This window comes from Taudactylus pleione, unplaced genomic scaffold, assembly GCF_031769625.1.
Source record: "Taudactylus pleione unplaced genomic scaffold, aTauple2 ptg000041l, whole genome shotgun sequence".
NCBI lineage: Eukaryota > Metazoa > Chordata > Amphibia > Anura > Myobatrachidae > Taudactylus > Taudactylus pleione.
Window position 1 is genome coordinate 23,441,818 of NW_028284443.1, and position 72,089 is coordinate 23,513,906.

A 72,089-nucleotide genomic window follows, 5' to 3' on the forward strand; every position below is an offset into this window, starting at 1 on the left:
GTGTGTGTCTGAAGTGTCTCTCTATCCTGAGTTCCCCTTCTGGATTATGGTCCGGGTCTTGTGTCAGAGCTGTACCAGGGATATAGCTTCATTAGTTTTTCCCTGGTTTCATAAAACTCTGATTCCTGGCTTTGTTCCCAAGTCCAGATTAAAAGTACAATACTGTTTTGAGTTCAGGTTCTTCTTGTCACCAGAGTAGATCTCTGGACTGATTGGTCCTTGAACCATTAGGTGAGAGGCTGCCCGGTGGCTTGGGTTCCTGTTCCAATTCTATTATCCTTGCATTGCTCCAGTCCGTGATTCCTAGTGTCTCTAGTCTGCCAGTACCTGTATTACCTATGAGTCATGGTATCTTGAAGCCTCCCTGTTTCCTGCACTCCTCAGGTAATACCCTGGGCCCTGTGCCAGATCTACAGGATACCAGAACCATGACAACCTGCAGGCTGGTGGTGGTAACATTATGGTGAGGGGTCTGTTCATGTAGCATGGTTTGGGTCCACTGGTGCTGTTGGTGGTTCCATAATGGTGTGGAGTGAGTTCACATGGCATGGGTTGGGTCCACTGGTCCACCTGAACACATCATTGATCATTAACTGTTGCATTGCATTGTTTGATGACCATTTACAGCCAGCCCTTCATGGACTTCATGTAACCCCACAATGATGGAATATTCCAACAGGATAATGCACTGTGTCATTGGTCCCAAGTTGTTAAGAATTGGTTTGAGGAGCATTCTGAAGAGTTCTGATGAATGGTACTGCCATCCTGTTCACCTGACATGAACCCAATGAAGCATTTATAGGACATGGTGGAGAGGTCCATTCACACCCAATATCCTGCACCTACAAATATCAGGGAACTGTATGATGCTATCCAGATGGCATGGGTCAACATATGTCCAGAGGTCTTCCGTCCACTTGTGGCATAGATGCTACAGTACCTCCAGTTGAAGCTAGAAGAGGTCCTACATGATACTAGGCATCTATCCAATTACTTTTTGCACTTCAGTGTATACTGCATCCATAACATTAAAACTACTGACAGGTGAAATGAATAACATTGATTATTTTGTTATACTCATATATTTAGGAAAGACTAAGCACAATTTGTTCATGTTTTGGGGGGTCCCTAAATTTTGTTACTTTTGTGATAACTTTAGATACAGAACTAGATTCTAAAACTTTAGGATATATGAAAAGCTGCAGTTAAAAGCAGTCACTATACTGTTGCACCTCTCTGCATGGAGTCCTGTCTGTAACAACAGCTCTCTCACAATCAGCTGACCACATGAATATAGTCTCTCTGTTGCTATAGAGTAACAGTGCTAGCAGAGTTTGTAAAATACATTTTAAACAATAGAGATTATTGCATTTAAAAATTAGAGAAGAGCGGTCCAGGTTTGTAGTACTTGGTTCTTTCGTCAAATTAGCGCAAGTTTGGATTTACCTTATTGGCTACCCAAAACACATGATAGCCAATGGGATTCGGTTTTCTGATCCAAACTTATCAGAACCAAAACCGAATCACTCATCTCAAAAAATATATTAGAATTTACTCGTACTTTAACTGAGGCTGACTTTTGGCTTCACATGTCTACTACTTGAACAGACACGATCAGCTATGTACAATATTCTGGCTCTGCAATAAGAAAGTACTTGGTTAAGCCTTCCTGTTTCTATATATATATATACTGCAGAAGAAGCTGTAGTAGTGAAACACATCCAGCCTACAACACTTCTATTTTGGACCCACTCTACTGTACCATCTATGAACAGCTCTGCTAGCAGAAGACAGACATTTGCCAGTTAACCTTCAGATGCCCAAAATATTTCATGTGTTCTTTAGCCGGAAATGGGGTCAAGTTGACCCCAGGTTAAAATGAGTTATTCTGCATTTAAATGTATGGTGAGACAGTCTCATACCTATTATATTCAATAATATGCAACATCAGTAATCAAAATAACTAAATTTTATGAAAATTAAATACAATTAATACATTGCACAGACAATTAAATCACAATTTACTTGTAATAGTTCATAAGTGAGTGTGGTTGACAATACACTAAATTAATTCATTGCAGTCACAACATCGCTTATGAATCTCTATTATTATATGGTCCTTACAGAAAAAGAAGTTGCATTCCTCACATCTGTCAGAATATTTTCTGTCGTTCTACCTCAGGCACAATTTACAACTTCCTCTTTTCACATCTTGTCTAGGTTGAGATACTTTACTGAGTTCTTCGACATTGATGACAGTTTTTATAGCAAGGTGAATACTTTTCTGGACTCCGGTGAATCCTTTCTCTGCACGTCGCTGCACCAGAGGATGTATCAATTGAAGACGCAGTTCTTTCAGGAATAATCGTCTTGAGCATGTTCTCTTATGCTGATAATCAGGATTCTTGATGCAATATAAACTATAAGCATTTATTTCTCCAATGTCAATGCAATTCATGAAAATCATAAAAGGCCATCTGTAGCGGAAAAGCTAATTTCGCATCAGAATGGGTATAACTGCAAATTATATTTTATTGGTAATAACTTGTATTTTTCCCTCTTGTACAGTTGTATGTACGAATCCTTTGTAAGGGTCTGTGTACTCTAATCAGCATATGGTCTCGTGACTAGTCCCATTCGAAGCTGGGCAAGAGAGATTGTAAGAAGGTCTGTCTTCCTGAATCAGCCATAAATATGTCCCACTGTATCTGACATAAAATAAATATGTCTGTGGAATTATATGACAGCTGGCCAGGCCCTTGCTAAAACAGTCATTAAGAGCCCTGTGTTCTGTTTAGGGACAGTGATCAAAAGAATGGATAGACCAGAGAGACACTCAGTCTCCGGAGGTGTGAGTCTCCACATCTAGTCACTGGGCATGTTTATTGACCCAGGCCTGTTTCCCAAACTCCTAATGGAGCTGAATGTGTAATTAAAGAACCCCCTGCCCAGGTGGCCAGGAAACCCTGAGCTTCAGCCAGCTAGACAATTCATCACCAGTGAGGAGGGTGCCTGGAAAGCAGACATACATATGTGAGTTAACCCTAGCCCATTGTACATCGTGGATGAGGCTATCGAAGGATACAGATAATCCCTAATTCGTCACTTGGAAGGCCTCATCCCAGAACCATTTAATTCAATGTGGTCCGAATGGTTTGTTTCTCCCTTTTAATTGTTTTATTTTCTGGAAAGTGTGAGTAACTGTGTGATTTTTTAACATTACTATATTCTTTGTAAGTTTTTGTACATAAGCTTTGAAGACATTCTTGAATTAAATATTAAATCTAGTTCTGGATCAGTGTTTTTATGACCCAAAGCCTCATATGGCTCATGTTACCTATTTTTCTAAGTACTGATAATTGTGGGTGCCGGTAAGAGAAGAAGATTACCTCATGCTTAAGCATTGTATTTTTCTTCTGCTGGTGGCAGTTACCAGGTTTAGTTAACCACACGTGCTGAGGTAACCTGTAAATGTCACGGTCGGTGATTCTCAGATTGGCATATCTGGAGGGTAGGCCTGCAGGACCGTGACACCATCTTCTAGTGCTTCTGTTGCATGCATATTCCTTTACCATTTTGTTGAGTGTGTTGATAGCACCTTTTCGATGATTATAATCGAAGATGATGGTAGGTTTGAATACTTCTACTTCATTTCAAACTTCTGTAGTTTTGTGCTGAGTGGACAACAAAACTACACTTCGATTCTTCTTCAGTATGTAAGATACTAAGGTGGCATCTTTTGTAAGTAGGAATTTACTTGAATGTATAGCCTCTCTCTTATTTGGCAGCATTTCTTTTGGTACTTCCCGATGATTTTGTCTCACTGTAACGAGGAGTGGTTTTTTTTTTTAGTAGGTGCTTTGCAAGTTGTAAAGTAGTAAATAAGTTGTCAGTGGTGATGTCATACCCATCACCAAGATATTATATAAGATCTTTGACAATTCTCTTTCTTTGTTCTTTTTCATTAACATTATTGATCATAGCTTCAATTAGTAAATTGCATGCATACACATTTTCTACATCACACATTGCTCAGAATTTTATACCATATTTGTCTGGTGTTGATTTCAGGTAGACTTGGAATGGACACCTGCCCTGAAATGGTACCAGTTGTTTGTCAATACACCAGTCAGGTGTTGGACTGTAACATCGCTTACAATTTTCAATGAAAATGTTGAACACATTGGGCGGAATTCAAATGTCTCCAGCCCCCTTTGCGCCAGATGGAGCTATTGAATTATTGCTCCTGTCGGGTGTAATCAACTGGGGTGCGAGCTGAAATGGGCAAAGAGTGACCCGTTTGGGTGTCCAAATGGCAGATTTCAAGATTGCACCCAGCACTTTGGTTTGGGGTAGCCGTTTTACGTGGCTAAACCCAACATCTATAGGTTCAATCAGTGCGATAATTGGCATCAACTGAATAGTGCCGCGCAATCTCCCGTCACTTTAGACGGGAGATCGGGTGCACTAAAACAATTGAATTCCGCCCTTTGACAATAGGTGCTAGTTTATGTTCTATCCTCCACTCCTCTCTAGTTTCAAAAATTGTCAAATCTAATGAATTGCGCGACTTCTTGGAATCTTGTTCATGGCATAGTGGCGGAAAAGACTGGTCTTTGAAATGCCAAATTATTCATCTCCCATAACTCTCTAATTGGGTACCTTTTGCCTCTACAACACCCAGCAATAAAAAGTAGCCCTAAGAAAGCATTCATTTTGATATCATAAACCGGATTCCTTACTTTGTCTTGATATATTGCTTTGGCTTTTCTATTTGTTTCAGTGACTAAAATAGCGACAATATCTTGGGAGATAAGTAACTTGAAGGCATCACATGGTGTCACATTATTTGAGCTTATATTCGTCAAACCCGGATTTGCTTTTACAATATTGGTACTAGAACATCTACCTGCAGTAGCCTTTGGCCGGGTGAAACAAGTTGTTCCATCACGTGCAATAATATTGTCATTATCAGCATCAGGAGATTCATTTTTGGCACTCAGAATCATCTTCTTCAACATAACAATTTTATTCAGATTCACTTTCCGCATCACCTCCATTAAAAAAAACAAATACACATTTTCTGCTTCTTCCTCCAACTCTTTTTGGGTCAAATATCTCAACATTATGCAAGGAACTTTGAAATAAATGTGTGAAATCAATGATTTGTTAGACACACCACAAGTTCATGTGATGCGCTGGCACGTGTCACCACTGACCATTATAATGTGGTGCAGGCTGCAAAAAAGGGAATGAGGTAACCCCTCCTTTTACATGTTGCGCTAACTGAAAAACCGAGAGAAATAAATAATATTCGCACAGATGCAAGTAATGATACAGCATCCCAAAATGGGGTCAGATTTGACCCAACTACACAAATTAATTTTTACAATTAATTGGGTAATTATTTTTAGATCTAAATTCACAATAGCATTACTAATTGACTAAAAGTAAAATACACAAATTATCAATGATTATCTATAAATATTATTCAGTATGCATATAAAAATCTATGTTTGGGGTAATTTTTTACCCCATTTTGGGTATCCGAAGGTTAAACAAGTTCCATTGGCCACCTACACAGACTAAACAAACTACCTCTTCTATATCCAACTACTCTTCCTGCTGATTGGGAATTATCTGGATGGTACAGTAACTAGCTGCAATTTAACTTGCTTTTGATATTTTTCTATCATTTATGGACACACCACAAAGTTCAGAGTAGAGCTTTTTATGTATACTTTCATGTTTTGATTTTTTATTATTGTATTGTTCATTATGATCTTAAAACACACTCTTTTTTATATAATCAAGCCGTATTTCAGTCCACCATACTGTTTTTTTTTAATTTGCGCTGTTATATCCTTTTTACATTGTCCATAGAAGTAAGTTTGTTTACACTTGAAAAACATTAACATGATAATTTCTGTATGTGGTTAACCATGTACATAATTACCATTAGTTATAGACAAATGCAAATGTTTCAGTGCCTATATTTATAGCTAGTTTTTATGTGATATCCACTGTATTTTATATATTCTCCAGTTCAAATGACAAAAACATTGTTTGATCTACAGAAGATTTATCTGTCATGTGTACACCTGCTTAATTTAAATCTTGCTAATAGACACAATAACAAATAGAGGTAGAAAAGTATTCCATACCTGTATTTAATTAATTTTCTCTAACAATTTAGCAAACCATATGGTCTTCAATCTATCAGTAGATAGAATGTAATATTTAAAATACCTCCCAACATTTTGAGTTGATTAGGGACTTTGTGTGCTTCAAAGGCACGCACAACCAAAGAGAGGCATGGCCTCGTAGGAGGGGTATAGCCTCACAACACAGCTCTCCCCGGATGGTGAGCATGCATGCGCACAGCATTTTTTTTACCAACTGCTCTGACAGTGCTCCTCCCAACTTTCCCTTCCAGTGGTACACTGCTGCCCGCAGTCCTTCTTATAGCATCGGTGTGTGGAAGCCACATCAAGGTGAATGGCGGCTCTATGGGATGGTACCAGAGACAGACACAGGTGGAGCTACGAGACAAGCTCCGGCCTCTCAGTGGTGCCCTGGGCTGAAAGGAGGCAGACCTGAGGTGCGGCTCGACTGAGTGGGATAGAGCTGAGGGCAGATAAGGAGACATGGATGTGTGGAGAAGAGACAGATTTCAGTTCTCCTACCCGGTGCTTTACACTGCATTGAGACAGAGGTGCCAATCATCTGGAAAGGTGGTCCTTCGGTCTTGCCAAATTGAGACTACCATTAGAGGATTGAAGAGGATACCTGAGCCATTAAGGTGTCACAGGAGCAAGATAAGCAGGGATGTGGTGAGCATAATAAATGTTTGGTATGCTGTTGATCTCTGCTTAGGCAAACTCACAGTTGTCACCTCACACACAGGCCCTGATTCAGAGCCGGACGCTCTGACAGAGTGCTCGATCTGAATCAGGGCCGTCCCTCTGACTTTTTAGAGCAGCCTCCCGGCCGCTCGCATAGCTGTGGGTGACCACCCACAGCTATAGCAAGCGGCCAAAATGATGGTTGCGATGGTCTACCATCGGGCTTACGGTAGGATCTCGTCTGCCGCAAGCCCTGGAGTGCTTTTGGCTCTATCAGAACCAAAAGCACTCCCACTGACATCACTAGTGATGTCAGTGGGGCGGCCCCAGACGGTAGGCGTTCCCATGGGAACGCCTCCATCTGGGCAGCCACGCCCCCGGCACGCCCACCAAAGGGGGCGTGCTGTTAATCACCATCGACAGCATGCCCCCTTTGGTGCGAGACCCATAACGACGGCTTGGCCGTTGTTATTCGGGTCTCGCGCATGCGCACAACGGAGTCACCTCTGCTGTGCGCATGCGCACTTGGGCAACATCCACCCACTTGCGAGTGCTCAGCGCTCGCAAGCGGGTCTGAATCAGGCCCACAGTCTCTGAAGCAAAGTTTGCACTGACAGAGCAGGAGAGGACAGGAAAAAGTTCAGATTTACATAATAAAGAAGGGCAAACTGCAGTGTAACCAGCCACCCTCTAACCAGACAGCCCCTCTGACAGTTTGAGAGGTTGTTCCGGCTGATTATGACTAGCCAGTGAGGTAAATACACTCTTCTACATCATAGTATATGGCAGAGGTTCCCAAACACTGCCCTCAAGGCACCCCAACAGTTCAGAATTTAGATATATCCTCTATTAATTGCAAAATGTTATTGCATAATGTATTTATATATAATCAGTAATTTGAAGTTGTGCACCTATGATTTGTCTGTTTCTGTGCCTGCAAGAAGTCTCAACAGGTAGCACCTCCCATTATATATATATAGTCAGGGTGTGCAGTCCAGGAATCTTTCCTATACACTCCATTTAATATGCCTTATTGCACACCTGAAGGAAAGGAGATTCATTCAGCCTGGACTAGCATCCCTCCCTTATTGGTTTAAAAGCATGGTGTCTGGTAATGTATATGCACACTAGTAATAGGCACAATTTTAGGTAAGTCCTACAAGTTATATACTGTAGTGCAACTTTGGGTTGATTTTTGGGGCGTGGGTCCCCTGGATTGCTTTGGTTGGTCTGCTTCAGTGCATCACATTATAACACATTCTTTCTTTTTTGCACTATTTTAACACTTTTCTGTTTGTTTTTATTAAATTTTTATTTTCACCTTTCCATGCAGCCATAGCTGCTCTTACCTTTCTTACTTCACATTTCACTTTTCTCATTATGGCAATGCCCTGGAATGGCTCAGCTGCACCAATTTAGGGTTGTCCTTCGCTCTGGATTTGAACCCTAGTATGTTAGGGACCTACCCCAAAGAGGTTACCTGGATATGGTGGGTAGGCCCATAACCTTGGCCAAGATTATGCTAAAAACCTCTATTGATTGCAAAATTTTATTGCATAATGTATTTATATATAATCATTAATGTGCACCTGTGATTTGTCTGTTCCTGTGCCTGCAAGAAGTCTCATCAGGTAGCACCTCCCATTATATATATTCAGGGTGTGCAGTCCAGGAATCTTTCCTATGCACTCCATTTAATGTGCTTTATTGCACACCTGAAGGAAAGGAGATGCCTTCAGCCTGGATTAGCACCCCTCCTTTATTGGTTTAAAAGCATGGAGTCTGGTATTGTATACAGTCAGGTGCATAAATATTGGGACATTGACAGAATTTTCATATTTTGGCCTCTATTCACCACCACAATGGCTTTGAAATGAAACAAACAAGATGTGCTTTAACTGCAGACTTTCAGATTTAATTTGAGGGTAATTACATCCAAATCAGGTGAACGGTGTAGGAATTACAACGGTTTCTATATGGCCTCCCACTTTTTAAGGGGCCAAAAGTAATGGGACTATCAACTCAAAAGCTATTTCATGGACAGGTGTGGGCTAGTCCCTTGTTATTTCATTATCAATTAAGCAGGTAAAAGGTCTGGAGTTGATTCTAGGTGTGACATTTGCATTTGGAATCAGTTGCTGTCGACTCTCAATATGAGATCCAAAGAGCTGTCACTATCAGTGAAGCAAGCCATCATTAGGCTGAAAAATCAAAACAAACCCATCAGAGAGATAGCAAAAACATTAGGTGTGGCCAAATCAACTGTTTGGAACATTCTTAAAAAGAAAGAACGCACCGGAGAGCTCAGCAACACCAAAAGACCCGGAAGACCACGGAAAACAACTGTGGTGGATGACAGAAGAATTATTTCCCTGGTGAAGAAAAACCCCTTCACAACAGTTGGGCAAATCAAGAACATTCTCCAGGAGGTATATTAATATGTGTCAAAGTCAACAATCAAGAGCAGACTTCACAAGAGTGAATATAGAGGGTTCACCACAAGAAGTAAACCATTGGTGAGCCTTAAAAACAGGAAGACCAGATTAGAATTTGCCAAACAACATCTAAAAAAGCCATTACAGTTCTGGAACAACATCCTATGGACAGATGAGACAAAGATCAACTTGTACCAGAGTGATGGGAAGAGAAAAGTATGGAGGGTTTTTTAAGGCTAAAAAGTGGAATGTTATGCAATGGCCAAGTCAATCCCGTGACCTGAATCCGATTGAGCATGCATTTCACTTGATGAAGACAAAACTGAAGGGAAAATGCCCCAAGAACAAGCAGATACTGAAGACATTTGCAGTAGAGGCCTGGCAGAGCATCACCAGGGATGAAACCCAGCGCCTGGTGATGTCTATGCGTTCCAGACTTCAGGCTGTAATTGCCTGCAAAGGATTTGCAACAAAGTATTAAAAAGTGAAAGTTAGATTTAGGATTGTTTAGTTTGTCCCATTACTTTTGGCCCCTTAAAAAGTGGGAGGCACATATAGAAACTGTTGTAATTCCTACAATGTTCACTTGATTTGGATGTAATTACCCTCAAATTAAATCTGAAAGTCTGCAGTTAAAGCACATCTTGTTTGTTTCATTTCAAAGCCATTGTGGTTGTGAATAGAGGCCAAAATATGAAAATTCTGTCAATGTCCCAATATTTATGCACCTTACTGTATGCACACTAGTAATAGGCACAATTTTAGGTAAGTCCTACAAGTTATATAATGTAGTGCAACTTTGGGTTGATTTTTGGAGGGTGGGTCCCCTAGATTGCTTTGGTTGGTCTGCTTCACGGCATCGCATTATAACACATTCTTTCTTTTTTGCACTATTTTAACACTTTACTGTTTATTTTTGTTATATTTGTATCTTCACCTTTCCATGCAGCCATAGCTGTTCTTACCTTTCTTACTTCACATTTCACTTTTCTCATTATGGCAATTCCCTGGGGTGGCTCGGCTGCACCGATTTAGGAGTGTCCTGCACTCTGGATTTGATCCCTACCCTAAAGAGGTTACCTGGATATGGTGGGTAGGCCCATATCCTTGGCCAAGATTATGCTAAAAACATCTATTGATTGCAAAATTTGATTGCATAATGTATTTATATATAATTAGTAGTTTATGCCTATAGGGTGTAAATACAAAATCTTTAGGCGTTGGCTATTATCCGACTTTGAAAAACTAAATGACAATCATCTTCTCAAGTGGTCCCACAATTTTTTTTCAACCCTCGCAAGCGGAAACTTTGTTTTTTAACCCACCCTAATGGATATCTCTAAAGCCTGAACTGTTGGGGAGCCTTGAGGACCGTATTTGGGAACCTCTGATATATGGAGCAATCTCAACATCCTTTATAGCCAACTCTGCATAGATTAATTCCTATCAAAAAGTCTTAAAAGGAGAGAATTTTAAAAGAAGATAAAAAAGCTTTGCAAAGTGAGACTTTCAGAACAGACATAATTTCTACTGTAATTGAGTCAGCTTAACCCAGTCAGCATCCATATTTAGAAACACATAAGGAGTTTATGTCCCACCTCAGCATCAAAAGGCTCAAGATAAAGATCCTCACATATTTATGCTCATCTATCACTTTGTCAGAATTTACTGCCCCTAGATATATCTGTGAGATACAATAGTGGAGCAAAACACAACTAATTTCACAAGACTTATGACCCAAGTCCAATATACTTTAGAGTAAATTGAAAAAACTGATATACTGGCCATATATCACCTTCATTGACTGTCACTATTCAGTATAGTTGTTATTTGCATACATTTTGTAGAAACTGAATCTGGTCCACCGCCAACTAGTTATTTGCAATTGTGAATGGGTTACATGTTATGGGTAGAAGAAGAGGTAATAGAGATATGTGTGCACTTGTATGGTAGTTATGGGGCTAAACAAAAGAGGTTCATCATTTCCTATATAGGTGTCTATGGAAAGATAATACTTTCAGTTGCAAATTGACTGTATGGGATGTGTTGATTATTTGTGTATGCTAAGTTCTTCCCTTAAACAACACGAACCCCCCCCAAAAAAATAAAATAAAGTTAATATACTTTCAGAAAAGGTTGTCTGGAGTTTTGAGTGTCCTTGCCTCTCTGAACAGAAGACTGAAGCAGCTGTAAATCAGTGAAATCCATAGCTAGTCAGGAGGTAGGACCTTGAGACCCTTTCAAATTGGTTTATCACAAAAGTATTAATATAAGTAGTTTTAAGTTGTAAATTCAAGTGGGTTGATGGCCCTTGTTTGCAATATACAGCATTAGATAAATATTCACATTTTATAACTTATTTACATGCAATGTGCTGCCCCTAAAAAAGCCTGCTCCCTGACACAGCTGCCTGCTTAGGGGCAACCGCTCTATGGGACAACATTGAATGTAATGGGGTGATTCTGAGTCGGACGGTGTATGCAGAGTACATGGGCAGTAGCCTTATGCTTCTGCGCATGCGAGAAAGTATCAAACAAACGATCTGTGCATGTGCCAACTGCATCTTCTGAGGGTATAAAGTCTGTGGCTTTCAGTTGAGTAAAGTGGGCGTGGCTTAGTAGGGACTTCATCAACTTCATTTACATAGGAATTTCCCGGGTGTCTCATGGATTTTCCGTGGTTGTATGCAGTGCTGTGTATTTAAATCACTGACATCAGCAGAGCCAGTGCCCACTGTCAGTAGGCCCTGTCTGTCCAAGTAAGAAGTACAAATTGCACCTAGCTTGGGCTGTGCAATTTTAGATACTGATGATGACGTGTCCGCCGGCGGATGAACCCTCTGTTGTACAAAGTGGAGGGAAAGGCATACCGCATGCATGCGCACGCCATTAGCACAGAGTGCAGATGCATAGACAGATGTGACTATTAGAGGGAACACAGAGGCAAAGTGTGAAGTGTCCTGCGTGCATCCTGCATACACAGTCCAACACAGAATCACCACCATAATTGCTTGCTGAGCATCTTGATTTACTTGCAACTCTGGTTCAGGCCTTATATCTATTAAGAACTGCTTCACTGTAATGTCCACTTATCATTGCTGTAATAGATTGGTATTTTTGCTTTAAAATAGATTTTATTAGTGGCATAGCCATTTAAATACACTATTAGAGGTGTCCATAGGATTAACACAAATATGCAGACTGAGGTCTTCTATCAATGGAAAACGTTAATGTTCTAATAACATAATATTACCAGTCTTTGAATAATGGCTAGAGATGGCATCGCTCAGTCTTTAATACCTTTTTCAGCACTGGAAACAGACCTGATCACTAGCCAAATCTATGTGGCTCATCAGTAGTATAAATCACTTTTAAATTGAATAGCTGTGACTGAATAATGCAGTTCCACAGTCAGCAGGGAGGATGCTTCAAAACATTAAACTGTTTTATTTCCAGACAAAAAGAGAAAAAAAATACATTAATCATGTCATGTGCACTGTCACTATTATAGATGTTTCACAAGGTTACCACAGTGAAAGTAAAATATTCAGATTATCTTAAAGATCAATTACAAGGTATAGTAAAAATTGTACCAAGTGTCATTGGTAGTATTTGGACTCCAGGCAACAGATGTCCAAGTACAGAGCCAATTTGATCTGTTCCCTGGCAAACTTGTTCCGACAATGAACCAAACAAAGGTCTCCCCCAATTAGATGTTGGAAAGATTTTGCATAAAGCAAGGAAAATACACTACACCAATAAATTTGGATCCAACTATGAAAAAGAGTAGGTGTGACTATAAGAAGCAGTGAGTGAGAGATGACACTCCGATTTGCTAAATATATACATTCAATAAGATGAATGTGTCTGGAGATTCTTCAAACAGATTAATCTTAATACTATGAAATGATAAACTGTGAGATCATTTTTATACCAGTCTTAGAGTTTATATCCCTATTGGATATGATAGTCTTATAAGCTGTGAAAACTACTGGATCTATCATTGAGAATCACTAATACTAGATGGGTTAAAGGAAACCATTGACACTTTAGACTAACGGTTGTTTTAATATGCTTTCAGCCTAATGAGTTCAATTCCCTTTGGTTTTCATTTACTCTTTTAACAGCCACACTAGAAATAAGTTTCTAATCCCTGACAGTGACTTAGTACAGTTAAAAATACCTTAAGGTATTAGTATTTAATTAACTACTTAATGATCAGAGTGTTTTTGTCTCTTCATGGTCAGATTAAATCTCTTTTTATAATGCATAAACTGGAATATGATTAACTTTGAAACATCTTAGTTTACCCAAATAAGTTTTCTAATGCTTTTCTGGGACAAATATTTTTTTAACTGATGCAATTGCATATCCCCCTGCCACTCAGCAATGTTTGGCCACCATTAATAGTGCATGGATTGCATCTCTCCTGTCCTAATAGGGCCTGTCCCTCTTAGAGAAAGTCCTGGGATAGCTTTGCAATGTCACTTGGTTTCAACAGCAATCCTAAAGTGTAAGCTGCGTTCATATTGAGTGCTATGTTTTGGTGAATTGTTTTAGAAGTACATTTTCTAAGTACATTGCTCAGACCCTGGAGATTCAGCTTTCATAATACATAACACTTTTTACTGATTTTATAATTTAGTCCAGATAAGATAAGAAGATAAGAAGATAAATGGCAAACAGCTTTCCATATTTGGGAAATCATTATGAATATCTTATGATGCCCTTTGACCTCTGCTTTCCAGCATTTTAAAATGTAATTTTGTGATCATCTACTTACAGAATATTTGACTTTTCTTTTTAGATTTGTCTACTCATCAGCAACATGTCAAGACAGTACTGCAATGCTTGTAATACCATAGGCAAAATCTCCATATCTAGATGGATATATAATAAAACTTCTACTATTCTTAATTGGCTGCTGCCTGTAAGTCTAGAAGCCACCCAAACATATTATGCCTGATTCTGAGTAGCATGCAGATCTGTATACAGCCATATCTGGACAATCTTAGCAAACTGCACCTGTGCTATAGCACACATATGCATCTTTGTGTATCTCCGGCATGATTCTGAGTTGGAAACATCTTTAATGCTTATCTCCAAGTGTGAAATGAGTGTTTCTGAGTGACAACATGGAAGAGAACTGTCTTGCGGTAGTGTCATGGGAGTGTTTTGTGGGCCTGTAGCCAGTGTTGCATCCTGATCTGATGTGTATGCCAAGGGTATGCCTCTTACTGATAAATCTCTTGCACTAAGCATGGGGTAGGTGTAAGTGCCAATACTAGTAATGATGGCTGTGACATTGGACAGAAAAACACTGATACTTTCCCTACACAGATTTTTCCTACTGCTCCTATGCTGCAGCAGCCACATACTTTACTCTTTATTTTTAGAAATTGTTGCATAATGAATAAACTGAGCCTCTTGTACTATCACATAACACACTGTAAAGGGTTACTTTAGGAGGTCTCAGTAAGGACTGAGGCAAAAAAGTTCTAGTATAAAGTAGATATGAGTGGTTCGGTTTTTCTGAAAACTGAACACACCCGTACATATGGGTTCTGAGTGAATCTGAGTCCTGGCTCAGGTCTTCTAACCAAGTTCCGATCAAAACAGGCAAAACATCATTTTCGAGGAAATGTTGGATCTCAGGTGTTTTTTATTGCATAGGAATCCCTCTCTAGTGATCAGGTGCCATTTCACACAGAAGAGTGGAGGGAGAGGGTGTGAGACTGTGGGCTGTGCATAAAAATGCCATTAGGCCATCAGCAGGACACCATTAAGGCCGAAAGAGTTGTAGTAGGTAGATGGAGTTGGTGGGATGGATGACTGTAGGCATCTTTGTCACTGTGTATGTGTGTTTGTCAGACACACACTGCATACTGCAAACAGGCTACTTTGTGTGGTGCTACATTAATATGCTCTTGAAAGTTTTTTAAAAAGTGAACTTGCTCTATTTTTCATAGGGAAATCTATCTAACACTGCAGTATATATAATTATTTTGTGAGTGTGTGGGCAGAGACAGTGTTGATTTCAAGATTATTTGTCCAAAAAATAAAGTGCTGTGTCTGATCTGCTCCTCTTTTGCTGTTATAAAAAGAAAAAATATATAATTGCAAAATGTTTTTTTCCTGTTGTCTATAAATAAAATCTGCAGTCTTTTGTAATTACATTTAAATTGTATTTTACAAGTGTGTTGAGAAGCAGCATATATTACTGTTCTGTGTGCGGTGGCATCCCTATCATCTGCACCCCAAAATAATTCTTGCAGAGGAGGCCTTTTCTGTTCCTGGTGTATAAAAAACAAATTTCAGTAATTTATAAATTAATTAAAACATTTGCATAGTGTGTTTTTCAATGGCAGCTATTGTGTGTGGTGGTATCCCCATCATCTGCAATCCAGAACAATTATTACAAAGAAGTGCTACTCAGTTACTCCTTGAGAAAATCAATATTCTGTGCAAATTAGGATTGTATAGTCATTAAACATATATGTATATATTTTTTTAAACATATGTTCTGCCTATTTTTTGCTAAAAAATTACCTTGACAATTGTGAAGGACATTTCCTTCTTGGAATGACATATTTTGTTATCCTGATCAGGGTAGTTAGTTTATCAGTTATTTATTTGCAGGTAATACTCTTTTTAATGAATTAACAGTAAATGTGTGTATGTGTGTTGTGGTGTCGTCTGACACTAAATCTCAGAATCTCAAAATACCAATATTAAATAACACATAAAAATTATGTTTGATTAAAAAAAAGAAACATATATCTGATATAAAGTGTGCCCCAGCAAAAGAGTCTACTTTTTCTCTCTCTGTTACTTGCAATATAGTACCATTGACTCTTAAGAGCACCACCAACCACTGAATTATTAATTGGGCCCTAAGGAGTCATGCATATATCTCAATGTTTTTTAATATTGTATGTGAAACATTTACTTGTTTAAAGTGCAGGATTTTCTCCTCTGTTTTTATCATCTGTAACCTCGCATGCAACACTTTCTTGATCTCAGTCTAGATGTGTCATCTTTAAAACAGGTGAATTAGTGCACAAAAAGAACACTAAGGCTAACAAAATTTGTATTCACAAACTTCACAGATCCTTTAGGAGAGTCTAATGGTGTTTACGAGTGTCATTTGTGGTGACATATAAATTGAGGATGCTGCTGTGGAAGTGCAAAAGGATGAGTGGGATATTTGTGTATCTGACGCTAATGAAGATGTTGATGAATGTGTTGGACAAGAAGAAGTTGATAAAATTCTGGAGAAGGATGTTATTTGTGCAAAAGTAGGTTAGCCACCAGTGGCAGCGGTTCTTGCCAGTGATAAGATGAAGGAAATTGTCATACCTGGGCATAAGACCAAAACATCCACCTCTTCAGGGTGGACATATTTTTACCCAAATCCTGACAACAGTTGTTAAGACAGGGATCTGAAACATTTGTGAGACCAAAAAAAGTAGAGATCAACCATCTAGACATCTCCTATCTGTTATGCCATTTGAAGTGATATCATGCAAATTATTTATCAAAATCTGATAAATCCTGTAAAATAATAACAATCATACTGGCATCAGCTACCAGCAGCATGGATAGATCCAAGCAATATAATCTCCACCGCCAACATCTTGATCATGAATCTCCTCATTAATGTCCTGAGGTAGTCTTCCTGCATCCAATTATCAAAGGCAAACTGACTCCTTCCCTATCCAGGATTCCCAAAAAGAATCCTTGTGCACTAGGGCTGCTGCTGCTGAAGGTGAATCTTCATCACAGGAGGGGGCTAAGAACCCTAGAAGTTTCAAACAATAATTGACAATGAAACAAGCATTTGCAAGAGGAATCAAGTATGACAGTAACCACCCTGTTGCACATGACAACTATGCCATGACGACTATGTTAGTATTTGCGTCCAATATCTGTCATCATCTGCAATTCTTCATCTGTATCAGGGTATTAAAAAAAAGTTATTCTAGAAAATTCCACTGTACCGGCTATAAACTTAACTACAGATGTGTGGTCAAGTGATACTGGTCAAACTAATGATTACATGACAGTGATAGCCCAATGGGTGGGTGTATCGCCTTCAGCAGCAGTATCTAAAACACAATGCCAGCTAGTTCAAAGGCAGGCTACTCCCTGTATGAATGGCTTCATCCAGAGGCATACCAGTGTCAATCTGTTGTAAAACCTCAGGGATATAATAGCAAAATTTCTTACCCCATTAAGGGTTTCCTCTAGATTTGTCATTTTCAATAACACAAGTAACATTGTATAAGAATTCTGACTGCATGATTTTGAACAAGTACCATGTTTTGTGCACACAATAAACTAGGTCAGGGATGGGGAACCTTAGGCCCGGGGGCCATATAAGGCCCCCAGAATCATTTGGTCTGGCCCTCTGAGCTTTTTTTGCTAGCCACATCTGGATAGCTGGGTGCCTAGAATCTATGTAGCAATTCTGCCTTGAGCATCCTTAGGATGCTTCAGATGGTCACACCGCTGCCCTTACAGCTCCGGATGCTCCAGACATTGCTGTTATCACTGGCGATTGTGGCGCCGTCCCCCATGTGACATGGCCTGCACCAGGCCTGTGAATAATGTTATGCATATCAAAATGGCCCTTGGCATAAAAAAGGTAACCCACCCCTGAACTAGGTGGTTCAAAGTTTCTTAAAAACTGATAGGTACGTGCAGGACATGCCGTCTGTGGCACAAAATTTTTTTGTCATTCAGCAACCACATGTAAAAGATTGCAGCTGCTGCAAAACAGTTCCATTTGCAACTGAAGCAAGAGGTAGTAACCAGGTGAAATTCCACCCTTTATATGCTTCATCAACTGGAGGAACAACAAAAAGCCAACAAAGTGTACATTACAAACCATAAGAGGGGGCATGTTACCGTAGTCCAGCACAGTGGAGAATACTTTCCATTTTATGAAATCTAATTAATCTATTTGAAATTGTAACCAATGAAGTGAGTTTTAACACTACCAGCCTGAGTCAGGTCATACGCTTAATTAAACTACTGAAAAAGCAGTTAGAGAAGCTGAAGGAGGAGATGAAACTAAGCGAACTCACTAAGTATGTTGGACTTGTAGATCAAGCTCTTATTTCGCTTTGCCAAGACAAACGTGTTCGCAACATCTTACAATTGGATCAGTACATGATGGCAACTATATTGAATCCGTTTCTAGTAATATGTAACGTCTTTTTTTCCAACTGACACAAATCTTAACAGATGCAGGGAGCTTCTGGTGAGCAAGTTATCAGCTGAAATGGTACATGACACAATTACATCTCCTGCTTCAGTTTCTCCTGCAAATGCTGCTGCCAGAAAAAAACTGACCTTTTCCAAGAGACCCAATGGTGATGATGATGAGTCAACTTAGCACACCAGAATTAAACATTATGACTTCTGGTCAGACTTGAATCACAATTACTAACACCTCTACTGTGACTCAGGAGCTAATTCAGACCCACTCGCTAGATGCGTTCACTCACAACCTGCACACACCCAACAAGTCATGCGATTTTACGGCAAAGCATTAGCACGCCTGCTATGTCTTGGCATTCGATCACTTAGTGTATGCAGATGCTCACCAGCCATCCATAAGACACCCACCTGCGCACATCATCTCCTGGAAGTGCATGAAAACATTGGTACATCGAGCACCATTGGATGCGATTGCAGTGCTTGAGGTTGACTATACCCTGCCACAAGCACTGCAATTACTTCAATGTGAAATCCCACCAAGTGATGTGTACTATGACACTGCCTATTAATTATGCACGCCTTTGAAATGGCGTTGAAACACCCAGACATGCTTGCGTTCACACCTCCACTCCCGTTTCCAGTGGCCAGCCCCTGTCACCATCCACAAATGGCTTCTGGGCAGTCTATGTGCAGGGAGTGAATGCATACCAATCTCTTGCACTGGTTTGTGCACGGGCATTGCGATGCATATGCATGCACAGAAAGCGACTATCGTCCAGCTACGAGCGTTTGCATCATAGTGAGCGGGTCTGAATCAGCTCCTCAATCTGATACAGTAAGTAATCAATAGAATAGTGTAGGATTACTATAATAATAATGTACAAATTAGTACAAATTAGTACAAATGTACAAATTAGTCATGCAGTTCTTTTGAATAACTGGAGGAAAATAATGCAATTTGGAGCCCCTTGTACAAATTAGTGTTGCTTTACTTAAGATGCCCACCCTCCAGTGTGTACTCAGAAAAGACTGTTTAGTAAAGATGAGAACTTTATGAGCGATTGGTGTAGGAGGCTACTTCCAAAAAATGTGGAAAAACTGATGTTTATAAAAATTAACTACAAATTCTGTGTGGAAGACATTTGCTGCCAATTACAAGAAAGTACAGATACTTCTGTAATGGTGGATTCCAGTGGGGATGAGATAACATTGTGTGACTATGATATTAACAACAATGATGAGGGTAGTGATGAAGACAATAATGACATCTTCCAACTGTTATGATGATTAACAACACTGCTACCCACATTAAGCCCCTTGGTAGCTTTGTTTGTGGTGGACCAAAGACACCAAGCACTTTAGCCACAAAAGTATCAGTCCTTGTGCTAAAGTGCTTGGTTTGTTAAACTGTGCATGTCCTTTTTAATATACAACATAAGGGTGGGTGGGAGCATTCTAAGGACAATTCTATTGTGTACCACGTGTTTTTCATAGGCATGGTATATTACTATTCTTTACAATGGCATTCATGTTCTTTTGTATCTTGCAATTCCATTCATCACCAGCTTCTCATTCAGGCATATAAGCCTGCATGTCCTGCAGCTTCTCCACAGATGCACAGTAGTATCATGAAATCATATAATTAATTATGCCACTTCAAAGGCCTGTGATTTGTTGTTTGGATTAAGTTTTCATTTTAAAAATCTCATTGGGATTTTGAAAGCATGTTTTTTTTAAAAAAAATTCCATGTATCATTTATTTTCTTGATAGTATATACAGTTCTGTTAATAATCAATCAATGTTTTACATGGCTACCACTAAATACTCCACCTCCATCTACTTGTGCTGGCCTCTAATCTAGATTAATGAAAACATTCTATAGGATTGTATAGTTTATTAAACTGCTATCCTGTCTGCTGCTGCAGTGCCACTTTATTTCGTACTGTAGATGTGCTATATTCTTTTAAACTGTTTGTGCTGCTGCTCTGTCACTTACTTTAGCCAGCCAGATCACTGTAGTCTTTGGCCAATATGGATGAAAACAATATTGTTAAGTGGTCAAAATTGTCTGTAAATGACTGGAAATTGTTGTTATTGATGTTAATAATACTGAAGGAACAAAAAATACTGAATGACAGGGATGCGGCTAGCCAGACGAGAGAGTGCCACAGTCAGCTACTATATATTTTACCACAGGTGCCCTGGCATCGGTGGCCATGTTCAGACAGATATCTGCAGCTCCATAGGGCTAGTACAATGTTGGAAGATGCGACCTATGGTGCGGTGCGACTGATGGTGTGTGTTAATGTGCACAGCTGCAGATAAGCATCGCAGCCAGTGGGCATCTCTGTACAAATCCCAATGGTTGCAGCATTAGCATAATAATGAAGTCGTGCTGCAGCAAATAAAGCAGTTGCAGCTGCAATAGTGTGTACCTCTAAATCAGGCCCACTACAGTATGTCAGACTAAGGCACAGGCTACATCTGAGCCTATTGGTCATTGATTCATTGCACTGTGTTAAACTATGTAAAACCAGACCAGTATGGTATCATAAACTATGCCTCACTGAAAAACATCTCAAAAAAAGGTAATAACAATTGTAAGCAAGTCTACATATTACTGTACATCCCTACTGATAAAGATGAATTAAGTGTCTGCATCTGTAAGACTGTATTTTCTTTATTATATCTATGCATTAAGAATAATTAGATTTGATCACACATTAAGGTCAAAATTTACTAAGCAGCGGGTTCTCAACTCCAGTGGCTTGGTGGCGGTTTGGCGGCGGTTTTGCTATCCGCAGATTTATTAAGGCTAAACCTGCTGCAAAACAGCCGTCAAAACAAATTTTAGAATAGAATAGAACAGGGCTGTCATTTAGAAACCGCCACCAAACTCCCGGGGTTTAGATCCCACCGTCAAACCGCCACCAATCCGACGGGGTTTAGCACCCACCGCTTAGTAAATTTTGACCTAATAATCTTAGGACCAGCAGATATAAAGCAATAATAATAATATTTAATATACAAAAATATATATTGATGCTAAATATATATTAATAGGTATTAATGTATTATTCAAAAGTTAGAAAATAATATTTTAGGTCTTTCATATCTGAAATATGGATAATACACATTTTAGAAATAAGTGAAGCTTAGAAAAAATAAATGGCTACAACATGAACAGGTGTGATGTCTAAAAGAGGTAAATTAGATTTTTAATGTATTTACAGGTTTCAGGTCTGCCAGCCAACAAAGAAACCACAGGAGAAAGTTACACCCAAAGGAGGCTTGACATACTATGAAGTCAAAAGCATTCTTCTTTTGGAGATTTAAACATTATGCCAATATGACCGATTAGTAATGATGGATTTTATTAACTAGTAACAAACAAGTATTTCGAAGTAATTAAATTATTACCCTACCACTTTAATGTATGTTAAGTGGAAGGCTCTCTTTCTTATATGGCAGTCATTATATTGCTCTATGGTGGGTGAGGTAGTGTAGTACAGATAGCAAATTCTTAACTTTGAGTCATGAGACATTGGAACTGCACTGGTGATAGGGAGGGGGTCGTCGAGCTGAGTCTTTGCCTCGGGTAACAGAAAGCCTAACTTCAACCCTGCATGCAGGGCAAATCTCCTTATTGAATCTCATATTTAGCAGCACGTGTTAGAGCTATTAGTAACCAGTATTATAACCTATACCTTTTTACATACTGTATATCTTCAAATATCTTTCAAGTGCAAACAATGAGTTCTGACATGAAATTGTAATATGAAATTAACAAATAGACATACTCTGTAGGAATATCTTAATCACATCCATAATCCTTCCCGCAGTCTTGTAAACATTTGGCAGTATTGGATACAATACTGATGTCTGAGTCACTTCAGCAGGATTTCTAGCTGATATAAAATACTCAGTGATAAGGAGGGAGATAAAGGCCAAGTTTTGCCTTCTAATTACACCACTGATATGATTTTGCACAGTATATTCTGCAATAAACGGCACATCAATTTTTTAACAGCCTGATGCTGTTTTGATATGAACTAGTTCAATGTGTAATGATTTGGCTGAATAAAATGAAATAAAATGTAATATAACTCACAGATGTAGAGTTGCCCTACAGATGTCACTGTTTTCCTGATAATAGAATGTTATATTTATTAAATTAAGACAGTTTAATATTTGATGTTACTGTATATTACTTGAAACTATAAATGTCATTATATATGGACACATTGTAATGTTTACTGTAAAACTAGAATGTGCTACCATTGTTCGCATTTTATTGGATAGAAAGTTAAATAAATGTTTTGCTTTAGTTTGCTTTTAGTGAATCCATATTAGATGTTGTCATAATCGAAACTACAGTATAACAAATTCTGTAACTAGGATAGTGACTGAGGTGCAATCCTAATAATCTATGGGGGTAGAGATGAATGGTACAAACGCGCATCAGCCAGAAAATAGATTTAACCACTTACCGTAACTGACAATTTTTATTTATTTTTTTCAAAAACCACCTAGAATTTGTCATTTTTATTTAATAAAATTGGAAATGTATTTTGAAAAATATATTTAAATATTTTAGTTTGAAAAAAACATACCTAGGTAGTGTTTTGCACCCCGATGTTTCCATAGGTTTCCATTATAAAATCACCTCCCACACCCCCCATCAGAAATAACCCCCAATGGAAAATGATCCCCAGCATTATCACCCCTCACCCCTCATTATCACCCCTCACCCTCCCTAGTGGTAACAGATCCCAATGGTAGAGCTCCACCATCACCCCCCATGACAATGGGCCCCCACTGTTTAGTGCCTCCCTCCCATGTTTCACTGTACATTCATTTTTATTTTTAATATATATCCCACACACTGCCAGGCCTAAAAAGTTGTTAGTGGGGTATAACCCTCCACCCTATCTACACCCCCAGTCCCAAAGATGACCCCCCCCATTACCTCCCTCCCCTGTGGTCTAGCCCCACCCCCTCACCTTATTGCAGAGAGCAGCGGAGCGTGGAGCAGGTGGAACTGATCATCAGTCCACTCTGCTGCAGCTGATTTTTGCACGCACAGAGATCAGCATATTTATGCTTGGTGGGAAACTAAGCTTCCCTCCTAGCACTTTTAGTTTAGGCGCTTGCGCCCCGGAGTGCCGTTCACACAGCATTTTGGGGTGCAATTTTGGGAATGATGTGAGCGGTCACAAACTGCAACGTCACTCCCAGGGGGCCCTAGCAGGAGAAGGAAATTCATTCTGCACATGTGCCGAACAGATTTAGAGAAAAGGGATCTGGGGAGACAGCACTAACGCATGGGATGCAACATGATCAGGTAATGCACTCCTGACTGCAGTTGCATCTAATGCGTTAGTTCCAGGCAAGTGGTTAATATATCTCATGTAAGCTAGATAATGAAAGCAAGCTTCTGCTGGGCCGCTTTGGTTTAGTGCAGTAAAAAATGCAAGTAAAGTCCCCTAGTGATTCACACCTGATGTTGCATCTATCATCTGATAAATTCACACTGTTGGGGGAGTTAGCAGTGCAATTGGTGTTTATGCAATAATTGTCAATCAGCCATATTAAGATGCAAGTTAGAACTATGCTGCATTCAACAAATAACTGTAAAGAAGATAAAGGGATGTGATTTATATTGAAACCCCGACTATTACAAATAAAGCATACTGTATAGTAGTGTTGATAGTCCTAATCCAATAGTACAATAAGGGCACATGAGATATGATTAGAATGCTGTATTTATCTGAAAAGGAAGTTGGGTAATGCGATGGCCTGGCAGCCACAGTAGCCGGGCACACTGTGGCTGCCAGCCCGTCATATTACCCAACATCCTTTTCCGGCAAACTGGGTGGTGAATGTTGAGTGACCGGAAGTGGAGGAGTGGGTGTGACAAACAGTTACATCCAGTATGTGAAGACGTGGGAACAGCACAAGGAAGCACCGGTATGTATTCTTATATATTTAGCACAGTAACCAGTCACTCTTTAACCATGACAAAGACTCACCACAATTTGAAACACGTTGGTAGAGAGAGTCCAGACTGGCTCCATACATTTACCCATACTAGAGATTACTATTCCCTGTGCCGTGGAAATCGGCTGTAGGACCGTGGTTCAGGTGACCTACTTGTTTAACATCTTCTCTGTATGATTTGGTTATTTGTATTGGGTTTGTCAGCTTTAATAAATTAGTATTCAGCAACTGAAATGGATATCTTTCTGATTACAGAATATTCCCTGCTATATGAGCAAGAGATAAAGCTGCTGGATAGGAGGAGACACCATAGAGCATCATAAGGAAACACTATCGTGACATGGAGAGCATTCTACAAAGTGGGTGCAGCCTAGAAAAAAATCCAGTAACTGGGAATGGGAGCAGTTAATGAATGTGGATGAAAGACACAGATTTTGTGCAGAGATACAGTAATTGGTCAATTTTGTAGATAGTTTGTGATAATGAAAGAGTTGTGCAGTCTTATTTATGGTGTTGTATGTTAGTAGAAATATTTTATATTGGATTTGGTAAAATTCAGGCAGCCAATATAAAACCTGACAGAGCAGAGCAGCAGTAGAAGATTGTTTTTGTGAGGAAAGTCAGTCTAGCACCTGCATTCAATTCAAAACAGATTATTGGAGTGAAGACGAGTGTGGAGGCTATAGTGCTAGCCAATGCAGGTGATAACGAGTGCATGATTTAAAATGATTGCAGTGTGAGATTTGTGCATGTCTTGGAAATATTTATTACATATATGTAACAGGATTTGGGAACAGATTGAATGTGGGGAACAAAGGAAAGGTCAGCATCAAAGATGACACCTAGGTAGTAGGTTTGATGAGTAGGGTTGCTTGTACTGTCAGCAGAAATAGAGATGTTAGTTCAGTAGCTTCTATTGACACATGCAAATATTATTAGCTCGATTTTTGAAAGATTGAGGTGGCAGACAGATAGATCTGGAGATGATGATTAAGTAAATTTGGGTATAATCCAGATAGAGATAATACTGAATTCCAAATGAGATTTTACATTTTTTTAAGAGACATGGTATAGAGAAGAGAAGAGGATCTAGGACTGAGCCTTGTGGTACTCCTTCTGTAAGTGAAGCAGAAAGGAGGTGGTTCCAGAGAAACAAACACTGAAAGCTTGATTTGATATGTAGGATTGGGTCAAGATTGGACAGTGGGTCTCATTCAGACCCGCGAGCATCGCAAGCGGGTCGATGTTACCCCAATGCGCATGCGCACGACGGAGGGAGCTCAGTCGTGCGCATGCGCGAGACCCGGACAGCGACAGCCAAGCTGTCGCTCCGGGTCTCGCACGAAAGGGGGCGTGCTGTCGATGGTGACTGACAGCACACCCCCTTTGGTGGGCGTGCCGGGGGCGTGGCTGCCAGACGGAGGCATTCCCATGGGAACGCCTACCATCTGGGTCCGGCCCCACTGACATCACTAGTGATGTCAGTGGGAGTGATTTTGGCTCTGATAGAGCCAAAATCACTCCAGGGCTTGCGGCCATGAGACCCTACCGCAGGATGTCGTCGCAAGCCCGATGGTCGCGATGGTCTTGACCATCGCGACCATCATCATGGATGCTCGCATAAGCTGTGGGTGGTAACCCACAGCTATGCGAGCGTCCAAAAGGCCGCTCCACAATTAAATAGGACGGCCCTGATTCAGAGCGAGCGCTCTGGTCAGAGCGTCCGGCTCTGAATCAGGGCCAGTGAACAAAAGAGTAAGGAATTTGCAAGAGAAGAAAGTGGTCCACAGTGTGAAATGCAGCAGAGAGGAAATTAGGAAAATCAGAAATGAGTAATAGCCTTTTGATTTAGCAGTGAACAAATCATTAATCTCCTTAATCAGTGCAGTCTCATTGGAGGGTTCAGGATAAAAGCCTGATTGTAGGCTTGATTTAATTGTAGTTTCAAAGGGAAAACTGAAGGCTTCTTATTTGGCATGAGTATTCACTTAAGTAGCCTAAATGGTGGCAGAATTTGGGAATTAATAGTGAGTGTGTGAGAATGTAAACATGTCTAGACAAATCAGCTGTTTGTTTTCTTTTTTTTTTAATAACCCTGTGTTACACCAACATCACACAGGCTCAAGTGAGTGTAGTTTTGTGATAAGTTAATGACAGCTGTGAGAAATTGAACTCTCTTAGAAATTAGGGGGTCATTCAGACCCGCTCGCGAGCAAAGGACGCTCGCAAGCGGGTCGATGTTGCCCCACTGCGCATGCGCACGACGGAGGGAGCTCCGTCGTGCGCATGTGCGAGACCCGGATAGCGACGGGCTCTCCGTCGCTCTGGGTCTCACACCAAAGGGGGCGTGCTGTCGATGTTTATTGACAGCACGCCCCCTTTGGTGGGCGTGCCGGGGGAGTGGCTGCCAGATGGAGGCGTTCCCATGGGAACGCCTACCGTCTAAAGCCGGCCCCACTGACATCACTAGTGATGTCAGAGGGAGTGATTTTGGCTCTGATAGAGCCAAAATCACTCCTGGGCTTGAGGCAGCGAGACCCTACTGCAGGGTCTCGTCGCAAGCCCGATGGTCGCGATGGTCAAAGACCATCGCGACCATCTTTTTGGCCGCTCGCATATGCTGTGGGTGGTCACCCACAGCTATGCGAGCGGCCAGGAGGCCGCTCCATTTTCAGGTAGGAGGGCACTGATTCAGAGCGAGCGCTCTGGTCAGAGCGTTCGGCTCTGAATCAGGCCCTTAGTCCGTAACATTCAGGATTCGTCTGCTCCTTACTTGTCTAGTAGTTCTCCTGACAGTAAGGGTTGCAGGAGTCTCTCTGTTATCTTGCTTGTATCCTTACCTGTCCATCCCTAACACATAAACTTTCCTCTCAACTTGTGGTGGAACCCACTGTAGGGGTATATTTGCTGAAGTGCAAGTTTTTAGAAGTGGACTTGTTGTCCATAGCAACCAATCAGGTTCTACTTAGCTAGAATTCATTTAGCTAGCACTTTCTAGAATATAATAGCTAGAATCTGATTAGTTGCTATGGGCAACAACTCCACTTCTAAAAACCTGCACTTTAGTAATTTTACCCGCTAGTATTCAAACCACAAACACAATGGTTGCAAGCAACACATTTGAACTAATTTACAGAGAAAAAGTTTTCACCCTTTTTACTATTATTATTATTACATTTTATTTATAGGGTGCCACAAGTGGTCCACAGCGCCGTACATACAGTAAAGGGTACAGTAAAGGGTACATTACAATACAGTAACAAAAATATAAACAGAACACAAGTAACAATTAGCAACACAATTCTCCATACACAGTACAGCTCTGAAGGTGAGGGCTGTAATAGAAGTGCTAGAGAAGAAGGCTGTGAGACAGTGGGGAGTAGGATCCTGCTCCTAGGAGTTTACAATCTAGGGGGCTTGCATAATTGCTTTTAATCTGCCTGTTACTGAGCTCTAAATCCAGAAGTCCAGAATTTACCTCAATGACTGGATGTTCACTCTCTCACAAACATTCACTCCAATGTACCTTAAATTAACTTTACTTGAGCCAAACATATGACATATACATAAAGACAGCTTTCCAATACAAAGAAAATTTCCATGAGGTTTTCTAAAAGTCATTAGATAGAAACCTGGGACACACATATACACCATCCATTAGTTTTCCAGTCCTTCACTCACTTATCCCACTTTTTCTTCAGAAGAGGGGGCTGAATACTTGCAGCCCTTAGATAGTGAACTTGGAACAGACAATACAGGATACTTAAGAGCATGCTTCTTCCAACCAGACAGATAAGCATATTAAAGTGATCACTGAATAGCCTCCCAGATCTTTATTGTGGTGTCTATGATATTAGAAATCTTTCCGATACTTGGATACATCAGCAGCCTTTTTCAAGGTGTGTGGGCCAAGAAATAATCCAGTCCTAATGTACATGCCGTAATTAAAAACATATTTAACAACTGGTCTTATTTTTCTTGGGCTGCCACATCACCAGTAGAGGTAGGTACATTCCAGTGTGGATGAAGCCAGAAGTGATTAATCTGATTTAGATATGCATGCTAAATAAAATATTCATGGGCACAGCACCACAATATCTTCTTCCTGATTGTTTCCACATCGATTCTAATACTAAAAGACAGGTCACGCTGCAGTCAAAGGCAATCGAGGTTCATATCTTTAAAAAATGATCTGAAAACAATTATAACAATGAGGTGAACGTTTTAGTAATCATCTGAGTTTAAATTCTAATTTCAAACCCTTAGGTGATAATGTTTTCAAATTAAAAATCCATAGCATTACTACACTAGATACTTTTCCCTCACAGTCCATATCTTTTGAACTACTTTGTATATGTTGGATGCCCCAAAAACATTTACTATATTATCCAGAATAGTGGTGTACTTTTTTTTAAAGTGCGCAGGTATTGAATAACTTTCCATTCCCTTTTTTGATGTTAAGAATGTGTTCATTAAGCATATTCTCATGGGTCTACAGGACCAATTTATCAAGTAATATTTGTGGAATATTCCCTGAAAACAACTGTATTTGGGGGATACTCACAAATATTAAGGATGCCTGAAATGTACTATGGAGGGGCAGCAGTCAGTAATGTGGTCCTTTCATTACTGACAGCAGCCGTAGCCCCTATAGGTTTTTATGGGGGCTGTGAAGCTGTCAGCTTTACTAAGGGCAGGAATTTGAAGCATTCTGGAGCTTGGCCCCAATAGAATAGCACCATTAATAGGATAACGCCAACTTCTTTGGGCTACTATTTCGTGAAAATTACCAGGAGAGTGTTTCTCCAGAACCCTCCCCAACAATGGCTACTGCACATGCGTAGTCAGTAGACCGCACATACGCTTAGTCCGGATGCTGTCACTTTACTCTGAGCACAGCAGTTTTTTTGGAGCCCCTGTCCCTGTGAGTGATTACTGTTATATTTTGGTGGTAACTAATTTGTTATTGCCGCGTATATTGACAATAAGAATTTACAATTATTGAGTCTAAAACCTGATACATAATAAATATGTCCCTAGATGTGCAGCTCATGTAAATAAAGGCAGTAAATGTATTCAACCAAATATACTACATTATTAGTATTGCGGGTTATAAATTCATTGACCTTATAATACCAAACCCGTTGGACTTACTTTTATTGCTTTTTATGAATTTTGCAAACAATGCAGAGTCCACATCTGTGTAAGCCTTGGTTTTTATATATGTTTTTCATTATTGGTACACTTCTAACTAAAATGTATTTTAAGTTTTTAGCTTTGCAGTAAATTAAAATCAATTTAACAGAGAGAGACTGGTTTAAAATAGGGACCGTTAATAGCAATACCCAATGTTTTGTAAATATAGTTTTAGGTTTTTATTTTATGGGATCCATATCCTGTTATGAAAGCCCAATCATATCGATTCACATTATGTCTACTTTTGTTGGTTCTTCCATTGTTTTTACCGCCTATATTTAAAAGTTCCTCAACGATTTGTTGTTTGTTGTCTATTGTCTGTTCGCTTTATCAATGACAACTCTGTGATTCCCCTAACTTAAAAATTGATTGCTTATTTTCATTCTCTTAGCCTGAAAAGATAACATTTTCAGTGCAGTTTTGCTTCACTCATTTAAATTGCCCTAGAGAGATTCAATTGAGCCAATATTGTGATGCACACTGTTCAAATCCATCTTTTGCATTTTTATTGATGTTATTATCCATGACGTAAATTTCAAAATAAAAATATAACACTAGTTACACTATAGTATAAAGTTAAATCATATATTGAAATAATTCTGATTAAAAAATAAAAAAAACACACTCTAATTCTACAGATGTTCCAGATAAAAAATACATTGTCTATATAGCAATATGAGACAACAGATTTATCCCAAGTGAATTGTTATGCCAAACATTAAACTCCTCCTAAAGCATGATTAATAAATTGGCATAACATGGTGCAAATAGAGTGTCCATCCCTATAACCTCTTCTTACATGAAATTATTATTTTCAAAATAAAAATAATTATTTTGTAAGATACACTTAAAACTTTCTTCAATAAAATTAATTAATCCTACTGTATGTTATACCCAGATTTTTGCAGAAACAATTGTAGTAGCCTTAATCTTGTTATTTTGGTTTATGATGGTATATAGGGAATGTACATCCCTCATTAATTGTATATAGTCATCTTGACACTGCACTGTATTTAATAGTTCTAGATCAGTGGTCACCAACCTTAATTGAGGTGTGAGCTACTTTAGAAAAATGAAACCTCCTGAAGAACTACTAAAATTGTAGAAAAAAGAATCTGGCTAATAACCGAAAAACTGAAGGTCATTTAATGAAAATGAAAAAAATGTTTCATAGAAAATAACGATGCATTTAATTAATACAGTGATATTGTTGTAGTTTGTAAATAAAATGTAAGCGCAGGCACATTTTTCTGTTAGTTACTGGCTCCAAGGAGGTACGTGCAGTAGAGGAGCTAAAGATATAGACAGGGCTGCTGTGTGATATTCTGGCAGGGCTGGGCGGGAGTCACTTGCTCCACCATAGCGTAGATGCTGTGGGTGGAACCACAGGGAAGCACGTCAGGTGATTGCTGTAGAGGCTGCGGAAATCACCTGACATGTTTCGCTGCGGCTCCACCCATGGCGTTGAAGCCATGAGGGAGCACACATCAGAGGTCACTTCTTCCTAGTTGACTCAGCAGTACTGCAGCTAGGTGAGCTACCAAAATTAAGACAGCGAGCTACCAGTAGCTCATGAGCTACAGGTTGGAGACCACTGTTCTAGATCATTAACAATATTCTTAAGATACCATCTATTTTTACCACTGAAAGTTGCAAATAAAATTCTATAGATGTAGAGAAATTAGCGATAATGCTGTTAACCTAGCAATACTGGGCTACCAGTTTTTTTTAAAGCTCTTTATGGATCTAAGGAAGTATGTAGATCAGTAATATATAACATGCAGCCCTCTAGCTGCTGTAAAACTACACATTCCAGAATGTCTTGCCACAATTTTAGAATGCCCTAATAGCAAAACTGTGACAAGTCATGCTGGGAAGTGTAGTTCCACAGCATCTGGAGGGTCACATGTTGAATACCGCTGATGTACATGGTAGCAGTAGATCATTTTTATCTCCAAACTTCCCATTCTTCTTTTGATATAGTGTTATTTTGATCATATTTATGCAATAGTTTATTAATATTCCATTTACTTTTTACAGTTGGATCTGTTCTCATCTCTGTATATTTATTTTCATTACTTTATGACCTTCCTTTCCTTGATTCACATTGTGCTTTATTTTTATTTTATTTTTTTCATTTTGTATTGTTATAACTTTTCAAATGTCATCTATAACTAGTTTCATACATCTTCAATACAGTGTGCATCTTTTATGTAAGTTTATTAAAAATAATTTATTTTTTTAATTTGGATTTTCTATGTCATTCTTCATAATTTTTTTTACTTTTTTTAATTGTAAATGACTTTTGATAATTAATTTTCTAATGTCTAATATCTGCTCTTGGGGAAAATTTGAATCTCTTAGAAGGCAAATATACTTTTTCTTCTAAAAACTTTTCTGAGCCTAAAATGAAAACCTTTCAAATTTCTCCATTATTATCCTTTTATGAGATCATAATGATTATACAGTACACATGGACCTGGGGCCAAATGTAATAGGGTGAGAGTTTAGAAAAGTGAGAGTTTCTGACACTTTTTAAACTTTGCCAATGTAATAGAGTCCAAAAACAAACAGAGCGAACGTGCATGTTTTTTTAGACTTAAAAAACTCTCGCGATTTAAAATCTCATTCAGATGTTTTCCCATTTTGAAGATAAAACTCAACCAATGTGAGAGTTTACTGCTAAACTCTCACATTTTCTAAACTCTCACCCTATTACATTTGGCCCCTGGACTCTGTTCTCTTTTTTGTGGCATATATGATATCCTATTATTTACAATTAGAAGTCATTCAGTCAGTCTTTTCATATCCCATTGGGTTTTTTTATTTCTGTTTCCCAATTTTTTGGAACATTTCCATTTGTTTTACTATTTCTTACATTAGAGCTACAATCTATAAAGTTGGTGTATAGAGGTCTGTCTTGAAATAATGGAAATTATTCTGATTAACATCCCATTTATGTTAAAATGTATACAATGATATTACAAACATTATTGCATTGCATAGTTTCCTCACTACGGACATTTTGCTACACTAACAAATGCTTGGATATACCATATTACACAACTATTTTTGTTAGAAATTTTATAGCCTGTATGGAGCTTAAAGATCCATCAGCAGCCATCAACAATGGATTGAAATTCTCCAGTGGATGCATTAAATCCATCATTCATGGCTGCTGATGTTTCTCTTTTCATTTTTGGTGCTGTTCCATCCAGTTCTCAATTGTGGCACTGTGATGGCCTCTTGCTTTAATTACTGTATGTATATTCTGCTTTTTTAGTAGCAGAAAACAGCTTTCTCTTGTCAGAGTTTAGTACCTGCTTGCATTCCCCACTATATTGTGGTAGTTTGTAGTAAATTTGTGCCATGTTCAAGTAAATTCAGATGCTAATGCAACAATTCATATATCATTAACTATATTCCTAAAATACACCACAAACTTCATAACTCACCTTTCACATGGTACAGCATTTAATAACCTTTCCAAAAATCGTATGAAGTCATCACTTCACTCAATAAGACATGATTTTCTTGTTTTCAAAATGTAAACTGCTGGCAAGCAATGTGCCTGCTTCAAAATAGACTAGATGATTATGGGGCCTATGTATTAATAATTGAGGCACTGCCACAATTATTAATAGTCTGTATTGCAGTGAATATTTAATTTTTAATGAAAGTATCACCGATATGTACTATCTCCAACTTGTAGGGACAGCAGTAACTGCGAGCTACATCCCCGGCATATTGGAGGAGTCTTTCACTTTTGTGAAAGTCTAATTTGGGGGAATCTGACACTATGCATGTGTTACAAACCGTGCTAGAGAACTCTGTCTGAGACCTCTGCATCTTCCTATGTGCTTGTCTCCTCGCTGCTTGCTGAGTCGACAGCCGCTGCTGTCAGTGGAATCCAGTGTGAGGCCTAGGTCTGAAGGTGGTTTCCTGCATCCCCGCTGTTGCCTAGGTGTCTCAGCCACACTTCCATGCACTTTCTGTGCTTCTGCATGCCAGACCTCTGGATCATGGGTGCGGACATCTTGGATCAGGTCAGGTGATTCAAGCCCATCCAGTCAGCAGCACTCTCCAGTGACTCCAGGCAATCACCATCCGGCCAGGGGTATAAAATCCCTTCCCTGATTCTGTCTCATTGCCAGTACAATAGTGCTCTTGCTCTAGCCAGACCTATGATTCTGAGCCCTGCTGTTTCCAGTTCCAGTTCACCTGTGTCTCTGTTCCTGTGTACTCCAGCCAGGAGTACTCCTGCCCCATCCAGCACACTCCATCCCGGAGTTCTATTCCAAGTGCTCACCCAATCCAGCACACTCCATCCCAGAGTTCTATTCCAAGTGCTCACCCAATCCAGCACACTCCATCCCGGAGTTCTATTCCAAGTGCTCACCCAATCCAGCACACTCCATCCCGGAGTTCTATTCCAAGTGCTCACCCAATCCAGCACACTCCATCCCGGAGTTCTATTCAAAGTGCTTCCCCAATCCTGCATACTACAGCCAGGAGATATATTCTACTCTGCTACAGTATTCAACTCAGTATTCAACTCATCTACAAGTTCTACAGTATTTAACCCTGCAATTCTCCTCCACAGTACCCCCTGAACCTCAGAGACTTTTGTGTTTGTTTTAAGTATCTGCAGTTGTGCATCTCTGCACCAATGACTTTATTTACCATCACTCAGTTAGTCCTCTTTCATCTGTATGTTAAAGAATTACATTAAACCATCTAAATTCAAACTCCCTTCTGGTCCAGGTGTCTCTGTCATTCAACCCAGCTCGGGTCCACCCCTTCCAATTTCCCAGTCCGTGACAGCAAGCGTACATGCTCACAGTCTCAAAGCAGGATAGCCAGCCGGAGGCTGTGCGAGAGGGATTGCAAGATCCCTCTACTGCAAAAATACTTCCATAGGCTTAAAGAAAATGCATGCCATCTGAGGATGGTGTAAATCTATGTGGTTAAACTATGAAAAAGCTTAGCTTTTTGGAGTTTAGTACATATAGATCAGACTGTAGTCTGCAGAGCTAATTAGCCTTCTGCAGGACATTTCTGTAAAATTTCCTGGCTATAAGCACATAGCAACAATTCATACAATTAAGCAGAAACTGCAGTTTCTACATAATTTTAGTAACAAAATACTTGATAATTAGGCCCCTATGTCTAAAGGAATGCAGAAGTCTTCTCCCAAAACAAGAGCAACTACACAGTATTGTATCTGCCTTATTTTCAAAGACTGCAAAGTCTTTATTTTTTTTTAAAAAGAGAGAAAGCAGTCTTTAGAAACACATAGGACTATGTTATTATCACAAATAACACATAATCTTCAGTTTTAGATTACAATTATATGTTCACCATGGGACACTTTAATAATAAACTATGATGGCCTATAAAACTAGTCATAGAAAATGATTCTGTCTATTATTGTGAGCGTGTAAAATAGAGAACATTAGGACAGATCATCAGTGTCCTCAGTTAGTACATAACTAAATTAGTCACATAAAACAGAAGCATTATGTTAGCAGTAGGCACAATTGATGACTAATTTATTTTCTCTGATTACAATATGGCAGTCTGCATTTAAAGCAAATGTAAGTTAAAAGAAGAAGTAACAATTTCAATACAGACTTTTGTCTTTACAAGTTCACTTCATGGTCTGCAAGTTCTTTTAGAACAAGATGAGTTAACTCCACCCACGTTTTTAGATAGATAGCATATTTACAATGCAAAAAACACCAGCTGTCTTCCATTCTGGCAGCTTCAGTAAGTCACGGCTGATAAATATTCCAAAACACACAAGTGGCCTAGAGAGATGGGGAAAAAGGCAAATCATTTCAGTAAAAAGGTAACACTTTTTGTAGTCATTCAGACTTTGTACCATCATATACAGATACATATATAATAAAAAAATATTTGAGATTGTTTGCACACTTAAAATATATCATGAAAAGTGTTATGAAAGCAATATGCATACAGTTATAATGTGTGAGGAAAGTGTACCGATACCCAATGTGTCTGGATTTATTGCTTATGTGAATATTTAATATATTCTTATGACCTGTCTGTCCTGAAATGTTCCCTTGTGAAACATTATTTGGCAGACCATTTGCACAACAGATATAACTGTAGCTGTTGTTTTATGCTGTAATTGTTTAAATTGCTGCCATTTATTGCAAAAATGTTGAAAAGTGCACTGTATTGTGTTACTCATATGTCATTCTATGCTTAGTCTTTATTATTCAAAACATAAATTCAGTGTAAGATTATTGATCCATTTTCAGACAGTTTCAGATTTTGGGGGAGATGTACCCCAATGCGAGAGATAAAGTGGAGCAGGGGTGTATCTACAATGGATGCAGGGTGTGCAGTGCACATGGGCCCCTGGGTCCAAGGGGGTCCACACCGCACACCCTGCACCCATTTATTCAATACTTACCTCTCTGGAGTCCAGCGTCGGCTGTAGCATCGCTGTGCAAATCACATGGAAAATGGCTGCAACGCCCATTTTCCTGGAGTTTTGCACATGAGCAGTAGGGAAATAACCAGGAAAATGGTTGTCGTGCCTTTTTCCCGGTAACCTGTGCATGCACAGTATACTCTGGCACAGACTAGTACCTAGAGTCTACTGCTGTGCTCAGTGCGGTGCCGGCCGCCGAGTATAGAAGAAAGCGCCTGGGAAGGAGACTGCACATGGGCACCCTCCTCTCTTAATACTCCCCTAGTGGAGAGAGTCAGCTCCTAACTGTCACTCACCACCTGTCAGTCAGCTCCTAAAGCTGGGTACACACTAGACAATAAGTCGCGGATTGGGTACGTTCCATCAGTATGCATGTAGGGCTGATGGAATGACCCAGAGGCCGAAGCCAGCATAGTGGATGGAGCCGGTGCTCGACATATTGGGTGGTACTGTAGGTCACCGCATTGTGCAGTGTACCAACAACCCAATAAATCGTGCAGTCAGACATCGCATCGCTGGGTACACACATAGACAAATGTGTACCCAGCTTAACTGTCATTTTTTTAAACAAAGGCTGTAAAATGGTAGTTGGAAGCTGATTGGATGGTACTTTATCTCTCTCCACTCTATGAATCTCCCTGTTTGTTTGAATACTGTCAGTTTGAAGAATTCTTGAATATAAGCCTGGGCTGGTCGTTAAAGTCAACAGAGCATCCTCTATTAAACCCCAAGCTGAAATGTGCTGTCATATCTTGCATTGTGTTGTACAAAGTAAAACATGACGGAAGTGACTTTATTTCTCTTTAATGTCGAAAAGGTTAATTATTCTGCATATAAATGATAACATAAAATATATTACGAATTTTGGAACTTATAGTAGTCCATTGTACATAGATCTATTTATTTTTTATGCATATCCTAGTTCAATACTGCATGAAATACAATAGTAAAGAAGATCATTACCTATTATATGACAGGGGATGCGGTTAATATACCTAAGGCCAGGATGCAGTTAACATACCTACGGCCGGGATGCCAGCTGCCAAAATCCCGGCACCAGAATCCCGATCAGTGTTAGAAGACTAAAGGAATCACGACATGGCTGGAGAAACCGAGTCCGGAATCCCGACAGCCGCCATCCCGATCGTAAGTATAGCAGTGCCAAGTAGGTGTTAGCTGCAGGGGGAGGGTTATGCACCCCAGGGGGAGGTAGGGTTAGGCTGCGGGAGGGTAAAGGTTAGGGCTAGGCTCCAGATGAGGGCTTAGGGTTAGGCACCACTGGGGAGAGGTTAGGGTTAGGCACTAAGGGGGGGAGGGTTAGGGTTAGGCACTGAGGGGGGATGGTTAGATTTAGGCACTCACCGGAGAGGGTTAGGGTGTGGGGTATGGAGGGTTAGTGTTAGGTACAGTAAAGGAGGGTTAGGAGGTGAATAGGGCAGGGGACACTACTTAACGTTCCCCTGTCGCGATTGTAGGCATCGGGATGCCACTGTCAGACTTTTGACAGCTGGCATCCCGACTGTCGAGATATCATACCGATCACAGTGGTGATTCCTTTTTCCTCAGCAACAAGTCACACTTATTAATGCTCAGTAAATGATTATGGTTCTAGAGTTGCCTGCTTATGGCGCAGAAGACAAAAACTAGCTACAGTATATGGCTTTATTTTATTAATAATTTTACACTTTTTTAGGACAGTCCCTCTTTTATGTTGGCACAATTACATGAATAGGTTTAATGTTTTTCCAGTTTAAAATTGCTGCACATCGCCACTCAATGCTGAGGGTTTTGCCCTGCAAACTGCTACTGATATTGGGCAATGTGTGACAGTTTTTAAACCACCATCCGTCCTAAAGTTTTGGAGAAGCTACCATTACTAATAAAAGCTGACAACAACAGATCATGCTCCTGAGCATCTGGGGAGGGGTGAACAAGCATTAGACCCTACAAGTAACTCTAGACCATGTATTTTATTTTATTTTTTTTTCTCTCATTCAAGAACAATGTTCAATAGTGCATTTGTTATTGAAGGTTTGGATGGGCTTTTGTTTTGTTACTAACACATGCTAAAAAGCAAGACAGCACAAAAAGCCTATAGTTTGAGATATATTGGGGTATATTTACTAAAGTGCGGATTTTTAGAAGTGGAGATATTGCCTATAGCAATCAATCAAGTAAATTAGCAATTTTTTGTGAATGCACATGCATCTAAATTACACAACGCATACATCCAACAGTCTCTGCATGTAGAGTCACAGGACCAAGTGAGCTGTACTGACTCAGGAATTTGTTGAACATTCCTGGTTGGTGACTGGTGTTGGAAATTATGTGTGTGCAGGTACTGTATTGATACTGCAGATTTATATAGGCACACACCAGCGGAGGACTCAAACTATGAACAGTTACTTAACCAGTGGTGTTGGTTTTATTGATAGACAGGTACAACCGTACTCACTATTATGTGGACATTGGTAATGGAGTAAAGCTTTAGCCGAGCGGTGTCCTATACTGCTCACCAGCCAGTGAGCGTCTGCTGCAAAGGGGTAGTGTTGCAGAATGCTGGAACAGCTTTATGCAGGTAAACACGGGGGTCTCTCACATGGACAGGGCCAGATTAAGACCTTTACAGGCTCTAAGTACTTAACAGATTTTGGTGCCCCCATATATATTTGCTCCCCCCCCCCAAAAAAAAAACAAAGAAATTTTATCTCCAAAATTCTCACCAAGGCCTTTAAATACCTCCAAATTTGGAGAAACCCCACTCCCCCCATCTGGCAACACTGTACTGAGTGGATGACTGTACGGGACAGCCGACATGAGCAAGACAAGAATTATAATGTGAGCATCAGTGGACCATGTGGCAGTTTACCAGTTACGAGATTCTAATTTTGTTATATTCCCAAGATAAATGTATATCAATAACCTCTATTATTACTATTTTATTATTATTTTTATTATTGTACAGTTTATAGCCCCTTTTTGTGGAACTTGGTTCAGTTGCACCATTTGCAATTTTACACCATATGGTTCATGGCAAATCTGGCAATTAAACATTTCTGTCTGTGATGCACACCTTTCCTTGATGCCCTATGCATTCGCTTATTTGGTTAATTTTTAATCCAGCCCTGCACATGGAGCTAAGCAGGAGACTACTGTCTCGCACCATGTCATTCTACACAGTACTAAGATGGCTGCAGTCACATGTGCAGTACATTAGGTTAGAGGATGGACCTCCCTGCAGACTCTGGGCACTAGTGCCTAGCATGTACTGTATGCAGGGACGTATCTACCCATTGGCCAAAGGGGGGGCGCTGTCTGGCAGGGCCACCAGCAGCCAAGGGGTGGACTACTCCCGCTAGTCCCCCGGCCCCACAAGTGTAGGGCAGAATGCAGTGAGTAGTGGTCTGCCCTACACAGTTTACAAACACACAGCAGCCAGCCAATGAGAGTCAGACAGACTCTCATTGGCTGCTGCGTGGTCCACGGAGGGAGCCCCCCACAGCGGATGATGGGAGAGACATCATGACGTCTCTCCCATAGTGCAAGATGAGTCAGGACCCGGAGTGGACAGCGGCGGTCGCGTCAGGAGTGGGGATCAGGTCACTTTTTTTTCTTCTTCTCTGTGTGTAAGCCTGGCACAGCACACAGCAGGGGGGCACTGTATAGGGGTGGCTGCTACTGGGGGCACTTTATGGGGGGGCGCTACTGGGGGCACTTTAGGGTAGGTGGCCACTAATGGGGGCACTCTATAGGGGGGACTACTACTGGGGGCACTGTATAGGGGGACTAATACTGGGAGCACTGTATAGGGGGGGAACTACTACTGGGGGCACTGTATAGGGAGGACTACTACTGGGGGCACTGTGTAGGAGGGACTACTATTGGGGGCAATGCTGCATAGGGGGATTACTACTGGGGGCACTGTATAGGGGGGACTACTACTGGGGGCAATGCAGCATAGGGGTGATTACTATTGGGGGCACTGCATAGGGGGGGAGGGGGGTGCCAGTCCATTACATTGCCAGGGGTGCTTGGATCCCTAGATACACCCATGACTGTACGCACAGTGAGGAGAAAGTGCATGAGCGCACTGCAACAACTGGAAGGTGGCTTAATGGCCGTACAGAGACGCTGTGTGATGGATGTGTTTTGAGGATGTCATGACGTGTCTCAGGGGTAATTACAGGTTCAGGCACTTAATCGCGTACATTGGAGAACATAATCTGACAAAGATTCTGCACCTAGCATGAGGCTGGTGCAAGTCCCAATGGTGCTTCCAAAGGTTGTGACTGCAAACATACCCAGTGGGCATCCCAGGGCAGGGGAAGGGCTGATACTAACATTACCATAAAGTTGCAGACACACCTATGGCAAAGACGCTAACGCGTATACAGCAGTGTGTGATTCAGAAGCAGCCCCAAGCATCTCTGCTTTGTTCTACTTCTGTTTTTATCTAGCACTAAGGATTTCTGTAGTAGAGATTACCAGGGTCTTACTACTAGTTTACACACACCAGCAATCATGACACTGGTATATACAGCATTTCAATAGGGTGAAAATGTTATGCATGTCGATAGATATTTCTATGAGATTGTTTTGCCAATTTGTCTAGTGATTAGCATCCAGGAGAATACCTGATCGCTACTTCCATGTAAGTCGAGTGATTTCCAGCTCACTGAAGTTTTATGCTGCAGGCAATGGCCGCCATTGTTTTTAGTTTAGAATGCTAAATTAACAGTTTACATGCTAAATTGGTTTTACATTGCTGACTTGGATTAAACATACCCAGACATAAAAGGGGCAAGTGCATGGCATAAAGGCCCCTCCCCATGCTGAACAGTGTTGTGATTTATGGAGTTGCATTGCAGGGGCAGGTTTATGATGACATGATTCAAATTAAATTTAATTTGAATGTGCATGAAGCAAAATTAGTTCCAAGAGCACGAAGATTTAAGAGAAAACTAAATGTGTAAATTTATATATGGACAAACCATTTTGCAATACAAGGGGTGCAGTTATTTTTTTTTGTTTTTGCATGCAAGAAAAATATTGCTTTTGCATGTAGCACATAAGTGCAGGACAGCAGAGGCACTACCGGGTCTGGTGACACCTAATGCGCACGCCATATCCCACTCATTTGGTGGAGCCACGCTTCCCCAAAAGGGGTGTGACCAAAAAGGGGCGTGGTCTAATGGGAACTTTGTCCGGGGGCTCTCCCAGCATCCCTGGTGATGCTGGACTGCCCCCGGAGACTAGAGACTAGTTCCTGCACTGTGACAGGAGCCGAGTGATGCAGGAAATTGTCACACTGCAGCACCAGGCTCCTGTCACTGAGAAGTAGCTGGCATTTTGGTGTCACCCCCTTCGAGGGTGACACCCGGTGCGGACTGCACCCCCTGTACCACCATGTCGACACCACTGCTTTATGTTTGCACAATACTTTACAGTTGGGCTTGAATGCATCCCCTCCCATCTGTAGTAACAATTTACATTTGCCCTCCCTGCAGCACAACATGTTTTGTAACGGTGCAAAGTTGTACCTTCAGGTTGTATTTCCTCTAACCCAAAATGAGGGCCAAAAAGATAAGCACATTTGCACATCATAAATAACTCCCATAGTCTCACAAAAATCTGTGTAATTAGGCATCACAGTATTATAATGTTCTCAATTTAGCAAAATGGCCAACATCCCTTGTGCCACATTTTATCAATAATTATTTTGCGGTTCATTACCTGTTATTGTTTTTTATGAACAGCACAGCCAAAATCCTATGGTAGTTAAACTTCAGAATGTTGGCCTTAGTGTTTCTCAAATAAATCTGAAGCCACTGGTGAGTTTTATTCTCAATGGATCTGAAACATCAAAATAGCTTTTAGATATTTCAATGCAGTGAGGGATAGATGCTGGGGGCCATCAGTAATGATTATTACACAGGCACAATCATTCATCTTTTGGTTCTTGTCCTCAAATTCTATCACTGTAATATGATTACTAGTCACAATTTTATCAACTGTCAAAACAGAAACTGTGTAATAAAGCAGAGCTAAAATATTCGGAAACTCTTATAATGGTATATTATAGTTAAAATGACAAGACATTAATTATAATATAAGACAATTATTGTGTACAGAGGAAGGGATCATTTTTTCCTGGGATGCTTGTAGGTCATTAATTATACTTGTGCTCTCTTTAGAGAGGGTCAATATACAATACTATATGTCTTAGAGATGGAAGTTCCATATACAGTTGGCAAAATAGAAGATAAATCACAGACAAGGCAACAGAGAAGGTAAAAGTGTATCTGTATTATATTTTAAGGTAACAATACAGTATACCACTATCACAGTAAATGGTTCCTTACTCAATTGCCAGGTTAATCACTAAAACACCAAGATCAGATATTAAATAGTGTTCATGGGAGAAGACAGGACTTTACACCTCATAGGCTGATCACTGTAATTCACCTCCACTAAAGATAAATCTCCTAGGTGCAATGTCCTGCATGAGCTTGAGTGACCTTCTTAGTCCAGCAAAAGTGTAATGCACCAATGCCTGAACTTCTCCCCAATGTAGACTGGGGTATATTTACTAAAGTGCGGATTTTTAGGTAGTGGAGATGTTGCCATAGCAACCAATCAGGTTCTACTTAACATTTATCTAGTACCTTCTAGACGATAATAGCTAGAATCTGATTGGTTTCTATGGGCAACATCTTCACTTCTAAAAACCCGCACTTTAGTAAATATACTCCTTAATGTGGTATATTTTGTCAACATGAGAATGTCGATACATTATGTTCATAATTAGAATGTCAACAAAATGTCTCTGGTGGTCTATCGGAGAGTTACCTGGTACGGCGGGTCTGGCAGCTCCAGTGGTGTCTTCCAGGTCCAGCACTAACATCAGGATGACTTCCAGTGAATCCTGCGTTGCTTCTGGCAATATTACTAACCCTAATCTCCAATTTTATAGAGTAACCCTAACTCACCCCCTAGTGCCTAACACTAGTATTCTAACCTTATTAACCCATTGCTGCCAGTCTGCACAGAATGTCAGCATTTACAAGGTGACATTGTGAACATGTAAACATTCTGCATGTGCTAGACAGAAATATAGAGGAACCCACTTCTTGGGCATACACTGTATATATGTCAAAGAAAATGAGTCACCTAACTCATATAATACAGAATACAAACAGATATTGACACCAATATTCGCTACAAATAGATGTTCTAACAGGAATTAAAAAGACAATACTTATTAGTATACTCTTGATTGTACAGTCTAATTGTCCAAATCTCCCGCTCACATGTAAAATAAAAAATGCAAAAAGCACAATAATGTAATAAAGTATTTGCTAATTAGTCACTAATCCTCAGTGAATGCAAAGGAGGAATATGGTTCTTCTTAGCAGCAAAAAGGACCATATGCGATAGATGAAAGGTGCTCCCATTCAAGCTCAGAAATACAACCACATGTGTCAAAGCTTATTAGTACAGATGCTTACTTTTATGCTTACATGCAAATGGTGTTGTCAATACACATCAAAGTTCCTTTACAATTCACAACACCAGCACCTGCTGCGTCAAAATGCGTCAGTAGAGTGACTTGGGACATCTACTACATGCCAATTTTGTTGTGAATTTGTAAAGAAACCTTAATGTGCGTATTATGATGCACCATCAGATGCATTGGTTGCACCATTGGATATTGCACCAGCCCTATGGAGGTGGAGAATCTCTGTCTGAAAATGGCCTCCTGTGTTAGTGCAACTGCATCTTTAGACGCAGACGCTGATCACAACACACCCACATCTGGCTAGCCACTCCTCTGCTATTACCAAGAAACGCCCACTGAAATTGTCTCTCCCTGTGACCAGATTTGTGCTGTGGCTCATTGCTGTTACTATCGGGATGCATGAGTAGTGCCACTGGGATGCATGCACAGCCTTTCCGGCTTCAACACAGCGTCCACCTCTGAAGCAGGCCTGATGCCAACACTTATAATTATGTTATGTTTGTTTATTGCTTTATTTACCCTGTCTGTATCTTTTGCTATACATGGCTCTACGGAAATTTGTATATATAAATAATTGCTAATCAATGCTAACAGATATGTCTGAAAACAGGTTTACTTATTTATGCTTGCATAGCCTATAATACTATTGAATATTTTCTGTATATACTGTTAGTGTGTCAATGGTGAGACCTTACCAAACACCACGCAAACAAGGCCTGTATTCAATTTGAAGCGTTAAGTCCGGATCCGCGTTAAGTTACCGCCGTTGACGTCATTATCGCCTGTTTTGGTTTTCCTCCGTATTCAATTTGAAAAACTTTCCGCCTAGGCGGAAAGTCAATGCAATGTAATAGGCGGTAAAGTATCGCCTATGAATGACAGGCGGAAAAAAGTGCAGAATTGAGGTTTTGGGGTGCTACGTTTCGGGAACCCCCCTGCAGCCTTCAGACAGCCTCCCAAAGGTAATCTGTGTCAAAAAAAAAAAAAAAACGTAAGGATACCCCAAAAATTGACTTTGAAAAAGGGGGCAAAAAAAAATGTTGGGGTACAAAGTTAAAAACTAGCGAACTTGACTCTTGGGGAGTCCCCAAGTATGCCCCATGTGTTTTTTGATTGCAGGTGTTTGCGGCTGGTGGATTTTTCAAGTTCACTTTTTCAACTTTAAATATGCTGATCCGCATTTTCAAGTATCCCAAATTTGCTGGGATAAGTTATTTTCTGGAAAAAATACTCCTAAATATTATTCTGCATCAGGTATAGAAAAACGCTATTTAGCAGCTATTGAGCCCATTTAAAAACAACAAATATCTTCAGCAAGCCAAATCGGGGGGTACCATAGTGAACCCCCATGTCAGAGCATCATTTGGGGTGTGACAGGCTGATTTTCCCAAAAATGACAGTACTTTCCGCTTGTAACAGTATCGCCGGGTGCCGTTTACGCGTACTTTGTAATTGAATACGGAGTAAAGCGTGCACGCGCGTGATACTTTAACACCTACAAAACAGGCCAAGTCGGCGTTTAGTCCGGGCCGCGTTAACTTAACGTGGCTCGGCTCTAATTGAATACGGGCCCAAGAATCTTAAAAAGCACTTACAATTTACTTTTTACAATTTACTTTTGGATAGGAAACTTGTTTCACCAATGGGGATAATTGGAATCATTTTAAGTACATAAAATGGCATCAACATGTGAGTGCAATATTTACTGGTTTTAATAAGATTATAATAAAGTAACATTTTAGAGATGGTCTCTATTTTCTCTCCTGGGTTTACTGTTGACCACCAGTCTGGATCTGCAACTGAAATACATATGACTCTGCATCACCCGTTATTGCACATCATCAGTTCCAGACGATGCACAAAGCAAAAACACACAAGATATGCTGTGCAAACTCTGCATTGACCTCAATATGTTTACAAATATGATAAACCGTATGGTAAACAAGGTAGTGTCCAAAGCACTGGAACTGGCTATAGATAATGCCTAAGCTTCAGCTAAAACTATGCTGGTAAACTTGACATAAACTATCAGCAGGTAATAGTCATGGCTGAAATACAATATTTTCTGCTGCCGTTTAATTATACCCCTTTCCTGCAGATGTTGCTCTGCATCAGCAAAAATGTTGCACATCTCATAAACCAATTCTGACAACTTCTTAGTAAAATGTAATCAACCATCAATGATCCTTCCTGTAAAGAGAAACATCTCAGTCTTTATTGCCACATTCAGTTTCGGGACTTGGCAGTCTGACTTGCTAGACTAAAGATCTTTCTTTTACAGAAACATGTGAATCTTTGCATATATTAGATGTTTATAAATATGAGTATAGTATGTGCATTTTTAACCTCCCGATTGATTAGCAAATATATGCAACAAAGTTCTGTGGATTTATTTTATCATGTAGTATTAAAATCTTATTGCTGGTCTTTTGCGGCGTGCTGGGGGAATATTCTTTCCCTTTTTCTTGTTTAGATTAAACCCTTCCATTTCATGCACCTGTGAAAGACCATTAAGTTGATCTGAGCATCCACCATTTTATATTGCTGTATATTTTCACAACCAAGTATTTTTTTTTTCTATCAATGTTACATTGTTATGGGACTTATTACATCAGGACTCTACTGGTAACTTTTTAACTTAGCAACATGCAGGGACACAAATAGTAACATCTACTAAAACTTGTTATACCCTTTCTCTACAAACACTACATATCAGTTGCTACAAATGAATCTTGAAAATCCATGTGGATCCAAGTTCAATAGGGTATATTTCCCTATTATCATTCTTCATATATATTATTTACTTGAATTTCTTGTGGTATATTTATATATGGGTTTTCTATAGTATTATGTATTTTTCCTTTTTTCTCAATAATAAATTATTATATGGTTTTATTTACAAACATCTGTATTTTGAGTTTTAAGCTTACCATTACATTCATTTGTGACTCAGCAAGGCTGTTTATTTTTTCTATTTTCATGGTTCCGAAATAGCTGTCACTCATTCCAGGACATGTGCCATCAAGCTAAGCCCTCCATGGCGGCCTGATAACCTGCTATGCATAAGAAGGGCATATCTCACCAACTGGACAGGCCTGCGGAGCCTATTTCCTAAATTTACACCAATTACAATGCGAGAAAGTGTTGCCAATGCAATTATCAACACCGGGGATATGCTGAGCTATAAAACAAATGCCCCACAACTCAAAAGAGACCATAATGAGGAACACTTCAAGAAGAAGATTCCCTTTCAAGCCTCCAATAATCCAGACACTAGACCATTGCACAACACACCAAGCACCATTACGGCATGCACTAAAACCTGTAGAACTGGCAGCATCAGTGAACAATTGCAGCTCAGTGTTAAAGCAGATCAAATACAGATGCCATTAAAGTGGGATAAAAATTCCTCCTAGACCAGCAGATCCCTTCTACTTTTAGTTTAAAGGCAAATAAAATAGTGCAGCCTATGGATACCTGCCATAGCCTATTCCAATTTATTTCTAAAAATCCTACCCATGCAAATAATTCTGTAAGCCCCATCAAAGATTGTGCAGTACCAAGAGTGACCTTACCCAAAGGCAAAGCCAGGATACTGATGTCCTGCAACTTCAGCACTTTATCCTGAGGAATGACAGCAGCCATCCAAAGTATCAAATTCAATACCCAGATACAACAGCCGACACATCTGCCCTCAGTCATATCATGAGCGGTGGGACACCAAACTCCTTGAACAAGTGTAGAACAGACTCAAGCAAATTGGTGCAATGCAAGGATCCAGCCGGAGCCACCAACAGGAAATCATCAAGGTAGTGTGCTACCCCTGAATTCAGCTGTGAGAGAAGAACATGATACACTAATATAAGAAGGAACTGTATTCTCAAAAAATGCACAAGAAACAGAATAGCCCATGGGTAGACATCAAGCTATGTAAAAAACATTGTCCAGCTGAAAACCCATAAATCGGAATAATTCTGGGTGCAAAAGCAACAAAATGCAAATTCGACATCCAATTTAGCCAAGAGGAAGAGGATGTGTGTCTTGGTGCTGCTGGAGTATTTTCAGTGAATTGAGAGGGGCAGGGAGAGTGTATGTGTATGGGTGCTGCTAAGGTGCTAGTAGTGGATGGGTGCAAGAGTATGTCATGGTGCTCCAGTAGTGCTAGCAGTGAATGCAGGGGGAGAGTATGTGTATGGCTGTTGCTGTAGTGTCGGCAGTGAATGCAGGGGGAGAGTGTGTCTGGATGCTGCTGGGGTGTTAACAAAGGAATTGCGGGGGGGAGAGTGTGTCTGGTTGCTGCTGGGGTGTTGGCAGAGATTGCAGGGGGAGGGTGTGTGTATGGGTACTTCTGGGGTTTTGGCAGTGAATGCAGGGGAGAGTGTGTGTCTGGGTGCTGCTAAGGTGTTAGTACTGAATGCAGAAGAGAGTGTGTCTGGCTGCTGCTATAGTGTTGGCAGTGACTGCAGAGGGAGAGAGGGTGTGTATGGGGTTTTTCTATGGTAATGGTGTGAAACTTGTGCCATCCAGCTGCTGTAGAACTACACATCCCAGCATGCACTGCCACAGTTTTGCTATTAGGGCATGCAAAAAATGTGGCAGGGCATGCTGGGATATGTAGTCCCACAGCAGCTGGATGTCCACAAGTTTGACATCTCTGTTCTAGGGTGTTGGCAGTGAATGCAGGGGAGTGTGTCTGGGTGCTGCTGGGGTGTTAGTAGAAAATGTGTGTGCTTGGATGCTGTTAGTAGTGTATGTAATATAGGGGGAGGTTGTGTCTGAGTGCTTCTGGGTCTAGGGTGTTGGTACTGATTGCAAATTGGTGGGGGGAAGTCGAGCACCAACAACTATCTCACCAACGAGCTGCCGGTATGAACTTATGCACCTGCCAGTTCATCTTTTATATCATCATTAAGACCTCTTCTGAACTGATTACTCTTAGCCTTCATGTTCCAAACAGTATCGTCCAAATACTGATGGAATTACTCAACATATTCCAAAACAGAGCAAGACCCTTGACACATATTTACCAGTGGGTCAACAAACTTCTTGGTAAAAGCATGCAAAAATAAGTTATGATTTTAACATAGGATCTTGTTTCTCCAAAAATGGCGTAGAACATGCTAAAGCTTGCCCTTTAAGTGATGTTAAAATAAGTACAATATTTAAAAGAAGCGTTATGGTTAGTCATTGGATGCATCTGGAAAACCAGATTGCACTGTGTAATAAACTGTCTTCACAACTCCCGTTAAACTTTTCAGGTCGCTGGATAATTGGTTCAATTGTAGCTGTTTAAATAAAAAAAAACAAAAGTCCAACTATAATAGAATTTAGTTAACTTTTTCTTAAATTAACTTCTCACATTATAAGTACTCACCGAATGAGACACAAGCCCGCAGAGGTATCTTTTGTTGCAAGATAAGATAGCAACTTCCAATGATTCATGTGTGTTCAGTAAACATTTAAAATAGTATTTTTATTCCACTATTACTAAAACAATCTTTAATCTTCCAGACAACCATGTACTCTTCCAGTGAATTCAAATGCTCTTTGAATTTTAAGGGATCACTCAGGATGGGGATTGCAGTGATGTGAAGGCACATGATGATGGCTTATTTAGATAGTATGTAGAAGATGCTCTTTTGCTACGCAAGCTGCTTCACATGACCTACTTGTACCTTATGTTTTAATTTAATCCATATTTTATAAATGTTGTGTATAAATGTTGTGACCTAATATTGTTCTTTTAGAGAACCTCCAGTATATAGTTATCTTACTTATATAGCGTGTGTGTGTGTGTGTATAGACAAAATCTGCAAACATGTTTTTAGGTTCTTAATCTTACATGCACATAGTTATATTATGTTTAGTCTAATCCTCCAATAAGAGCTTGTCCCAGCGAAGACTATCACTCTGCTTCCAGGTTCAGCGTTGGCACATGCACTGCACATGTATTAGTGGGGGCTGATGGACGGGGATCTGAAATATCCCTCTCTGGTAAAATTTGTGAAAGAATAGCCAGTACCCTTCAGTTTAGCTGCCCCCATAGAAACCCTCAGCAGCTGCATTGGCAGTTGGAAATGGAGGGTTGCAGCAAATATCGGACAATATACAGTTTCCGTACAGGAGATGCTCAGGGGTGTGTCCTCTGCTATGGAGGATGAAAAAGACGACGCGTGGACAAGGTGACATGGGTAGTAGCTCATTTTGGCTGGCCAGGTTGGTAGTTGGTGGTCTCGCTGTGACTTCAGCATACCTCTTTGCAGTCGCTGTATGGGGTCCCGGTGGCTTAAGAGGGGAAAAAGCACAGAACACTCTCCTCCAACACCTCGCTCAAGTCAATCATGCTGAGGCTTAGGGGGCACTGTAACCACCATGCGTAGTACAGATCCTGCTTATGCGCAGATCGACAAACATTGGAGATGTGCAAAAACCACTTGCCCATTATGCTTTGTGCTGCATGATAAATCAATGGCAACTTTGTTGTCACATGCGATGTTGACAATGGGCCTGATTAAGAGGTGCACATAATATTGATGCCGCCTGCCAGCAGCTCATGTTTTCAGTCCGTGCATGCATCCAAGTCGCACTGCACATGTGTCCTGATAGTTACCACCGGGAGCCACAGCACACATTTAGCTACAAGAGATGGAAAATTCAGTGGGTGTTTATGGGAGGTAACGGGGGAAGGGGCTAAAAAGATGCAAGCATGTTGCGGGTGTGTCCTGGTCAGCGACTATGTCAAAAGATGCAGTTACAAAGGCAGCCAGATGCATAATCTGCACCTCCATAGGGCTGGTGCAATGTTTGATGGTGTGTGATCATCAGGGGCTTAGGGAGGGCAGTTCCACCAGAGCGCGAGTTCCAGACGCCTTAGTTGTCAGAGGGCGACCCTGAAGTCGGACTCCGGAAGCAGCTGTCAAGTAGCTGACAGCCTGCCGGGTCTGTGTCCAGCCAGCCAGGTGCTGTGTAGACAGAGCAGCAGCAGCAGCGTCCTGTCCTGCCTTTCTGTTCTAGTGTGAGACTCCATGGTCAGAGGAGTTTGTGCTGAGCCCTGATCGGTGGAGCTCAGCACATGTTCATCTGACCCCACCAGGGGGCGGGCTACAGCAGCATGTCCACGAGGAAGAATCTGCAGGGTCCACATTAAGGTGAAAGAGGTACCCCAGTTATGTCAATCACCCTCCCTGCCTATATGTGTAACCCTTCATTCCAATATATGTATGTGACCCTGCCTGTGTGTGTGTGTATGTATGTGTGATCCTGCCTGTATGTGCAACCCTTCATTCCAATATATGTTTATATCCCTGCCTGTATGTGTGTGTGTGTATATGTATATATGTACTGTATATATGTATGTGTGTGACCCTGCCTGTATGTGTGTATGAATGTGTGAACCTGCCTGTATGTGTATGCATGTGTGTATGTACGTACGTACGTACGTACGTACGTGTGACCCTGCCTGCCTGTATGTATGTGTGACCCTGCCTGTATGTATGTGTGAACCTGCCATATATATATATATATATATATATATATGGAATGGGATTGAAATACCGGTGGCTCAAATCTCGACAGTGACAGGCCGACAGGTGAAGATTCCGACACCCGGTGGTAAGTATGCTGACCCTCCCCTCTCCCCCCTAATCCTCCCTAAGGGGTGCCTACTGCTAAACTCCCCCCCTAGTGCCTAACCTTAACTTCCCCCCATGGGTGCCTAAACCTAACCCTGCCAGGGGGGTGCCTTGCCCTAACTTGCCCACCTAGTGCCTAACCCTACCCCCCCTCCCCTAGCCTAACCCTAACCTTCCCCAGGGGGATACATATCCCTAAGCCCCCCCAGGGGTCCCTACAGCTAACTCCCCCATTACCGGGCTAAGTGTAAACTTACCCGGCAGAGAGGGCGATCGGTTCGGCGTCCTCGGTGTCGGGTTTAAAATACTGTAGGTGTCGGTATTTCGATGCCTATGTTAAATCCGTTGCTGGGATTACGCTGTTGGGATTGAGACGGACTCATAACTATATCCAATATATATATATATTGTGATAGGATCATTGGTAAAGTGGTCTGTGGCAGGTACATTTGTCCCAGATTCCTGTCTTATGTGTTTTAAACCTCCAGGAGAAAGTCTGCAGTGTAGCAGGCTTGAGTCTCGGCATTTTGAAAAGCCGGTTTGGGACCTGGGGGTTGTGGGTGAGAGGAGAGGGAGGGCTCCACCCACGGCCACTCCAGGTTTTGGTTCTCTTAGCCTGGTAACAGGCTTGTTAGGGTTTCCACCTGAGAGTGGCCAATATAAGCCTAGTGTGTTGAGGGCTGATTGTCTCACCTGGGAGAGCAGGCAGGGAGTTTGCTCAGAGACACTTGGAAACCTAACTGTGAGTGTTGTGCTGTGCTTTTGTTGCAGACGAGGGCATTAGGCCCTGCCAGGTTCTGGTAGTGAGGGAACTACCTGTGAAGTTAGTCCCCCGACAGGGCTAGGATTTATATTTATGTTTTCTTTATATTTCTGACATTGTACAATAAAGACTGGCGCCGACCAGCTTGTACTTGCATCCAGACTGGTGTGCTGCTTCCCTGCTGCTGTGTGTGTGTGTAAGGAAGGAGTCCTCTACCCAGGAGAGGGACCCCCTAACCTAACTGTGTCACAATATATATACATATATATATATATATATATATTAATAGCAGTTATATTATATAGCACACACCTTTTTTGGGGGGGGGCGCCATACACCCTCGTGCTCCGGGCACCCTGGCCCCATGCTACACCTCTGGTCTTCATACACACAGTGGCGTATTAGCGCCGCAGCCAGTCAGGATTTTTGTACAAATACCAACAGTTGCAGCATTAGGATAAAGTCGTGCTGCAGCAAAAGTCACAGCCACGGCTGCAATAGCATGCCCCTCTGAATCCAATGTATTTTGGATTAAGAATATCTAGTTCACTCAAACTTTCCTTCAGTCACAAATACATCTTGACTGTTCCTGTGAAAGCCATATAATCAGCTTTAGTGGTAGACAAGGCAAAAGTAGACTGTTTACTGCTAGTCCACCTGATGGCTGTGAATGCTAATGCAATCAGGTATGCAGTGTAGAAATGCCTATCATCCTCATCTGGTCTTCAATCGGCATTACAGAAGGCGTGTAACTACAAATTGTCAGTCTTTGAAAACTTTGGTTTAAGGAGCTTGTATCCTTTAAGTATCTGAGGATATTTTTGCAGTAGTCCAATACTTCCTTTCAGTGTTGATTGCACATTGGCTGACATGACTGCCAACACTTTCATATATTAAAGCACTTTGATAAAGAACTTTTCTTATTTCCTCTATATCTGCCTCTGTTGTTGGACACATAGCTTTTCTTGTTTTTGTACTTTTTTCAATTGGTGCTCTGGCTGGTTTGGTGTATGTCATTCCAAACTTGATGAACATTGCCTCAATGTACCCTTGTTGGTCTATGGTAACAGTCCTGGCATTCAAATTTTGCATAATCCTCAGACTCAGCAGTTGGTGCACTGGCCCAAGATCTTTTAGTCTGAACTTGTCACAATTTTCGTTTTCTTTCTTCCTTGGCTTGCAATGACTAAATGATCATCTATGCACTATAATGAACAAGCTTTTAACTTTCAATTTGTAGTATAAACAGTGATCAGATTTAGAAAATACAATATCTAGCAGTACACTATCTAGTTTGATGTACTAGCAGCAGCCAATTTGTTAAAGCCCATACAGTGTTTTCTTTAATAGATATTCTTTTCCCTCCGTGAATGTACTGTATCAACATTGTAGTGTTCCGGTGGATTCAGGTAAATTTCCTGTATTAGTTCACCATTTAAGAAGGCTGAATAAAAGTCCAGTTGGTACAGCAGAAAATTATACACAGGTGATATAGCAATGACCATACGCAATGTACTGTACCTTGCAAAAGGTAAGATGATTTCCCCTTAGTCAATGCCTGATTTCTGAGTGCAACCCTTGGCAACAAGTCAGACTTTGTAGCGAATAAGACTTCCATCAGTGTTTCGCTACTTGCAGAAAACTCACTTGTTTTCTACTGTTTTACGGACACCAGGCCTGTCAACAATGGTTTATTTATCATTGTCTTTTAAAGCTGTCTATTGCTAACCTTCACCCTTTCTAGTCACTGCTTGACTTTGCAATGTCAGACCCAGAGATAACTGGCCTTCAGGATTGTCTTCAGTAGCCAGGGTGAATTGATGCCAAGAGACGAGGTGGCTGTATATAGAACTTCCTCATAAGCTATTTCCAGATGTTACAGTGGCAACTTGAGATAAAACAGCCTCTACTGCAACTGAAGACACATCAACGTCTACCATAAAGGGCCTTTCAGTATCTGGTTGATTGAGAATTAGTGCGGAGACAAAGGCTTCTTTAAGCGTTTCAAAGGCCAATACTGCAGGAGGAGGCCAAAGAGCAGGTTTTGCACCTTTCTTAGTGATTGGAGCAACTATAGTCGAGAAATTATGGATAAATCTCCTGTAGTAGTTGGAGAATCCTAGAAATTGTTGAATGCCTATTAATGAATTCGGCTGAGGCCATTCCTTGATGACGTTTAGTTTCTCTGCATCCATTTGTAAGGATTCCCCGGAGATGATGTGTCCCAAGAATGGTACAGAAGATTTCTCAAAAATGCATTTGGAGAGTTTTCCATATAATTGATGTTTTCGGAGCCGCTGAAGAATTTCCTTGACATGTACTCGATGGGACTTGAGGTCTTTAGAAAAATTAGGATATCATCTAGATATACCACAACAAAGTGATACAGAATGTCCCTGAAAATGTCATTAACATACCCCTGAAAGACTGCTGGTGAGTTGCTTATTCTGAAAGGCATTACCAGGTATGCAAAATGCCCATCCCTGGTGTTGAAAGCAGTCTTCCACTCATCCCTGTTTTGTATTTGAATGAGGTTATAAGCTCCCCAGAGGTCAAGTTTCGTAAAGATGGTGGCACCACGTACCTTGTGGAATAATTCAGAGATGAGCGGAAGGGGGTATCGGTTCTTTACCGGTACCGGTTCTTTATAGTAATATCATTGAGACCCCAGTAATCCATACAGGGTTTGAGGCCCCCATCTTTTTTTCATCAAAGTAAAAACCCAGCCCCGGCAGAAGGTCTTATAAACACTTTTGCAAGGTTCTCTTTTATGTAAGTTGACATAGCCGCTGTCTCCGGAATTGAAAGGGGATAAGTACGGCCACGAGGTGGTGTCTTCACAAGGATTAAATCTATACCGCAGTCCCATTTGCGATGAGGTGGTAGTTTATCGGCGACCTTTTCACAAAAGACATCTTCAAACTCATGGTGAGATTCTGGCAAAAGAGTAGACATTGAGTCAAGTGGTGATTTTAATTTGTGAACACAACTTGCACTAGTGCGTACTGGCAACACCTTAGGAATGCACTTGTTATGGCAATCATCTCTCCATGCCAATACTTGCATATTGGTCCAGTCCAGGTTTGGGTTATGGAATAGTAGGTATTTGTAGCTCCTGGATGATGAATTCGGAAATAAAGTTCCCAGCTGCTCCAGAATCAATGAGTGCTAGAAGATCCTTCAAACGAGAATTGATTGAAAGGGAAACTGGGAAAAGAGGTTATATTACATGATATTTGGAAGCCACCCTTAACCCTACTCCTCTTTCAATGGTTAAGGCTTCTTGTTTCCAAGAAACAATGAACATGATCTCAAGAAGTGTCCTGGACCAGCACAATAAAGGCAAAGTTGGTTTTGCATTCTTCAACTCCGTTCAGCGGGAGTTCATCGAGACTGGTTGGCTTGCATAGGTTCATCTTGATGGGAAGAGGTTGGGCCCCGAGAGGCTGAGGAATTGATGGACCAGGCTGATGAAGAAACCTCTCGTCCTTGACTAGCTTGTCTTTCTCGATGTCGAATATCGATTTTGATACACAGAGATATGAGATCATTCAGCGTCTCGGGAAGATCTCTGGAATCTAACTCGTCTTTCGTCTGGAATGAAACCACATACTGGCCTACAGATCGAGACCCTTGGCGGAGTTGCAGGAGATCCGAAGAGGCTGATATTGACCTCCCAGGTTCATCAGATATGCTTGAAAGCTTTAATTAACTCATCATAGTTAGATACTAATGGATCTGCTCTTTCCCATAGGGGTGAGATGCAGTCTAGTGCGGTACAAGTAAGCAAAGAAATAATATAAGCAATTCTAAATCTCTGAGTGGAGAAATTCTGTGGCAAACACTTGGGAGTACCGTCGAAACAGTTAGGGTGAACCAACTGGAGACGGAACTTAGGAAGCACTGGGACCACTGGAATCACTGAAGGAGTGGCTGGTGAAATTTGAGGAGGAAATAAAGCAGTAAGCAAGTTTTGAATTGATGAAAATTGGTGAGAGACATCCTGGAGATGTTGTCCCATATGCTGCTGGGTTGTCTCTTGAGCCTACATTTGAGTAAGTAAGTTCTGGAGGATGCCTTCCCCTTGTGACTCGGCAGCTTCCATTTGGCCTGTGCAAACTGTTAGGCCCTGGGATAATTGGTCTTCAGGATTGTCTTCAGTAGCTGGGGGGCTAGGGTGAATTGATGGCAGGAGACAAGGTGGCTATATATAGGACTTCCTCATAAGCTATTCCCAGATGTTTATGAGACCTAGTCCAGGGCGTGGGGTCTAATCCACTCAGTGGTGTTCACCAGTGACCGCTTCAAGCGGAATATGGGTTTTTGTGGCACAGAGTTAACAGATTTGCGGCCCCTAGAGTAGGTATCTGAGAATAGAAAGAAAACCAGAGCAGTATAACTAGACTGGTAAATCAGACTTAGAAAGGGGCAGCACTGGAAATAGAAATCAGTCTCTGATTAGCGGTGATTCAGCTCAGAGGTGTCTGAGCGTGACGGGGACAACCTCAGACGCAGACATGCGGTGTTAGCCGGCAGTGAGTCCCAGAGCTGATCAGTATTCAGACACTGATTGGAGGTGTTATTCCAGGAGGATACTCAGATGCTGAACAGAAGTGATATTACTGGAAAGGATTCAGATGCTAGAGATGTTAATACTGGTAAATGCCCAGATGCTGATTAGAGGTGTTGTTGTCAGGAATTCAATTTAGAGGTAGACACTTAGAAAAGTGTGGACCTTAGGGATGCAGTCTCAGTGAGAAATCACGAGAAGCGAAGTTGAACAGGCAACTTCCTGTTCCAAGAGTCGGATTAAAATACGCTTAAGTAGTTGTCAAATGAGGCAGCTCACCGACCACAGACTACCATTGGAGGATACCAGTTACTCCGGGGAGAGTACTCAGCTACAATGGGACCCTGAGCTTGGCATCTCCACTCCTCGTAGCATGGGGACACCGGTGTAGGAGTAAGTAACGACCGATCCCAGGCCGCATCCTGACATGCAACATGTATAGTTTGAGGTTTACAGAAGACAAAGTCAGAAAATTCCTTGCTGTATCTTTTAGGTTGGTTGCCTCTGTTGCTCTACATAGAGCTCCTGCTCCTGTGTTGACCACTTGTATCTGTGGTCTCAATTTCTGGCACACTTCCAGCTTTTTGCATATCTAACATCACAAGTCCCTGTGGTGTCTTTTGCTTGTCTTTTGTCGAAGCTGTCTTGTAAAATACTATGGGGTAAATTTATCAAAAGTCGATTTAGCATTTTGAGTGATTTGAGGTGCAATTCTCATTCGATTTGTATTCGATTTTGCTTTTGGGTATTTACTAAAGGCTAAATCGAATGTAAAATCGAATTTCAAATCGAATTTTTAGTTAAACCGGCCTCAAATCGACCATCGGAAAAATATTGGTACTTTTATGTAGCCCAACACACAAAACCCTTATTTACTATTATTCGATTTGAAATTGACCTCAAAATCGGACTTCAAATCACCAAATTAATAGACCTGCTTTATACTTTCGATTTGAGCATGAGCAGGTCAGATTGACACAGATACATGCAAACATCAGTGAGATGCCTGCATGTATCTGACTGTAAAAAGTAATTAAACAGTTAAAAGTTACAAAAAAATTGACGTGAGGCTTCCCCCCCAAAACAGAACCAGCCCCGGACTGTTCATACCCAGGTCTGGTTGACTAAGTACTGGGAAAAAATTACGTAGGGTCTCCCTGTACTCAGTACAACCAGCACTGGGCTATGGCAAGAAGGGCTGGTTCTGGAATTACAGGAAAAAAAAGTTCTATGCTGTCAGGGATTGCAGTTCGGTTTGAAGTGTGATTTGCCATTCGATTTGTACATGAACATGTCAAATCGAACAACAAATCACTTTCACAAATCGACCTAAATCGAATTCGATTTGCAAATCGAACACCAAATCGAATAATAGTAAATCTGGCAAAATCACTGGTTTTTCTACATTCGCTTTGAGTCGGTTTGAGAAGAGCTAAATCACTCTTCAAATCGACCTGCAAATCTTTGATAAATTTACCCCTATGTCTCTTGACTTTATGAGCTTTTGGTTGTCAATGTTCCACAATCTATATAATTTACTCTCTTGACAATATCTAAGAATGATACAAAGATGGACTTGGGATCCAACTTGTGCCTCTTTTTTTAAAGATGTGGGCAAATGCATTACACTTGGCTTATTACTGGACCACATCTCCAGTGGTGTTTTACCTTTGATGGTCACTATAAATGTTTGATTCTTATGATACACTGCAGTTAGGACTGTCCAGAATCTCTTATGCAGACCTGCATCACTTAGCATTGCCTGTGCTCTCCCACCGATTGTTGTTAGTCCTTTCAATCACACCATTTTGTACAGAAGTATAGGCAATCGTTAGTCGGTGCTGAATGCCATTCCTCTTTTGAAAGATACAGTAGCTAGACCTCTGTTCTCATATTTTCCATACTTTATTTTTAGGCCTGTTTGAGTCTCCACCAGACTCTTATAGTCAGCAATTTTGCTATTTACTTCACTCTTGTCTTTCAGGAAATATACAGTCAGGTCCATAAATATTGGGACATTGACAGAATTTTCATATTTTGTCCTCTATTCATCATCACAATGGCTTTGAAATGAAACAAACAAGATGTGATTTAACTGCAGACTTTCAGATTTAATTTGAGGGTAATTACATCCAAATCAGGTGAACGGTGTAGGAATTAGAATGGTTTCTATATGTGCCTCCCACTTTTTAAGGGGCCAAAAGTAATGGGACAAACTAAACAATCCTAAATCTAACTTTCACTTTTTAATACTTTGTTGCAAATCCTTAGCAGGCAATTACAGCCTGAAGTCTGGAACGCATAGACATCACCAGATGCTGGGTTTCATCCCTGGTGATGCTCTGCCAGGCCTCTACTGCAAATGTCTTCAGTTCCTGCTTGTTCTTGGGGCATTTTCCCTTCAGTTTTGTCTTCATCAAGTGAAATGCATGCTCAATCGGATTCAGGTCAGGGGATTGACTTGGCCATTGCATAACATTCCACTTTTTAGCCTTAAAAAACTCTTTGGTTGCTTTTGCAGTGTGCTTCGGGTCATTGTCCATCTGCACTGTGAAGCGCAGTCCAATGAGTTCTGAAGCATTTGACTGAATATGAGCATATAATATTGCCCGAAACACTTCAGAATTCATTCTGCTGCTTTTGTCAGCAGTCACATCATCAATAAATACAAGGGAACCAGTTCCATTGGCAGCCATACATGCCCACGCCATGACACTACCACCACCATGCTTCACTGATGAGGTGGTATGTTTTGGATCATAAGAAGTTCCTTTCCTTCTCTTCTCTTCCCATCACTCTGGTACAAGTTGATCTTTGTCTCATCTGTCAATAGAATGTTGTTCCAGAATTGTAATGGTTTTTTTAGATGTTGTTTGGCAATCTCTAATCTGGTCTTCCTGTTTTTGTGGCTCACCAATGGTTTGCATCTTGTAGTGAAACCTCTATATTCACTCTTGTGAAGTCTTCTCTTGATTGTTGACTTTGATACATATACATCTACCTCCTGGAGAGTGTTCTTGATTTGGCCAACTGTTGTGAAGGGGTTTTTCTTCACCAGGGAAATAATTCTTTTGTCATCCTCCACAGTTGTTTTCCGTGGTCTTCCGGGTCTTTTGGTGTTGCTGAGCTCTCCGGTGCATTCTTTCTTTTTAAGAATGTTCCAAACAGTTGATTTGGCCAAACCTAATGTTTTTGCTATCTCTCTGATGGGTTTGTTTTGATTTTTCAGCCTAATGATGGCTTGCTTCACTGATAGTGACAGCTCTTTGGATCTCATATTGAGAGTCGACAGCAACTGATTCCAAATGCAAATGTCACACCTAGAATCAACTCCAGACCTTTTACCTGCTTAATTGATAATGAAATAAAGAGGGAATAGCCCACACCTGTCCATGAAATAGCTTTTGAGTTGATAGTCCCATTACTTTTGGCCCCTTAAAAGTGGGAGGCACATATTGAAACTGTTGTAATTCCTACACCGTTCACCCGATTTGGATGTAATTACCCTCAAATTAAATCTGAAAGTCTGCAATTAAAGCACATCTTGTTTGTTTCATTTCAAAACCATTGTGGTGGTGAATAGAGGCCAAAATCTGAAAATTCTGTCAATGTCTCAATATTTATGGACCTGACTGTACATGTGACATACTTGTAGTGTCATCTATAAGAGTCATGAAGTAGGGGGTACGGCTCATTGGGCCATATCCAAGTGTAAGCGAAATCTACATAAAACTTTGTGATGCTGGATTGTTCCCATGGCCGCAAGGATTTTTCTGTTCAATTGCCTACAAGAAATTCACGCGCAGTAATTACTATTGAAATGAACGCAGCTTTTTTCTCGCAGCTTCAGAGCAAGTTACATTTTTCCTAAAATCAATATTTTAAGGAAAAATTGGCAGGATGCTTCAGAAACCCTACGACACCCCCCTCTAATGACTGACAGAGCAATTGGAAGTTTCCGATTAGATTAATTAGTCCAAGAATTACATTTTATTATTGATTGTTAAAAGCAATAATGTCTTCACATTACCCCAAATTTTAATTTGTCCTTAATTTTGCAAACCAAATTTAATTCAAGCATTTTATTTAAAATAATTGCTATTTTATATTTTATTAATTGGTCTAAATTTCACTAAATCACAATTTTTTCTTTCTCTTAAATTTTTTTATTTTATTTGTGTTTATAATTTTTTTACTTTCAAAAAATGCACAAATCAGACATTTAATGCATTTTTTTAAAAAAACAATATAAATTTCTTTGGTACAGTAACAGCCATTATTACTGTTACCCAATATTTTGTTTTTATTTTTAGGGAACAGGATGTTCCCCAATTTTTTTCTTAAAGCTTCCAGTGGGATTTTGGCCAAAAAAATGTTTGCAACCAATTATTTTTCTATTGGATACAGATTGGGAGTGTGCATAAACACAGTAATGGTTGCGATTCCCACGTTAATTTTCACAGAGAAAGACTCATGACCAATTGGACATGCACCATTGACTTCACTTGTATCAGTCCACAAACATCTGTGTACACTAGTTCCCATGGTGCATTTGCTCTGGACGCTGATGTTGGAAAGGTGAAATTTGTTTGCTTACCCTTCACACAATTTTCAGTTTGGTCCTTCTGAGTTGTTCACCATGACGTCTAGAAGTTCTGTATGCTGTCACAGCCTAGGCGACCAAGTCACCTATGCCACAGTTCCATGGACTGGTTGGAATCAGAAGTCACCATCATACAACACTCAGTATCTAGGTAGTATAGTTGTTGACACTGGGTTACCGCTGCAATTACAGTCCCTCTTATTGTACCCAACACACTGTCCCTCTGTAAATTAGACCTTGAATCTCTTCTTCTGCAGTACACTGATGGCTCCCTTGACATGGCACATATAGTACATCTTCAATGTCTGTGACAACTGTTTTGCACTTGATCCTCAAGTACACAGTAATTTTTGCAACTTTTGTGGAACTTAGTACTTTATCTCATATTACCCTGATATTTACAGGATCACATGACTTTATTGACTTGAGCTAACTCTCATTGTAGCTGAAGTGCCTTGTGGATTCCATGTACTAACAAACTTTTTGGTGACCGTTAGCTACATTTAATGCTACATTTAATGCTGACTCATTCCTTTTGTCACGCTTCCATGATAAAGCACCACTCAGTTCACTTGTTCTGCATTCTGAGGCCTTATGTCCCATATTGTGACACTTGAAGCACTTGTACTTGGGAATTTTTGGTTTTTACCCTTTGATAGCAAAGCAGAATTCTCAGCATTGGTCTCCACAGGAATGTGCTCTTGAAACTGCAGCAGCTTGTCCCATACAATCTACATTGATAGCCTGGCAGTGCATGGCTCTAAAGCTACTATTAGGAAATCATATTCTGGCATAAGATTTTGCAGAATCTGCATTGCAACCTCCTTCTCACATACTAGGATGCCTACAAATGTCAATTGCTGAAAGATAGCATCCTATCTATATATTAATTCATGTTCTTGCATGTAAGCTTGGTGCTGTACAGATTGCACCTCATGTTGATTCCTCTCATTTAGCCGTTGTCATCATAATACGTCTGCAAAGTCACCCACATTTTGTGTGAATGATGGAACACACATGTTGCTCTACAGCTAGGCTTTTGGTCCCCATGGAACTATCATTGAGGTTATCTCTGGAAACCTTTCCCATTTCAACTGCATCTCCATGGTGAATTTCCATGCAGCATAGTTCACTGGCCCTGTTAACTTGGTGAAGCTCATACTAGCAGCTTCAGGGTACATTTTCACCCCTAGTATGAATAAAGGAAATTTCTCGACTCACTCAGATCCTTTTATTTCATGTCTATGCAGCTGCATTTTCTGTGTTTTATTCTTAATATGCTGGTGGCTGGGCGCATAAACTATTGGCAGAACCTATGAGGTTCCCAGCGGCTCAAGATGAGAGACAGCGCAGAGCACTCTTCTCCAACGCTATAATGTACACATCGTATGCCAGATCCGTCATTCCCAGCTGTCATTCATTGAATTGTCTCCTTGGATGTACAGCACGACCAATGGGACGATTCAATGAACAACTTGGTGTACTTACATGCAGCATGTAACAATACATCGCACAGTCATATGGTTGATCCTGCAGTATCTAAGGTGCACTCGATGTATCATTACATCGCTTGCCGCATCGTTATAAAAGAACTGAAGCACTCATATGAAAACAGGGAGGTCATACAATAGTCACAGAATATAACCTGAACATGAGGTATGTGTGATGTTGACAAGCCTTGTTATTTGTTGTAAAAATGGAAAGAGAAACAATTGACGTATCTAAAAAAGTTGAATATAAAAAAGAAAAACTAGATAATGTTGTTTAAGAACATGTTCATCAATCTACTTAGCGAGTGATCGCTTTTAATACAGCCATTCAGCACATCCACCAAAAAACTAAATTTGGAAAATCTATGTGGCCGTGAACAGATCATGTCCTTCAGCTACAGCCAGAAGGACCAGATCAGTGTGTGTGGCCAGCATAACCAGACAAGCTGCCACTGGATTCCAAACTCTGTTAACTTACACTATGCCGTGTTTAATCAGACAATGTACTTTTACCGCACAGTTCATCACACAGTAAATGTGAAGTACAATAAATTGCATAAATATTGCTGTTCACCTCATTCTTTGTGTCAAATACAATTACTGGTAATACTTGATGCTACGCTTTGGTTTGCAGTAAAAAATAATGAAAATGTTCTTTTGCTGCAATCTCTTGATGTCTACTTCCTATCTTCAAAGTATTTTTAAATGTAACATAACAGAATAACTAAATTATAGTTATAGCAAACAATCACATTTCATAAATAGCTGGCCTGCAGGCTGTCATCAGACAAGCCTCAGACCAACCAATTATTATTGTTTTTCTCATTTGTGTAAAACGAATCTGTAGCTAAATATACATAAAAACATTTGACTTTCTGTATAGAGAAGTTATAAATGTACAACTTCTTTTTATATACAGTACTGTACTAAATCTAAAAACATGTTAATCTATATAATAAGGTTTAAGCAAGTTCACTCAGGATGTCTTCCAGTGCCTAAAAGTGCACTGATCTGAAGGCACAGGCTGCTATGTACTAGTGGGGGGCATGCAGAGCTCCAATGGAAGAGCAGTGAGTCGGAGGATCAACTGTCACCCTGCACCTGTACTGACATTTACTAATTTCCTCCAAGCACATTTTCATATGCCATGGTCTCCTATGTTGTTCTGAAGAGATGTCTGCTTGGAATGATTTCTGTTCTGCACTGATATTTTACCTGCAGTGATTTCTGAAACACAGTGATTTGAGAAGCTATACTAATTTCTTACCTGTAAGTCACTCTGCTCTTGATATAGCCCATTCCAAACAGTCAGAGAATATGTCTGCCTGTGCTGTCATTTACTCTTAAATTACATTGTTATTGCACAAGAGAATGACATTGTAAACAATACCAATGAGACAATAATGCAGGAACTGCCAGGTGAATTTGTCAAATATAGATCAATTGACACTGTCACTGACCCAGACCAAGCTGTGCATTATACGACTGAATTTCTAAACTGCCAGGAACCACCAGGGATGCCTCTGCACAAATTATTTTGAAGGTCGCTGCACCAATCATGCTGCAAAGATACCTGGATGCTCCAAAGCTTTGCAATGGTACAAGAGTTTGCATAAAAACTCTCAAAGCCCATGCCATTGAAGCCACTACCATAACAAGATATGGTACAGGAGATGATGTGTTCATTCCTCACATCCCACTCATACCAACAGACATGCCATTTGAAATCAAGAGATTGTAATTTCTAATCCGACTCTCTTTTGTAATGACCATCAATAAGGGTAGATATATTAAACTAATAATCACCATGAATGAGTCCACTTGATAATAAGCAAATGTACACTAGGTCCAATAGGAACTTCTTATACACAGATGATTGATGACATCTAAAAAAATCTCCTCCGTTTGTGTGTTATTAACACCAATAGGGAGAATAGAAGAGAAGACAAAAAATAGTGCAGATCAAACTTGGACATATAAGTTTTAATGACAAGTTTGCACTTACAGCATGCAGGTTTAAACAGGCATTTTTTTAAAAACATCAATGGTGGTAGGCTGACAGCACTCCCAAGGACTCCATCCTTCACCTTCTAGATGACAAATGAGGGAAGGCAATAACCCAGCTCCGTATACTCGGATATGCCACATAGGAAGGGGTACTCCAGGAAGCGCTCCACCACTTAGCCCACGCTTAACGCGTTTCGGAACATCAGTCCTTCATCAGAAGCCAGGCCTCATTTGTCATCTAGAAGGTGAAGGATGGAGTCCTTGGGAGTGCTGTCAGCCTACCACCATTGATGTTTTTAAACAAATGCCTGTTTAAACCTGCATGCTGTAAGTGCAAACTTGTCATTAAAACTTATATGTCCAAGTTTGATCTGCACTATTTTTTGTCTTCTCTTCTATTCTCCCTATTGGTGTTAATAACACACAAACGGAGGAGATTTTTTTAGATGTCATCAATCATCTGTGTATAAGAAGTTCCTATTGGACCTAGTGTACATTTGCTTATTATCAAGTGGACTCATTCATGGTGATTATTAGTTTAATATATCTACCACATGGTTTGATGTGAATTTGGGTTCAGAGGAGCGCTAGAGGTGGATTCACATACTATTGTTATTTTATATGTTTTTGGAGTTGTGTGGGTGTTTACTCCTTTTGTGTCTTCATCACCTGCTGCACCTCAGTATTTATTGCGCACTGTGTATCTAAATTGTTTTTCTCTTGACCATCAATAAGGCCCAAGGTCGATCCTTGAAGGTAGCAGGTATTGTCCTGCAAACTCCTTGCTTTCCCATGGTCAGTTGTATGTGGCATGTTCAAGAGTGGGGGCTTCCAATGGCCTTTTCATTCTGGCTCCTAATGGAAATACAAACAATATTGTTTATACTTCAGTGTTGAAGTAACAGTGTCTCAATACTTTATATAAATGGATAGACAAGCCTTTTTCACGGCTGAAACCATGTTAGCAAACAGTGGGGTCATTTTCAGGATCAATGAAATGGGGATATAGGCAAGGACAATGTAAAAAATGAAGGTTGCAGATGTACTTCCCAATGTGGCAACATTTATGTAACACATTTTTTAAACATAGGAAAGATAATTTTTGGCGCAGGTTGTGCCAACTGTATACTCAGAACCGCTTTAAAATTTATTTCAAAGTAGGTTCACATATCAAATGATGGAAAGAAAATTAACGTTCTTGCATGAGGCATATAGAAGAATAATTGTAAAAACTAGTTACCTGTTTACGGGTAGGCTGTCCTATTTTTCAGAAAAAAAATAATAATATCTCCGGCACTGGAGCAGATTATAGCAACAATCTTCGTTATAACCTGATAAAATGTGTCAAATGCCTGAACAAGTGGTTGGATGCTGTGAAAAATTTTACCTTTTATTTTATGCTTTATTTTTAGGTATATCATGTACTATGTCCTATTGTATCATGTGATACTTTATTAAATGTATTTAATTTAAAATTTTATTTCAGAAATTATTGTCTGTACTAGAGAAAAACGTTTTGTAATTTATCTAGAACAGTAGTTATAAGTTTTTTATGCCATTAAAAATGTACTATTTTTATTATACAATTATCAGGACTGTCCTAGAACACTGTATAGCTCTCTTTTTAGGAGAGTAAGGGTTAGTAAGGGTCAGTTTAATCACAGTTCTGTGTCACAGACACATTTTATCAGGTTATAACCAAGATTGTTGCTATACCCTATTTCAACACTGAAGATACTCCTTTTTTTCTGCTATTCTAATGTGCAACTTTGATACAATTAACAGTATTGTTACCGTCCTGAGCCGATGCTCTCCGGTACGTCTATGTAGTGGGGGCGGCTAAGGAGGTATGAGACCGCTCTGGTGATCATAATAGAAACTGCAGGTGAATACCAGGCAAACGGCGATCTCAGTAAGCACAAATGCAGTGAGCTCCTGACAGCGTACATGGTTGTGGACCTCCAAGATAACGATTAGAGGTGCAGTTAGATGTAAGAAAAGTACTAGAGACACTGGGCAGCGACTTTAACTGCACAGGGATTAGTTTTAAATATGTACAAAGTGGCAGATGAAGCACAATTGAACTTGGCATGAGAAAAAGTTGCAGCTGCTCCATCGTAGCACTTTGTATACAGATTCAGACTCATATGCACACAGATGTACAAATGTTGCACATCAAATTGATCAGTGCAATCTAGCAAAGTAATTTTGTCACTTCCAGTTGTTTTATTTGTGCGAATAATATGCAAATTTTAAGCAAAAATGACAATTGGTGCCGCTGAGTCACACGGGATCTGGCGTGCTGAGAAGAGCTGTTTGGCGCAATTGAAGTTACAGTGTATGAGGACACATCTGTACATATAGCTCTATACTCACAATTTTTCAAAACTCGGACCCTATTACATTTTGCCCTTGATCTCTTGTTAATTCCATAGTTGTCTTAAATATGCCTCTCAGCCTCAAAAACTTCCTTTTGCCACTACTGTAGATAACCCAGAACACTACATGTCATCAACATAAATTGGTTATACACATAATATTGGGCGTCACTTGTCAGCTAGTGGTAAACTGGAAACAAACAGAAGTCCCAAATATACAGGAGATTATTATTATTATTATGCTTTATTTATATGGCGCCACAAAAGTTCCGCAGCGCCTTACACAGTACATAAATGAGCACACAAGAAAAACAGTTAATAGTAATACAAAACAATGCAGGACAAGGACATGGTTTATACACAAAACTTAGCTGCATAACACAAGCAGCAGGGCCTCAGCAACCAAATGTTGGGTGCCTTTTGGGGAGTTAGGAGTAAATAATACTATAAGTAGGGACAGGAGAAGCACGTGAGGGACGAGGGCCCTGCTCGTGAGAGCTTACATTCTAAAGGCGGGGGGGGGGCAGACAGACAGGGGCGACACAGATGGGATTAATAGTGAGGAAGGAGCATGGAGCAGTGGGTTAGGATATGTGCTGTGGAATGTGTGTGTATGGGATGACCTGATGTTATGTCAAAATTAAGACCTTCATTCATGTATCTCTATTACAGAAAATAGATTTTGTTTATGTGTTATTTGCATGAGAGATGTATAAAATAAAGTTGTAACACTTTAATTTTTGTGTGTTGCATTTTAACATCTTAATACATCCTTCTAAAAATGCATCTCCTGCTATCCTAATACAGTAGTGAATACTTTAATGCCAGCTGCTGGGTGCTATGCCATGCTCCTGTGTATGGGTGCATCTCACATGCTAGACCCACCCACAAACGGGTGCAGCATTGCCCAACATACTGTGTTCCCACATGATGTTGCTGTATCCGGGCCCAGAATTTCTCTTGGCAGCCCTGGAGGTGACAGGCAGAACCAGGAGGGAATGGGGCTTAGTGGTGGAGTATGGAGGGAGAGAGGTGGTTGAGAGTGGAGGAATAGGAAAGGCAGGGGAAAGAAGCAGAATGTTATACCCAAAGTGTGGCATACATACACTATGGAATATACTGTATGACTAGCAGGGCCGGATTAAGGTCTGTGGGGGCCTCTGGCAACAAACATGTGGGGGCCTCTATTAAATGTGGACAAACTGGGGTATGCACAATAGGGACCGTATGCAGAGCCCACGGTAGTGGTGCCCCTTATGCAGTGCCCCCAGTAGTGGCAGTGCCCCTATGCAATACCCCCATTAGTAGTGCCTCCAGTAGTAATGCCCCTGTAGTAGTGTCCCCAGATGTAATGCTCCCTGTAGTAATGCCCCAAGTAGTAGAGCCCCCAATAGTAATGCCCCCTGTAGTAGAGCCCCCTATAGTAATGCCTCCAGTAGTAGTGCCCCCTATGTAATGCCCCCAATAGTAAAGCCGCTTACACAAAACAAAAAAAACCTAATACATACCTTAAGCCCCGCTCCCGCGTCCGCCGCTGTCCGGTCCGCTTGGCTGCTCCACTGCACTATGGGAGAGACGTCATGTGCAGCACCTGGTAGTGTGAGCCACAGTGAAGCTTATTGATGGCACCACCACTAAGAACAGCTCTACACCTACAATGTGTGGCCCAGTTAAGACCAAGTGAGGCCCTAATGTATTATTTATTCCGAGTGGTGTCAGTGGGCAGCAGCCTTCTAAAGAGGAAAAATTAAGGTATTGCCATAGCAATCAATCAGTTTCTAAAATGTACTAGATAAAAAAAAATAGCTAGAAGCTGATTGGTTGCTATGGCAACACCTCCATGTGTCCTCTTTAGAAGATTTAATTAAGATTCCTAAAAGGGCTATATCCATTAGCAAGATTTTGATTTATCACTTTGGGGCACATTTACTAAAGCTTCTAATAAAGGAAAAGTGGAGGTATTGCCCATAGTAACTGGAACCCAGCTTTTACATTTGTCCTCAGGGTTATTGATAATAGTGCCACCCAAGGCTCTTACCTATTATCTCTGTCCCACAAGGGGTTGGCCTGGGATAACCTCTTGTCCTCCTTGTTAAGGATCAGCTGTGTACTTGTTATTATACATCATGAGATACCAATGCTAAATACGAACACTCTAATGGTAAAGTTTTATTTAACTGCCACCAGATGCAAGATATATTCTGGATCCTTACAGATAATAAAATTAGATAACACACAACGACAGAATATACATATTTCTGCTATCACTACATGGAAATAACATTAGGTTAACATCGGTAACCTGCCGTAACTATTGCAAATATAGGCAGGGACGGTTGTAGACCAAGTAGAGCCCAGGCCGAGATGTCCCTATGACGCCCCCTTTAAAAAAAAGATATTATACATATATCAAAAATAAAGATAAAATTGGTATATAAGTTAAAATGGTATAGTATATATGATAGACTCCTCCTGGCCCAAGGGGATGCTCACTTTAATACGGTGAGATATGGACACGTAAAGCCTTCTTTTAATCTTCCGGAGTCCAAGGCACTCATTTCATATGTTGAATTGTGAAACCACAATTTCATGTAATCCTCATCAATTACAGTATATGGGAGATCCAAATAAAGTCTAGAGGTAGGCACTGTTAAAAGGATAAAGGGATGGATGTGCAACCCAGGCACATCATCTCCTGCGATCAACCAGCAATCGTCCCCTCCGGGTCCTATGTGGCAGTGGTCCTCCCCACAGGACAAAGCCCATATTAAATAAGCAGCAACGAACCTTATTTGATGTGGGCTTTGTCCTGAGGAAGGCCAGGTTATGGCTGAAACTTCAACTGCACTATAATGTTATACCAGTATACCAAGGGGTTTTCACCCCAGGCATTGAGACTGCTGATGCTGTGGTTGTGTGCCAACCTACTGTGGATCATATATACTTTTCTTGTGTGTACTAAATAAAATTACACCTTACCTAGATGGTGGTTTCTCTGCAACGAAAGTGATCCTCTCTGGGCAGACAGCGTCTTCAGTTGGTACTTGTTATTCATGTAGGCGATCACATGGTCCGGAAGATGTTTGTGTGGTAATGTAACCAATGTCCTCATCATTATACAACAGAGGTTCAACCCGATTAATGCCCACTGTGCCACCTCCTGCCCCTTGTCCTCTCCAGACTCCTTCCCCATGTGTCTCTTCAGCCTCATGCCCCGTCACTTCAGCCTCCTGACTTTCCTGTCTCCTACCCTGTCACTCCAGCCTCCTGTCACTTCAGCCTCCTGCCCAGTCACTTCAACCTCCTATCTCTTAGCTTCCTGCCCTGTCTCTCCAGCCTCCAGCCCCATCACTCCATCCTCCTGCTCCATCACTCCAACCTCATCTTTCCACAGATGTTCAACCAGATTTGTGCCCAGTGTCACCTCCGGCCCTGAGTCTCTCCATTCTCCTGCCCGTGTCTCTCCAGCCACCTGTCTTTCCAGCCTTCCATCTTTCCAGTCTCCTGCCCAGTCACTCCAGCTTCCTGTTTTTCCACCTTCCTGCCTCCTGTCTCTCCATCCTCCTGCCCACTGTCACTACAGCCTCTTGTTTATTCTGCCCCATCACTCCAGCCTCCTGTCACTCCATCCTCATGCCCCATCACTCCAGCCTCCTGTCACTCCATCCTCATGCCCCATCACTCCAGCCTCCTGTGATTCCATCCTTCTGCCTGATCACTCCAACTTCCTTCCCCCTGTCACTCTAGCATCCTGCCTCTTGTCACTCTAATCCCCTTCCTGGCCCCCTCAACTATCTTTATTTTCAGCCTGAATGCTCCTCTTCCTCAGCGGCTCAGCGTGGAGTAAAGACACAGCAGTGAACTGCGCATGAGCAGAAGGTATATGTCAGATGATGCGCCTCCGTTGACAGTGCCCAGCACCTCTTGGCTGGCAGTTGGCCAGACGATGACGGAGACGGTGCTGGCGGAGTGACGCAACGACGCTGGTGGCGCAGCCCCCCGTCAGCTGCCCCTGAATACAGGATATACCTACAACAATAGAAGAGAGTGATGAGATATTTACAGGAAAAGATAAATTTGACATTTTACATCTGACAGTCTCATAATTGGCCTGTTTGTCTGACGGTGAATTTTCTCTCACAGTCGATGGTCAACATCGACCCCATCCTGAGGTAACATAACTTTGCATCAAAATAAGTTGCTTAGCACCACTTGATAATTTGATTCGGTCTTTAGTCCCCATGCAGATTTGTGGAGATAGCTTTAACCACAGACATATAAGTTAAGGTAGGAGATATCGCTCATTTCCTGTGTTAACGCAATGATATATTGTGAAATCCGACACAATTATCATTCTAAAGAGAAAACAGCTGTTTTCTCCTGGTTTATGGCTGATAGCACTGTCATAAATAGTTCCGTTATACTATTTTGCAGTGCACCTCCTCTGATTTTTCTGCCTCAACTACCTAGGCACACTTCTACATTGTAGAGCAGAGGGTACCTGAGGGATTCAGAGGCACTGAAGCAAAACCAATGTGTTTTTCACATCAGTGAACATCAGCTGTGCTTTATAACTGGTCCCCAGTGTATATTACTTTGGGTTCAAACAGGGAGATCACTGCAAAACCTGTCATCATCAGTTGTTTAATCTGATAGGGAGCTTCAATGTTCATAGCCAGAATCCTGAGCCTTTTATTTAAATGCAACATCATAATAGCTTTGCGAAGATAGATAGATAGATAGATAGATAGATAGATAGATAGATAGATAGATAGATATAACAAATTGTTAATAAATAAATATAGTCTAGACACAAGTCATATTTACAAATAAATTCAGAGCTTAGTCTTTGGTTATTTGCACCAATGTACTTCACAGATCAACAGACAGCTGAACTTGACTGACATCCAACTGCTGTGTCTGGGCAGAGCAGCCTTGCTCTGCTCTGAACACAAACACATTAA